The sequence below is a fragment of the Mizuhopecten yessoensis genome, unplaced genomic scaffold (assembly GCF_002113885.1).
Source record: "Mizuhopecten yessoensis strain PY_sf001 unplaced genomic scaffold, ASM211388v2 scaffold716331, whole genome shotgun sequence".
Lineage (NCBI taxonomy): Eukaryota > Metazoa > Mollusca > Bivalvia > Pectinida > Pectinidae > Mizuhopecten > Mizuhopecten yessoensis.
The window spans coordinates 712,084-783,792 of record NW_018480063.1 but is presented as its reverse complement, the minus strand read 5'-3'; the positions used below and the strand labels follow the sequence as shown (position 1 = coordinate 783,792).

General features: G+C 36.0%; 4 protein-coding genes and 1 long non-coding RNA gene across 7 annotated transcripts in view; 2 read left to right on the top strand and 3 right to left on the bottom strand.

The window, feature by feature from the left end:
• The window catches only part of LOC110443202, an 11,730-nt gene extending 3,691 nt beyond the window's left edge, over positions 1–8,039 (top strand). Inside the window, exons 2-6 of the mRNA XM_021487259.1 lie at positions 6–102; positions 2,080–2,184; positions 2,364–2,483; positions 4,560–4,700; positions 5,352–8,039. Coding sequence (XP_021342934.1) covers positions 6–102; positions 2,080–2,184; positions 2,364–2,483; positions 4,560–4,700; positions 5,352–5,513 — 625 coding nt within the window. The 3' untranslated portion in view covers positions 5,514–8,039. The remainder of the gene's footprint in view (positions 1–5; positions 103–2,079; positions 2,185–2,363; positions 2,484–4,559; positions 4,701–5,351) is intronic.
• A 10,015-nt stretch (positions 8,040–18,054) lies between these two features.
• Positions 18,055–20,106, bottom strand: LOC110443187 (serine/arginine-rich splicing factor 2-like). 2 transcript variants are annotated; one of them, XM_021487237.1, is made up of 2 exons: positions 19,618–20,106; positions 18,055–19,207 (listed from the first exon to the last, which is right to left on the bottom strand). In XM_021487237.1, exons 1-2 carry the CDS (start codon positions 19,959–19,961, stop codon positions 18,967–18,969), a joined length of 585 nt encoding a protein of 194 aa, XP_021342912.1. In that variant the 5' UTR covers positions 19,962–20,106; the 3' UTR covers positions 18,055–18,966. The 2 variants fall into 2 exon arrangements, with proteins under 2 accessions (XP_021342912.1, XP_021342913.1); XM_021487238.1 differs by having other exon boundaries at positions 19,633–20,105.
• Positions 20,107–20,352: 246 nt separating this feature from the next.
• Positions 20,353–43,190, top strand: LOC110443183 (UNC93-like protein MFSD11). The gene is made up of 14 exons (XM_021487230.1): positions 20,353–20,465; positions 20,985–21,049; positions 22,790–22,897; positions 23,231–23,310; positions 25,403–25,499; positions 27,552–27,734; positions 28,980–29,014; positions 29,303–29,368; positions 34,832–34,957; positions 35,372–35,555; positions 36,103–36,166; positions 36,924–36,995; positions 38,289–38,459; positions 38,863–43,190. The coding sequence occupies exons 1-13, from the start codon at positions 20,361–20,363 to the stop codon at positions 38,448–38,450; spliced, it is 1,347 nt and encodes a 448-aa protein (XP_021342905.1). The 5' UTR covers positions 20,353–20,360; the 3' UTR covers positions 38,451–38,459; positions 38,863–43,190.
• A 1,991-nt stretch (positions 43,191–45,181) lies between these two features.
• LOC110443178 lies at positions 45,182–47,795 on the bottom strand. The gene is made up of 2 exons (XR_002462079.1): positions 47,697–47,795; positions 45,182–47,442 (listed from the first exon to the last, which is right to left on the bottom strand). It is a non-coding gene; the product is annotated as an uncharacterized LOC110443178 (long non-coding RNA).
• Positions 47,796–51,854: 4,059 nt separating this feature from the next.
• Positions 51,855–71,709, bottom strand: part of LOC110443177 (transmembrane protein 184B-like) — a 31,140-nt gene continuing 11,285 nt past the window's right edge. For both annotated transcript variants that reach the window (XM_021487222.1, XM_021487220.1), the window contains exons 3-8: positions 58,872–59,037; positions 57,928–58,018; positions 57,444–57,519; positions 54,634–54,725; positions 53,755–53,924; positions 51,855–53,258 (exon numbers count right to left, since the gene is read on the bottom strand). In XM_021487222.1, the coding sequence (XP_021342897.1) occupies positions 52,687–53,258; positions 53,755–53,924; positions 54,634–54,725; positions 57,444–57,519; positions 57,928–58,018; positions 58,872–59,037 (1,167 nt within the window). In that variant the 3' untranslated portion in view covers positions 51,855–52,686. The remainder of the gene's footprint in view (positions 53,259–53,754; positions 53,925–54,633; positions 54,726–57,443; positions 57,520–57,927; positions 58,019–58,871; positions 59,038–71,709) is intronic.

The following is a 71,709-nucleotide window of genomic DNA, read 5'->3' as shown; positions in this document are numbered from 1 at the left end:
ACCAGTTATGTGTACTACACGATCACGGAAGATGACATCACATTTTTATGTACAGTCACTGCTGACGTCACAGTGATGCAGTCCTATGCCTTCCTCATTCAGGTAATGTACGTGAGAATGTGAGAGCTTTAATTGTGGCCCATGTAAGTAAGTCGATTGTGTTTCAACCACGTGTAAATAAGATGTCTTGACTAGAAGGGCGGGGTAATAGGCCGTACAGTATCCTATTTATATTTTACATGTCAAAATTTCCGTTAATCTGTTTCCATCAGAAAAAAAATCTTACATACGGTTATGGACGCAGTCGGATCAATTTAAATGTTAAGCTTCTCCTTCCGCTTCAAATCAGATGGGACAATCGTAGGGAACACATTTTTAGATGACATGAGGCTGTTCTAGGGATATCATTTTCACTGACACAATGGGCATTTACGATACCACAAATTCTTCGGGACTCTCATTTAGTGAAGATGGAGGAAACAGCTCAGATGAAAAGTGCATGTTTTTTCATTTTTGACATATTGTATCAATTAACCAATGTTAAAGGTGCAATCACGTGTCTAACGTTCATCATCACGTGTCTTACGTTCATCCAATATCTCCCTTGATGATAACACATTGGTTTTATACTATATCGAGTCTAAACAGTACCAGATTACAGCAATACCATGGCCTAAGTTACCCAATTTTGATTGCTGCGTCCATATGTGACATTTTTCACATACTAGATGGGATTATTATGTGACGTCCTCGTGCTCACATTCACATCATATCAGAACTATATTGGTATAAAAGTATCAATATAATGTGTGTAGAGTTTCCTCTGGTCCTGACACAAGACTGTGACATTTAGACAGATAAATATCAGGTGTATCTTCAATATAATGTGTGTAGTGTTTCCTCTGGTCCTGACACAAGACTGTGACATTTAGACAGATAAATATCAGGTGTATCTTCAATATAATGTGTGTAGTGTTTCCTCTGGTCCTGACACAAGACTGAGACATTTAGACAGATAAATGTCAGATGTATCTTCAATATAATGTGTGTAGTGTTTCCTCTGGTCCTGATACAAGACTGAGACATTTAGACAGATAAATGAAAGGTGTGTCTTCAATATAATGTGTGTAGTGTTTCCTCTGGTCCTGACACAAGACTGAGACAATTAGACAGATAAATGTCAGGAGTATCTTCAATATAATGTGTGTAGTGTTTCCTCTGGTCCTGAGACAAGACTGAGACATTTAGACAGATAAATGTCAGGAGTATCTTCAATATAATGTGTGTTGTGTTTCCTCTGGTCCTGACACAAGACTGAGACATTTAGACAGATAAATGAAAGGTGTGTCTTCAATATAATGTGTGTAGTGTTTCCTCTGGTCCTGAGACAAGACTGAGACATTTAGACAGATAAATGTCAGATGTATCTTCAATATAATTTGTGTAGTGTTTCCTCTGGTCCTGACACAAGACTGAGACAATTAGACAGATAAATGTCAGGAGTATCTTCAATATAATGTGTGTAGTGTTTCCTCTGGTCCTGACACAAGACTGAGACAATTAGACAGATAAATGTCAGGTGTATCTTCAATATAATGTGTGTTGTGTTTCCTCTGGTCCTGACACAAGACTGAGACATTAAGACAGATAAATGTCAGGTGTATCTTCAATATAATGTGTGTAGTGTTTCCTCTGGTCCTGACACAAGACTGAGACATTTAGACAGATAAATGTCAGGTGTATCTTCCTGTCAAAATGTCTGAGTCGGGTGTCAGGGCCAGAGGAAACTCGGACTAAGTTTACCATTGTGTGAAGACTAAATGTTAATTTCAGACTCATACAGCAGCAAATGCACGCAATCTTTTGAGTTCTGTTGCTCGTAAAGGAAGATGAAGAACTTTCTTAATACAAGTTAATACACTTCAAAATGAAATATACTCGCCATCTCTTTCCTTCGTGATAATTTCTTTCGTCTTTATGTACAATAAATTAACTACAAAAATGCCGTTGTGTACATAAATACAATGTATTTATATATGGTTATATGTGCATTTTATCCATGACAATTGTGTCCGATAGGTTAAGACGCTGTTTTGGCAGGCTGGATTTGGCTCACGAGACCTTTTGTCTGCCGAACCGCACGAACTTGATGCGGAGTTTGTGGCAGTACTGGACACACAGATGGTATGTAGTTCTATTGATTTAAACGCGGGACTTTCAAGTCAGTTATGATAATAGGTTTCCCCGTTAAAACGCTTAAATATCATATGCATATATATTGGTCTATAGACTTCAGATAACGTCTTAACCCAATTGTAGTAAGCAATTCTATACAATTTGTTTGACATTTTGTGGTATTTCAGGAACTGTACTCGTCTGACACATTACAGGCGGAAGACGAGGTAATACCGTCAGACAACGAGTCCACAGGCTCAGTAACGATGGAATTAGCTGCTCTTGTAGACAAGTTCCAGGATATCGACGTACGTAAATACTACAATAAAATGTCGTCAGGATGTACGTACATACTACAATAAAATGTCGTCAGGATGCATGTACAGCTAAAATAAAATGTCGTCAGGATGTACGTATAGCTAAAATTAAATTTCGTCAGGATGTACGTATAGCTACAATAAAATGTCGTCAGGATGTACGTATAGCTAAAATAAAATGTCGTCAGGATGTTCATAAATAATACGTCATGATGTACGTAAATAAAGAATACAATGTCATCAGGATGAACGCAAAGATAGAATAATACGCCAAGAGGTACGTAAATATAGAATAAAATGTCAGAATGAACGTAAAGATAAAATAAAAGGTCAGGATGTACGTAAACATAGAATCATACGTCAGGGTGTACATAAATATAGAATAAAATGCCGTCACTATGTACACGCAATAAAATAAGAATATCGGCGGTAGAATTCAGTGTTTTCATGATGTACGTTAGACGTACACCTCAGTATTAGTACCAAGTTTATCGGCGGTAGGATTCAGTGTTATCATGATGTACTTTACGTAGAACTCCGTATTAGTCCCAAGTTTATCAGTGGTAGAATTCAGTGTTATCATGATGTACGTTAGACGTAGAACTCGGTTTTAATACCAAGTTTATCAGTGGTAGAATTCAGTGTTATCATGATGTACTTTACGTAGAACTCAGTATTAGTACCAAGTTTATCAGTGAAAGAATTCAGTGTTATCATGATGTACGTTAGACGTAGAACTCAGTATTAGTTCCAAGTTTATCGGCGGGAGAATTCAGTGTTTTCATGATGTACGTTAGACGTAGAACTCGGTTTTAGTACCAAGTCTATCAGTGGTAGAATTCAGTGTTATCATGATGTTCTTGACGTAGAACTCAGTATTAGTACCAAGTTTATCGGCGGGAGAATTCAGTGTTTTCATGATGTACGTTAGACGTAGAACTCAGTTTTAGTTCCAAGTTTATCGGCGGTAGAATTCAGTGTTTTCATGATGTACGTTAGACGTAGAACTCAGTATTAGTTCCAAGTTTATCGGCGGGAGAATTCAGTGTTATCATGATGTACTTTACGAAGAACTCAGTATTAGTACCAAGTTTATCAGTGAAAGAATTCAGTGTTATCATGACGTACGTTAGACGTAGAACTCAGTATTAGTTCCAAGTTTATCGGCGGTAGAATTCAGTGTTTTCATGATGTACGTTAGACGTAGAACTCGGTTTTAGTACCAAGTCTATCAGTGGTAGAATTCAGTGTTATCCTGATGTACTTTACGTAGAACTCAGTATTAGTACCTAGTTTATCAGTGGTAGAATTCAGTGTTATCATGATGAACTTTACGTAGAACTCAGTATTAGTACCAAGGTTATCAGTGAAAGAATTCAGTGTTATCATGACGTACGTTAGACGTAGAACTCAGTATTAGTTCCAAGTTTATCGGCGGGAGAATTCAGTGTTTTCATGATGTACGTTAGACGTACACCTCAGTATTAGTACCAAGTTTATCGGCGGGAGAATTTAGTGTTATCATGATGTACGTTAGACGTAGAACTCGGTTTTAGTACCAAGTCTATCAGTGGTAGAATTCAGTGTTATCATGATGTACGTTAGACGTAGAACTCGGTTTTAGTACCAAGTCTATCAGTGGTAGAATTCAGTGTTATCATGATGTACTTCACGTAGAACTCAGTATTAGTACCAAGTTTATCGGCGGGAGAATTTAGTGTTATCATGATGTACGTTAGACGTAGAACTCAGTTTTAGTTCCAAGTTTATCGGCGGTAGAATTCAGTGTTTTCATGATGTACGTTAGACGTAGAACTCAGAATTAGTACCAAGTTTATCAGTGGTAGAATTCGGTGTTATCATGATGTACTTTACGTAGAACTCAGTGTTATCGTGATGTACTTTACGTAGAACTCAGTATTAGTACCAAGGTTATCAGTGAAAGAATTCAGTGTTATCATGACGTACGTTAGACGTAGAACTCAGTATTAGTTCCAAGTTTATCGGCGGTAGAATTCAGTGTTATCATGATGTACGTTAACTGATTGTTTGGTTCGTTATAAACAGGTAGACGATGTACAGAAGGACGAAGCAAACGTGGAAGTAAAGGTCAACCTAATCAAGAACAAGGTCATAGAAGGAAGGATAAAGGAAGTTGGTGCACGTTCACAAAAAACAGAACAACTAGAGTGCTTTGTTGAAAAAAATGTAAGAATGTTAATAAAACTATCAAAATAACACAATTTTCATAACATCTGCTTCGTTTGATTTAAAACAACACATGCGTCACACGGCGATGCTAATATGTTTTGCGTGCTGCAAGTATATTCTCAACCAGGTCCGTCTGTCTGTCGCATTTCCCCAGTGGCCGTTTGTTCTGGTTTAAAATTTAAAAGAAACAACAGTTTTTTTAATCATTTTAGTTGAAAAAAATTCATGCAATTGTATTATGTTGATTTCTCAATGCCGATCCATGATTTTATCGCATAAACAATGAAGAGCAAACCCGGCCGAGGACATACTATAATACCCTTTTTTATTTTAATTGTATTGATTTCCGTCTAATTTTTCGGTGATACTAGTTATTGCTTTTTTCAAGCGATACCGATTCCCAAGTTATCCAAGCGATACTAATTCTCATCTAATTCTCGGCGACACTAATTCCAAACCTATTCTCCGAGATTTTGTATTTCCGACTTGTTCTCGGTGATGCTAATTCCCAACACATTTACTAATTGAACAATAATTCGAATATTTAAATTTGTAAGAATACATTTTCGGAAGACATTTCTATTCTCGTTCATTGACTCTCCTCGCAAAATTATACGTATGTTAGAGTTCCCATTTTTTTTGTTGTAGTCAAAAGAGATCCTTGCCTTTCGTGAGAACGCCAAACGTGCCAACTGGTTGTTCCGGAAGAAGAATAGGCGCATGAGCATTCTGCTATGTATAATCATCTCCCTGGCGGTAGTAGTGGTCACAGTAATTGCCGTACTACTAGGAATCGGTATACTGAGATAACACGACCAGAAAAATAAGCCATCTGCAAGAAAATAGCGACACCTTGCGAGTCATGTACGGTGGATGTCATCGAAATCGTTCCCCGGATCACTATAGAATAAGGCAGCACTCTCACGTAATGAAAACAAACTTCTACCAGAAATGCATTGTTTCTAGATCCAAATATCTACTGCCAATGTTCCTTTGTTTCTTACTACGGATTTCTCAACATCACAATATGTTTTCTAATTCATGAAAGTTAAAAAAGAAATGTTGAAGAGAAAATCTGTTTTTAAATAAATATATATTTTTTAGATCAATAGATGATTTTACAAGAAATGGAAACGAAGAAGTCTTTGAACAATATCCCATGGTTTCTAATGTTCAATTCACGATGGAGAGTATGTTAATAGGTCATATCCTAATGGACCTCTGGTGTGATTTGCCATTCTATTGATTGCCTTTAATAGTCCAAATGAGTAGATATGATTAGATCTAGGACCTGTATACACGGTACGCTAGATGATCGACTATTACAGATGACTTGCTTTGCTCAAACCATGCATTTGTGTAGAAGATAATCCTTATGGCGACACGACGTTGACATTGAAGTGTAACCAAATGCAAAGTATGTAGATACTCCCTTGTGTGACGACATGGACCGAAACACGAATGCTTTTACCGCATCCGATTCTAAGACCTCTTTTTCGTGTTTATGGAGTAATTATTTATTTGTGCATATATAATGTGCAACTAATCAAGCTCGTTCATTTTTTAACCACGTTTATACAACTCATGATTTATTACATGTAGCATTTACAGAATATTTTATTGGCTAGGATATAAAGTTATCATATTTTTTAAGACTTCTACATTGATAAAATATTACTTAAATATGAATAGTGTTTGTTCTCTGTGCCCTCAAAATGCTTTTGGAATAAAATATTAGCGAAAAAGTTTATTTTAAGACATTGTGATACCGCAAATATCATGGAATTTATATCATTATATCAAAAATATTATTTTTTGTTGCATCTTTTTAAAGCGTTTGACTTAAGCACTAAAAAGAACAGGTGGTCAGAAAAGTTATCTGTGGCGAAGTAACGTTTGACAAGGCTGCTCAACATTGTTAATTGGCTTCTCAACGCAAGTTACTTGTTTTCAACTACAATCTGATATTTTTTAATTATTATTTATCTATTGTGATATACGACATACTTTGCTCTTTGTGTTAAAACGTATCTAACACCGTTGCAGTTTATGGATGGTCAGTGAGTTGGTAAAATAATTTCTTTCGGTCATAAAAAGATATTAAAATAAAACTGTACAAAACTTGTTGGTTTAAATACGTTAATGCAGACCAAATAATCATTTTAGGATCAAGATGTATATATAAATCAGCTGAGTGGTCTCTTCATAATGAAACAAATTCCCTTTGTCAATATCTAGTGGTGTGGACGAATGGGCTCAACATTACAATGTTTTGATTTAAACATATTTTATTTGCATCTAAAATATACATTGAGAGGAGAGAGAGAATTTGATTAAGTATATATATATATATTTTTTTTTTCTAAATGTAAACAATCTTTTTCGAGACCGACGGCAGAAGTTTACACAATACACATTTCAAAACTTTCATCTTGAACTATTGTCCATCACATCCCGTGCCTTGGTTTGCTTCCTCCTTGTCGTTCCATTCGTTCTTGAAAATCCGTTTCTCTTCTGCCGTCAGCATCGAACAAGATTGAATACAAGAACATTTAATTTTACAAAAATACAATCTGATTTTTATCATTACGTTTATCTATTTAAATAATAAAGATAAATAAAAACACATTAGAGTCTGAAATATATTGCTGGGTGCTTTAATGTTGTCTTCTAAAGATAAATTATTACTACAATGTAATAGTAACTGCAGGTCTAGCGGGATGAATTCATTCAATTCACGGTACATTTTTATTCTTTGGTCTGCATAATTATTACAAACAAAGAAGAAGTGGTATGAGTCTTCAATGGGATGACCGCACTGACAGTGACGATGGACAATTAAATTAGATTGGAATAGATCATCATTCAAAGTACTAGATCTATTTCTCAGTCTGGCTTGCAATATATTGGATTTCCGATTTCCGATCAAGTAATAATTTGGAACTTTTGTCATGGTTCGAAGAGATTTTTTAAAGACTGCGTTCGAAACACTATTTCTAATTTCAAGATCTAGTTGGTTCCAAAGTCGAGTCGTAGATGGGAAAAATGATAAGTTGGTTAGTTGTAGTCGAAAATTTGGTATGCAGTAATTATTTGCGTCACGGAGGTGATAATGTGAGTTTTCTGAGACTAAAGGGGGCAGTAAAGAAGTTAGATAATCGGGCGTGAGTTTGTTAATAATTTTGAAGAATAGCTGTAGTTTCCTCCTAGAACGTCGATTTGATAGTGTTTTTTTTAATCTAATCTAATCTAACAAAATTGATTGTGGTTCTAGCCCACTTTCAGAATATAAAGAAATTCTACTAGCATAAGACGGTAATCCAGTGATTATTCCAATTTGTCTGCGTCACCGAGAGAACACCCGTCCCAAACCTCACAACAATATTCTAAGAAGGGAAGAATGTACGATTTATAGATTTTGAATAAAGTTTGTCTATTTAACATATATTTACCTGCTTGGATACATTTTTACATATATTTTCTATATGTCTACTCCATTTACAATTAACGTCCAAAATAACTCCTAATTTTAGTTTCGATAGCCAAAAGGGATGGTTCAGAGCATAATAAAGACGTGTCGTCAGCAAACAATTTTGAAAGACTTTCAAGGTTATCAGATATATCATTTATGTAGACAATAAAAAGTAAAGGACCTAAAAATGAACCTTGTGGAACGCCTGCATTTGTAGCTTTAACGGAAGTTTTACTATTTCCTACAAAGACCTGTTGTTTTCGGCGACTTACATAGTTATTTAACCAGACAAGTAGTTTCCCACGTATACCATGGTTTGCTAATTTCACATTCAGTCCCTTGTGCCACACACGATCGAACACTTTAGAAATATCACAAAAAAACTAGACAGGATGATTGCATTTTTTCAATATTTTCACATAATGTATGATATATTACAATAATTTGATGAACAGTAGAATGGCCAGGCTGAAAACCAGATTGGTATTTATATATCAGTGAATTTTCAAGCAAATAATTATGTAAGTATTAAACAACCAAACGTTCGAAAACTTTCCCGATAGTACTTAGTAGTGATATTGATCTATAATTTGCAGAATATTTTTTATCACCTTTTTTTAAATAATGGCATTACTAGAGCTAATTTCCACTGTTTTCGGAAAGATACCAGTTTCCAAAGAAGATCTAAATATTAGAGATAAAGGAAAGGCTATAGAGACCGCAGTATTTTTTAACATATGATGACTAATTGTGTCGCTGCCTACAGCTTTGTTGATAGGTAAAGATTTATGAATGTCGGTAATGTCGTTTAATTGAAATTGTATGTCAAATATTGTAGCGTCCGTCCTTAGCTCTACGTCTGGTACGTCAACGTCAGTATCGTCAATAGAAGAGATAGAAACAAAGTAATCATTTAGGATATTAGCTTTACCTTCATTTGTCATTTCAAGATTTCCTGAGTGGAGGTATAGTATTGGAGGTGTCAGAAGTTTTTAAAAGTCTGCGGACAATTTTCCAAAAATGTCTAGGGTTCGAACCAGAATAACGATCTGAAATGTCCGCAAAGAAAATTTCTTTAGTGCGTTTTTTGCGATTGTTAACATGATTACGTTGTTTTCTAAAATTAGATGAGTTAACTATAGAACGTTACTTTTTTTGTCTATGATTGATTGATTGATTATGATCGCATATTTCATTTAAGACAGCTGTACACAACAAACATACCTGGATAATATCCATGAATGTAAATTGAAAAAGCTCTTTTTCTATTTTGTCCCCGAAACCGTTTCGTTGAGTTCATGAAAGAAACCAATCCAGAATTCCGTCAACTAGCTGTCGTCTTAAAAAACTCCTATCCTTTGATTTGCTGTAATTCGTCCATACATGAAGCAATTCCCATCAATATCCTTTCCCCGAGAAACAATCTGATTAAAATCATATGTTACATGGCTTCGCTAACTTCGTACTACGCCTGGACATCTGAATGTGCCGCGGTCAGGGTCACGTTCAAGTGACCTTTAGATGAACCAATCAGAGGCGCGCTGGCATCCAGCGAATCGGAATATCATGGTTGATACATAAATAGCGAGGGGTATCGAACAGATTAGTTTTCCAAAACAAATATAGTCTCGTTCAACCAGACGCTTGATCACTCTCTATTCGGCGTAGCTTGCGCCGGCGATAAGAGTCTGGTTGAACGAGACTAAAACAAATATGGCAGCGGGAACTGACGTTATTACGACGCCAAGGAAAACGTAATTGCGTAGTCAACACCGCCATACAGTCTTTCTTCTCTAATAAAGCTTCGAATATCTTTTTCTGTTCGGGTTTCAGACGATCAATCTCAAATAACTTCAGAACTTTCGCATCATTCTCATCAATGTCCGCCATATTTGTTACAACTCCGAGCGCCCTTTTGAAAGAGGGTCTCTGCATGATTGGTCAAAATTTAATGAGTATTCATGAATTTAAAGGGCACCTGAACGTGACCTTGACCGCGGCACACTCAGATGTTCAGGCGGAGACATGTAACAGATGATTTTAATCAGATTGGCCGAAAAATAAACAATAATTGCCGAACGATGGAATTTTCCGTTCCTCTGTCGGCTTTCATGAACTTTAGACACTCTCCAGGGTCTTCTACTGCTTTAGTGAAATAACCACCAACTATCTTTGGGTTACTCGAAGTAAAGTTCGCGTGAAGCCATACTACATATCTTGAAAATCCATCTATACAACCATTTATTGCTATTCCATAAGGCTTTAACTTCTCATAAACGACAATATGCCAGATGTAATTCGGCATAATATCGTCGACGAACTAGTCGTCGCCTCCAGCGCAATTCTACACCTTTTGGATCTAAGATCTGAAGCAGAATTCTTAATTTATCTCTACTAACTGATAGTCCAGATAAGATACATCTAAAATGCGTTAGGCAATGACCCAATGTTACTGACATTGTAGCTGTTGCCACCTTTCTTTCTCTGGAACATGTTGTGACGATGCAGAACCCTTCGGAGCTGCCTTTCTGATAAAGTCAATCCATGACTTTGTAACAAAGTCACTATTTCTTTCTGTCGGAGTCCCATTTTATGGTACGCGCATATGATATCGTCCCTGTCCATTTCAAAATCAGCTACCTGTTGCAGCCATGAGCAAATCGGATCAAATTTGTCGAGCGCTCGAGATAGTAAGTCGAGCGCTCGACTTAAATAAAACTAGAAATATGTCGGAATGACATGAAAGTCACCACATCATTGTGTATGATAATTTTCGATAAATCATTGACCAAGCTACAACGGATATATTTCCACCTGTCAATCAAAATGGTAAACTATGACCAGGTGTTAATACATTCATGTTGTCCATGTAGCCATGCCAACACATGGAATTAATGAGAATGTAACGTTAGCGTTGACCGACACCTCGAACTCGAATACGGGGAGATCTGCGCGCTGACACGGTCACCTGGCATGGGCAGAACAGGTAATTGGAATATAACGATGTTGTTTTCACAACAATAAGTTTCAGAAAAGATTCAATCTTATATACGGATAAATCTTATACTTTTTTGTTGTTATGAAATACACTTTTCCGAGATGTTTTCTGATCGTCTGCAAATCCAACTGAATCGGTCATATATCGGCAGAATGTAATGAAAGGCAGTTCATGTCAAAAACGAGCTAAAATAACGCGTTAAAAATAGTTTTAACGCGTTAAATGCTATCACGTTAAATATATACTTTTAACGCGTTAAATAACCAAAAATATTTTAACGCGATTAAATACTTCCCAAATTTAATGCGTGAAATGTTGTACTTATTTTGTTAACGCGTTAAAGTGTCATAAATGAATGAAACAATAAAATGTGCAGTTACATACAGTACTTAATCAGGGCTGACGACGCCAGGACCTGTTTTTAAATGAAATCCTGTCAACCGTGGATTACAGATTAATAATCTTATCGTGGATAAAGGATTATTTTGGCAACGCACCATAACCATAACCATTACTTAGGCCTAACGTTTATGCAGGAAAATTCGTCACATTAGTAAGGGCTTCAGTTATTATACATCTATCAAAATGCCGATAAGCACCAGTCAGTACAGAAGAACATTTGACTGAAATGCCTATAAATAAACAGTGTTGTAAACACGCTTTCGCTTGAATGACGTCACGCAGCAACAAAAAACATTAAATATAAGTATTCTTTTTAAAAAATAATGATGTTAACAAATCGGAAATCAAATGAGAATAAACATCTACTGTAAATGTATGCTTCTTGTAGTCAGCATGACCATAAACCTATTGTTTTATGCGACTTTGCTTTAATTTAATTGAAATTCGAGAAAATATTGCTCAATACAGCTATTACGTCTTTTCGTATTGCAGAGTTATCTGCACTTGTGAGCAAGTATTGATTGTTACGTCATTTATTTGTGAGAGTACCGTCATCTGATCAATGTTTGAGAAAATGACGTAATTTTCTCACACAAACCAATGACGTACCAATCGATACCTGCTCACAAGAGAGGATAACCTTGCAATACGCAAAGACGGAATAATTTATAGGTGAATATAGCTCAATCTCGGCAGAGTGTACTGGACTTGACAATCCCATTGAAATCTGAGCGAGAAATAGGGGGGGATACTTAGCCTAAATAAAGACTTCCTAATTCCATGCATAAATCATAATTTAAAAAATATCAAAAATCAAAAAGGGTCACAATAAAACGCTCACTAACCAGTAGGCCGGCTAAGTGTGCTTGTATAATAATATCCAAAGTTTACCCAGTGCCTTTCAAAACAAGATGTCATTGAAAGAATATATTGAATGCAATGTAGCTGAAAAGGTTATGCAGTTACCTCCCTTACAACGCCATCTAGCGTCACTACGTTTTGGGCGGGAACCAATGCAAATTGTCCCGAAGAATAAAACTAACAAAGTTTCAAAAATACAAACTTGCTTGACAATTTGGATCAGACGTTTTTTGTCATTTATACTTCGTCAAATTTGCTCGACATCAAATGTTTCTAGCTTACAGTAGCGTCGCAGAGCAAAACAACCCAAAACGTAAAATCCAGAATATTACGTGACCCTACCTGCCTGCCTTTTCGTAGCTCTATAAGATACCTACTTTCATTCTTGTTTTCCCTCAAAATCTACTTTCCTTTTGGACTAACGATTACTTTATACATACCCAAGAATCAAATCGTTTCGGGGCGTTGGCGTGGATGCAGGACGCCCAAAGCACAACTGTCCTCACTGCATTTCTTACATCGTCAAAATATTTGTTAACGCAATAATTATGTATTTAAGGTCATTGGACGGAAACAGGAAGTACATCCCTAGCTGAAAATCCAATGTAGGGAGACAGTATCACAATTTCCTCAAATTTAATAAATTTTAATATTAAACTGATGAATATTGTATGTTTATTATTGAAAGTGTGTTCTCTCAATATTAAAGTATTTCAAAGCAATCCAGGTAATTCAGGTGTTTTTTTTATCAATGAGTCACGTGTCCATTTTTCTGTACTTCAGGAAACCGGCTACCTATTTCACTACTGTGAAGTTTTTCAAGAACGATAACTCTTGCCTGCAATTACTATGTGTATATGGTTTTATTATAAAATGTCAATTTTTATATCGTGAATTAATTTTACACAATTTCAGCATTTATTAAATTGATATACATTATTGCAATACCAATGTATGTCAGTATCATTTTTATTGACATTATTTTGTAAAAATATTCCGTCTTTAATGTTTTTTTCAAAATTCACTCATTTTTTCATAAATTTCCATTTAAAATCCTTAAAATTCAGACCTATATTTTTTTTTCTTTACTTTAAAGCAATATAACTACAAAATTTGAAGAAATTCTACTGAAAACTGGTGACACAATCCTATTAACTTAACGCGATAAAATTGTATATTTAATGCGATAGCATTTAACGCGTTAAAACCTTGTTTAACGCATAAGTTTATCTCGTTTTTGACATGAACTGCCTTTCATAGAATGTGTACAAACATGTCCGACTAGGACCGCTAACAGCCGAATTTGCGAGACATGAAGAACACCCAACAATTGTGGTTTCAGCAATTCTCCTTCGTAAAGAAAAAATCCGAATGTATTTGGCCGTTTTGAACCTGTTAATATTTATTTTTCAAACTTATTATCATTATCGGTTCAATTTGCATGGATGTCATCTTGTAAATTCCTGCCGGTTAATAAAATTACGCGACCTCGGCTCTTTGAGGTACATAAACTTTATAACTGAATTGACGAGTTCAGCATGATTTTACCCAAGAACGACATTTAAACCACCGAATGATAAATTCGATGCAATTCTTCGTTGTTTTCCCCCCGATACGTGGTATTTATCAATTCGTAACGTTCTGAAAAGTTGGGCCTACTTTACTAGTGTATTTATCCGATTCTATCGTACAATACGACATAAACTTGCAACTTTTCGTACATTGTTAAATTGGCAATGCAATCAGGGATTAGTCAACGAAATTTTATTGCTTCGAGCATATTTCAAAAAAAATCCATATATCCTCAAAATTTTAACAAGAAATGGTTGCTACCACAGGTTTTAGATTGTTCTCGAGTATCCTGTACATCCTTTCCTTCTTGACAATTCAGGTTTCCTTAAAACAATGCACAGTATATACAAATATTATTAGTAGTCGTTAGTCAGACAATAGATTAATCAGTCAATAGCTATTTATAATACGACAGTTTACCTCTTCGGGAATTTTAAAGGGGGCCGATTCATACTAGGAACATCTGTAGGTTATATGCGATTCCTGTGGGAAATTTGGATCGCCTTTAGGTTTTATCCTATTTCTGTTTAAAAAGGAAATCAATTTCAAAGTTATCCAAGAGCTTGTAATTAGTGCCAGGTATATTCTGACAGAAGCATACACTTAAAAGCCTTGGACAACAGGTCAAAATCTGGGACCGAAACCGAAATTAAAAATCCCCACCGGGGTGACTAAAAATATGTCTCTTTAACCAGCCACTGTAGTTCATTCTATAGATCAAGCAAGATCTTTTCAACACTCAACACACAGGGTATGCGCAAAAATTTGAAGCAGTGCATGCAGAATCATCGCAAACATCCGGTACCGCGATATCATCAGTAACAGACAACTTATGTTTACAGCCTTTTATCACGTGCAAAACGTCACTCTTGAATACAGCGATCTACTGAAGTCTTTGTTCGAGTGATTCAGTCAAATAGAGCAGTAGAAATGAATGACAAAGGACAGGTTGAGCTGTTTTGTATAGAAGGATCAGGTAATTAGTCAACACTCCATTATTTGGATAACGAAGTCGGCCGATTTGATAAGCAGGGTAAACCACAACAGGGGAGTTGATTCTAGCTAAGTTATATAAACAATTATACTCAGGCCATTTTCTAAACGCTAAAATTAACCGCCTATGTAGTAACACTATCCTTAGCTGGTAATGTAATGCGAGAATGTGTTGAATTCTGTTATCCAGAATTTAAATCTAACTACGTGTATATATGTAGTTCAACAATAATGTCTTAAAAAAGACGTGTTGTCCAAATAAATTCGTTATCGTTCACCAGCTGGAGAAAAAATGCAAAAAATAATCCTTTGGATGAACAAACTTCATATTATCTGTGGTTATAGGGCCTTTGCAAACAGCCGGAGCTGCCATTTCGGCACCAACAGCTAGCATTCAACAATTCTAGCACTGCCCAACCACATACTCATTTACAGCCGAGTAGACTGGAACAAGCGTAGTAAAGTATCTTGCTCAAAGATACAACACAGATCTATGCCTCGACTTGAACCTGCAACCCCTTGGTCACAAGCCTGGCGTCCTACCGTGTCTTCAACAACATACTCCTTTGTTCCAATGACTTTTAATAGACCCAGTACTCCAGGGATCAGTTTATTTTCTTTATTTCTGAGCCATTAGACTCATAGGCTAAATGTCAAATAATTACATCACGTTAAGCATAATCTTAATTAAAGCGCTTGAAATACTGCGCTTATTTAGTTTCTTTAGTGTTTGCCCATATATCTGTTGAAATTTGATAATGCAGTAAAGCGATCAAGTACCTTTACATTTTGTTAACAAAGAATGTCCAGCCTCATTTGTTATCTGAAAATGCAACTTGGAAGATGGTGAATTTATAGAGGTCATGTTTTCTATGACCTCTGCTTAAAAGCGTTACTAAATCTTTTTCTATGTGAAGATTCAGGCAAGATTTTCTATCCGCGGATGGAAAGGTCATACACCTTTGATTTATTTTCATAAAAAACCCCACTTCAAATGCTATTTTTTTAATGTCAACATAATGTTTCGCTCTCAAAAATCGATCGTTTAACCTCTTTACGTGAAGTATATGATCGTGAACCTCTACCAATATGTAAAAGAGAGCAGCTTCACGTGTCCGACAATATTTGTTTACGAAAATAAGTGTTGTGTTCGCAGAACTGGAAAGATATAGTTGCACAAGCACCTTGATCCTTGGTATAGCGACCTTATATAAATGAGGTGCGAGAGTAATTTCAAAACTTCACCTGTGTCCATCCCCCACCCCCAACCTCTTTCACAGATGCATATATATATGTATACAACTTATTATTTAATAGTTTCTTCAGAGTCCCTGTTTTGTAAATATCAATCGTCTCGTCTTGGGGATACTTCCTTTCAAATTTGATAACGGAATAAGTTGGCAATAGCTCACTTTATATTTTGGACCAGATGGGCTTGGACAACAAACACCTGTACTATTTAGAAACATTATGATCCACATTGACAGAGGGATGTTACAATTACTATTTGTTTGAAACTGGTCTTGAAGTTTAGGATGAAGAGGACATAAAACAAATTTAACCAATTTGAGTCTCGAGGACCCAGTTTGTGACCACCACATAAGCTTAGCATGGCACTCCAAACCAGTAAAGTTAAAATTTGCTTCCACGTAGTGGGAACCCTGCATACAAATGTCTCGGCCTTGTAATGTTGAACTGCTTACAGTGTTGTTTAAAGATTAATTTAATAAAACACCATTTAATATCTTAATCCAAAAACAGCAATTGAAATTCAAATCATATATTTTACCAATACCTATCAACCCTATTTACACTCTACAAAAATTCATATACAAACTATTATATTATTTAGTATTATACAAATTCTGCTCATTTTTCAGTCCGACATTAATCTAAACCTAGGGAGGAAAACAATTGGTGTAAATCTGCCAAAAAGGCATGTTTTACCACAAAATTTTAAATTAATTGGAAAATGAATTGTTGGAAAAAAAGTTGCATTCATTATCAATTGGATTCTTTGTTCAATTTGAAATAGTGAAAATGAAATGAAACATTTTGGACGGCATCATTCAAAGATTTTGAATTATTTGGCTAGCTGCATAAGGCACATGTAGTCAAGCTTACCGTGTAAGTTTAGAAACAATGTAGGATACTGAAGTGCCTTCCTTCACAAAATTATTGAAAAAACGTAGAGCAATATCGCAAGTTCATAATGAGCAAAAAGTAGTATTACCTTATTTTCCATTTTATTTCAAGATATTGTATTCCAAATACAGTTTAGGACTCTCAACTGCCTTAATCCATGTCCCTTTAGCTGTAAATCTTTGGAGAGAACTTCAAAGTAGACCAGTTGTGATTGTAATGAAAGCCATTACATTAGTAACAATAAATATTAATGCTCAGCTGAAAGGGTTAGTTTGTGACCCTAGCAAGCCCCACCTACACAGGATATATTGGTGTAGTACTTCAGAGTTCAGATTAGAAGTAGTATTTGCGATAAATCTTAAATGCTAAGCATAAAAAATGTTTTAAGTCACTGAAGTAGAAAATATCTACAATGCCACAGTGACCTACATTATTAGTATAACAGTTTAAGTGCTTAAGATCAGTTCCTTTTTCCTGAAGAATGGAAGATAATGATCATACCTGGTGCCACTGAAAACCTTTGCAAACCTCGAGATTATATTCGCATATTAAAAGTTTGACGACTGACCTAAAATATCTGGCCAAATCAATGAAGCAAGAAGTATGTCCAAGTGACCCAAATTTGATATACTGGTTTACGACCACTCAAAATTTCTTCAATTGGGTAATGAAACCTAACAAAATGTCCAGCAAAGATGTTGTATGAACCAGGAGAAAAAGGGAGCATTTATATCCCCTCCACTAGGTTATGCGAGAAAAAATCCTGAGTCCAGGTATTCCAGACTAAAGTAAAAAGCTTTCACCGGGCCCCTCGAAATTCATACTCTACTTGCACCTAGCTATCTATAATTCTGAACCCTGCAAATATTATTGAAGACGTGTCCTGAAAACATCTAACAAATTAAAGGGTTTATTCTTGATGGAATATGCTGCAGTTAATAAACACATTGTTCTTGTTTTATTCCCCTTAAGTTTTTGGTATTCAACAAGCTCTCGCAGATTCTTCAAAATTCATTACAAAATTTTTAAACGCATAGGAATTATTTAATCACAACACTGATTTTGTTGTTGTCTATGTATGAATGTGATATTCTTTTCCACATTAACAGAAGTTGTTATTGTTTTATCTCGTCTTAATTTTTTTGATTTGAAAAAAAAAATCTGGAGGCAAGAAGAAACAGCTAACAGGATCTGCCACCCGAGCATGACCAGCAACACTCCGGACTGCAGAGCAAATACAGCAACTGCTTCGGCAGGATTTCGAACCCCTGGCAGTACACTCTGCAAGCCCCTCTTTCTCAGCTGTATTCAGCACACAGCATAACTAACACCTTACTGCTCCTACAGCACATGTGAAATAGAAGAAATCATGTGTTAATGGAAACGACTGAATGATTTATTTACAATAAAATGTGTCTATCATGAGTTGCACAATACTAAAATAGTTCAAAGGAGTTTCCTTCTCAAAAGTGTTTTCACATTGCTTAAAATACAGGTACATGCATGTTTTAATCAGTCATTTGATTTCTCAACTTGAAAATAAAACTCCAAGCATGATTTTCTGAAATCACAAAATGATATTGGAACACTTTTTTCTCCACAATATAAATTCCACTGTTTAGTTTGACTGAGCAACGATCTTTTAATAAAATGAGCGATTTTACTACATATGGGGATGAATGTATCTATAAAATAGTAACCTTTCATTGTCACATGATCGGCTTGAATGACAGTATGTGCTCAGCCAGTCAACATGGAAAGGATAAGCTATGCCGGTCATCATTCTTTCATTCAATATTGATGATATCAAGACTTTTAGCTCAGTCGTCACCGGCGTTGTCATCATGATTTCTGTGACTTGGCGACCTTGATGGAGATTTAGAGGCATCCCTTGATCTGCTTCTGCTGCGACTTATGCTCTTGCTTTTGCTCCTGCTACGACTGCGACTGTAGCTCCTTGACCTGGAGTGACTGCGGGATCGTGACCTACTACGCCTCCTCCTTGATCGTGACCTTGATCTTCTTCCTCTTGATCTAGAACGAGATCGGGACCTTGACCGCCTGAAAGATTAAAACAAAAGCAAAATTAAAACTTTTGATAGTAACGTTTACGCCAGAGATAAACATTTTAATTCGGATAATCATAATATAACATTCATCTTTACATTAATCGACATAAATAGTTCATTATACAAAACAAAATAACAAACTTGGGTGAACAATATTTTAAAAGATGACACGAGTTATTGTAGAAAGTTCTCATTTAACATTTAGGTAGATCTTTGCATAGGATAGAAAAAAACGCCTAGTACCACGTGGAATTTGTAGTTGCCTCGGGAGAATAAAACAACTTTATTTTGAGTTTTGACGACATCAGAAATGGCATTATCGTTATTTTTACAGTGATGTTTTATATTTCAAGCTCAATAATAATATAAAGAAGAAAATCGGTACAGCCATTGAGCCCTTACCGAGACCGTCCATACCCATAGCTTCGGCGAGGTGGTGCCCTACTTCGGTGGGACTCGTTGGGACGTCCGTATCTCGCCATCTGGACTCTCAGTTCCCTCCCATCCATGATAGCGCCGTCCATACTCTCAAGCGCATCTTCCGCATCACGTTTGTCGTAGTATCGTACAAAGGCAAATCCCCTACTTTCACGAGTAAATCTGTCGCGGGGAATGTACACATCTCCAACGTCGCCATATTTTTCAAAGGCACGCCGCAAATCTTCCGGCGTCGTTCTGTAGGTTAAATTGTCCACTTTGAGGGATGCCATCCCCTCAATATCGGGTGGTCCTCGACCATAACTCATTTTTAAGTGTTCACAGTGCAATCAAATTTAAAACAATCGAGTAAATACCAGCACCGTTCCAAATAGTTGTCCTGCCTTTGTCACGCAACGTGGGTAAAACGCTTCCTCTTCGCGCTCATGCGGCAATGACGTCATTTGTCGGAAAGTCTTGCTCGGTTGTATGTTTGTTTCGTTGATGCTTCAAAATGGAGCGTATTTTCTACCTAGCTTCCCCGTCAAGAAAAAAACATATTAATGTTACATACAAAAATATATTTAAGGTAAGAATATAATTTGGTTTTGAATAAAATCAATATTGAAATGATAATATTGATTTTTGATGGTCATTTTAAAAAAGATCAATCTTCGTTCTTTTCCGCCAATCGTAGAAATCATGTGACTTTAATAATTTTGAACAAGATGGCGGAAGAAGGTGTATTCGATGTTCGGCTGGTAAACATAATCCTTGTAGGATTTGCATTTATGTTTTTGTTTACAGCGTTTCAAACAGCAGGGATGTCAGAGGTAAATATGTTTTGGGTGCATCAGTAAACATGGTTTTAACAGACGAATAAATGCAAAGTAAAAATCATTTAATGTTATTGTTTTCTTGAGATTGTCATTATGTCAACTCGTCCCGTCTGCAACAACAACGTGTACATATACAGATATAGTCAACTTCGGTAGGGGCGAGTCGCTTCATTTTTAATATGCTTCCAACTTATCTTAAGTTAACATACATGTTAACCGTTTGAAATTTAATATAATCCCATGGAGGAGAATCCTTACAAACATTAATTAAAAACGTAAAGTTTAAAAAAAAAATGTGTTAATGTTAAAGTTTCCATCTTTTAAGATACAGGCACTTAATATAATTATATAGGCTGAGCTGCCTGGCTTATTTTCCTTGTAGATGCATGTATGAAGCAAATCAACAATGGATGATAATTGATCGATGCATGGCAAAGTAATAAAGCATGCCTGAAGAACAATACAGAACAATTTAATGGCATTGTGTATATATCTTGATGCATATTTTTGCAGACTGCTGTTTTGAAGAGTGCCCGAGAAGATTCAAATGGAAGTTTCACTGGAGATGGTTCTATAAGGTATAAATTTCGAAATCATATGGCACATTCTACCTATATTTTCTGATTACAAATTTTGAAAAAGAATACTTTTTCCATATCAACTGACAAAATATGCTACATCCTGCCACTTAATTTGCTGGTGGTGTGATATATATAAATCAAGTTTTTTTTACCATTTATCAATCACTTCTAGTTAAAATTTGCTTATGGTAGATCCATTGTCAACAGTGAAGTACACTAACAATTTTTTCAAAAGTTCAAATTGAAACGTCATTATGTGTCACTTGAGAACTTTTTTATTTATCCATGGAAAAGAACAAAATATTTTTCAAATTTTTTTCATATCAAAAAGTTCAAAAAGTTAAGTTGCCTTAACCTGAAAACAGTTAAAGACTGGCATTGTACAACAAAGAAAAATAATGGTCAATTTTTGTGCTGACATTTATAAGTTTTTCAAAAGACAGGTTTTTATATGAATTTTAAGGTCACCTGAGACAAAGTCTCAAGTGAACTTTTGCAATTGCCTTTTTGTCCAGCGTCGCCCGTCGTGCGTCCGTAAACAATTTACATTTTCGACTTCTTCTCCAAAACCCCTGAACCAATTTCAATTTTGTAGAAACCTTCCATGGCCAAAGTCAATCAAAATTGTTAGACCAGATATGGTAGAATCAAATACTCTTCATAGATGGAAGGGTCTTAAGGTGCTTTACCAAAATTGTGAATTTCATGACCCTGGGGTTTCACGTTTCCCCCTGGGGAAGGGGTAAACTTTACTATAGTTTATATAAGGAAATCACATTTTGGACCAACATTTGTTTAATTTCCATCGGAATTAATTTAAACTTGGTTAGCAATATCAGTATTGAATAGTAGTTTGATGTTATGCACATATCAGCCCTGACTGACCCCCAGGGGCTGATCAGGGTGGGGCCTGAAAGGGTTGAATTGACTGAAATTTCAAAAATCTTCTTCTCAAGACCCAGATATGGTAGAATCAAATACTCTTCATAGATGGAAGGGTCTTAAGGTGCCTTACCAAAATTGTGAATTTCATGACCCTGGGTTCTGACGTTTCCCCTGGGCAGGGTGTGAACTTCACTATAGTTTATATAAGGAAATCCCATTTTGGACCAGTATTTGTTAAATTTTCATTGGAATTAATTCAAACTTGGCTAGCAGTATCAGTATTAGATAGCAGTTTGATGGTATGCACATATCAGCCCTGACTGACCCCCAGGGGCTGATGGGTGGGGCCAGAAAGGGTTGAATTGACTGAAATTTCTAAAATCTTCTTCTCAAGATCCAGATATGGTAGAATCAAATACTCTTCACAGATGGAACGGTCTTAAGGTGCTTAACCATAATTAAGCTGACTCTTCTCAAGACTATTTGTACATAGTACATATACTACCCAGATATACTACCCAGATCTTTCACACTACTTTTGCATTACATGTATTTCAAGTTACCTTTGTTACAAAATGATTTCTTTTTCATTTGGCAACATCGATAATATCAGTTTTTACATAACTAAGGTGGCCGTTAAGCCCCATGGGCCTCTTGTTTTAGCTATTTTTGCTTTGATATAGTCTTAAGAATACATTATGAAGTTGTTATATGTACCAAGTATGATGTTTGAAGTTATTTGGCTAATGGTGTAATTAAAGACAAGAAATAAATATTTAATGTGTTCATAATTTTGAATGTTATTTCAGGATTTGATGTACGGATTTAAACATGTTGTGTTGTATTTTACAGTCTGGGTATCATCTATGCAGTGTTTGCGGCTGCTAACTGGATAGCTCCCCCTATTGTTAGTGCTATAGGACCAAAGTACACCATGTTTATTGGTGCCATTCTTTATTTGTAAGTACAGTACAATTGTAACAGACTGTAGTAGACTTAAGCTGTGAGACATCAATTTTTACAACTGATAATTATAAGGCATTATGTGAACTCAGAATTCAGTCTTATTCATAAGATAAGCAGAAAAGACATTTAGTCTTAATTCATGTGGTAAAACAGTAAATAATGTTTTCTAGTGTACCTTTTTTTAAATGATGAAATTTCTATCTGTAATGATGTATCAGAGTACACAAGCTAGAAAGTAAGAAGTCTCTTTCATTGTCGTGTTTAATTACAATTGAATATAGCTCTGGTGTTTTGAAATGCATGTGCCCTATTTTGTCTATGAGACAGATTGTTCATCCTGTCCTTCCTGAAGCCAATGACTTGGGCGTTGTATGCAGGATCGGTATTGGTGGGACTTGGAGCAGCAAGTGAGTATTTCAGTGTGCGTTAATTAGGCTATTGGTACAGGTAGACTTTAAGGATGAACGTGTCCTTACTATGGTTTGAGTCTCCTTTTCCAAAGAGTTCTACAGCTGTAAAATCTTTGCTATGGAATGCTGTTGTTAATAGGTGACACTGATCTTATTTAGAGTGATTATGGTTCAGGTAACAGTTTTCTTTTATGGGAGATAACTAGCACAAAATCACAGGTGTAATTTGTAAGGTTACTGGTAACATGATTGTATCGTTAACTCCTGCACAAATCACAGGTATAATGTGATGTGTTAAGTAAATTACATCGTTAACTCCTGCACAAATCACAGGTATAATGTGATGTGTTATGAAAGTTACATCCTTAACTCCTGCACAAATCACAGGTTTCATATGAAAGTGAGCATATGCAAATGTAATCGTATATGTAACTCCTACACAAATCACAGGTATAATGTGATGTGTTAGGTAAATTACATCCTTAACTCCCAGCACAAATCATAGGTATAATGTGATGTGTTAAGTAAATTACATCGTTAACTCCTGCACAAATCACAGGTATAATGTGATGTGTTAAGTAAATTACATCGTTAACTCCTGCACAAATCACAGGTATAATGTGATGTGTTATGAAAGTTACATCCTTAACTCCTGCACAAATCACAGGAATAATGTGATGTGTTAAGTAAATTACATCCTTAACTCTGCACAAATCACAGGTATAATGTGATGTGTTAAGTAAATTACGTCCTTAACTCCTGCACAAATCACAGGTTTCATAAGAAAGTGAGCATATGCAAATGTAATCGTATATGTAACTCCTATACAAATCACAGGTATAATGTGATGTGTTAGGTAAATTACATCCTTAACTCCCAGCACAAATCATAGGTATCATATGCAAGTTAGCATAGCTAGGAAAACCCATGTTACAAATCACAGGTTTATGTGTAATGTGTCATATTACCTTAACTCTAACACAAAACAAAAGTCACAGGTATTGATGTGTAAGGTACCGTAGCAAATATCCTTAACTCTAACAAAAATCACAAGTATAATGTGTAAGCTAATATATAATCATAACTTTAACACCAGTCACATATAAATAATAGACTAGCATATACCCTTAAGGTAAATACCGGTAGTATTGTTATTTTAAAATTTATTAGTGTCACTTTTGTAAAATGATTAAGCCATTTTCTATATAAAGCACATTTTGCAATGCATTTTACGGAATTATAGTTATTCGAAATTTGAGTGTTTGGAACAAAAATAGAAAGATGAAAAGTGAAGTATTTCCAAGCAAGAAAAAACCCATTTGATAATACTCAATAAGGCAATTAATATTCAATAATGCTGTATATATAAGAATATACTTCCGAATCCAAAAAATAAATAGCTCTAAAGAGGAAACATTTTTCATCATTACCAGTATTACTTGTGAATTGATACCTTTCATCATGATCAGTAACAAACTCAATAAATGAAACTTTAATTCAAAATATATATAATTAAGTATATGTATTTTGTATCATTATTGAAAGTAAATTTTTTCTTAATTATTTAACCATGAATGCAAATACTTATGTTAATATGTTATAATATGAACAAAATATGGCATTCACATACTATTCTCATTACACAATTGGCAATTATTTTAAAGCAGACTCTCTAAATAGCTACAAACCAGCCAAATACTATGGTGTCAGTGGTGGTCAGTTCAGGAAGAGTCCACTGTAATTCAGACATAATGAGAATATTTACCTAAATTCATATTTAAACAGGTGTTTTTTGTATGTTTGCTGTTTTCCTTATGCAAATTAAAATCTGTACAAATATTTTGAAACATCGCGGTGAAAACAATAACAGTATGTGCTCACCAAAATTAAGCAATTCATAGGCATAACTTAAGTTCCAGTTGACCATGATGCATGTTTTCCTGCTATATAAATATGATCCTCATTATAAAAATATTAGAATGTAATGTATCTAAATTCATCATGGAGTTTTATCTTAAACTAAAAATCTTTTACTTAATGGCTTATTTTGGGTTTTCAGAAATTATTTCTTCTTTATTTTGTGTTTCAGTTTTATGGACGGCCCAAGGAAATTTCCTCACAATTAATTCAGATTCAGATACAGTTTCCAGAAATAGTGGAATCTTCTGGGCCCTACTTCAATGCAGGTTAGTAAGAGTAAACAACGGGAAAATTCAGTTCATTGAGTGAAAGAAACCACTAATTGTTTATGGTAATATTATCAAGATGTGGCATTTGATGGTGGATATTTACTAGAATACCATATGATATTTTTTCTACAGAATTTTAGAAATATAATCTACCTAAATAGTTTATCATTATATTATTATATTGAAGATAATGAATGACAGCAACTGTTAAAATTGTGGTCATATAACTGCTAGCTGTAGTGTTGATTCTGCCTGAGGTTATGCAGATAGATACACTTACATGGTTAGTATGTACAGCTAAAGGTGATACATCTATACTGCTAGCTGTAATGTTGATTCTGCCTGAGGTTATAGATACACTTACATGGTTAGTCTGTACAGCTAAAGGTGATACATCTATACTGCTAGCTTTAGTGTTGATTCTGCCTGAGGTTATGCAGATATATACACTTACATGGTTAGTCTGTACAGCTAAAGGTGATACATCTATACTGCTAGCTTTAGTGTCGATTCTGCCTGAGGTTATAGATACACTTACATGGTTAGTATGTACAGCTAAAGGTGATACATCTATACTGCTAGCTTTAGTGTTGATTCTGCCTGAGGTTATGCAGATATATACACTTACATGGTTAGTCTGTACAGCTAAAGGTGACACATCTATACTGCTAGCTTTAGTGTTGATTCTGCCTGAGGTTATGCAGATATATACACGTACATGGTTAGTCTGTACAGCTAAAGGTGATACATCTATACTGCTAGCTGTAATGTTGATTCTGCCTTAGGTTATAGATACACTTACATGGTTAGTCTGGACAGCTAAAGGTGATACATCTATACTGCTAGCTGTAATGTTGATTCTGCCTGAGGTTATAGATACACTTACATGGTTAGTCTGGACAGCTAAAGGTGATACATCTATACTGCTAGCTGTAATGTTGATTCTGCCTGAGGTTATAGATGCACTTACATGGTTAGTCTGTACAGCTAAAGGTGACACATCTATACTGCTAGCTTTAGTGTTGATTCTGCCTGAGGTTATAGATACACTTACATGGTAAGTATGTACAGCTAAAGGTGATACATCTATACTGCTAGCTTTAGTGTCGATTCTGCCTGAGGTTATAGATACACTTACATGGTTAGTGTGTACAGCTAAAGGTGATACATCTATACTGCTAGCTGTAATGTTGATTCTGCCTGAGGTTATAGATGCACTTACATGGTTAGTCTGTACAGCTAAAGGTGATACATCTATACTGCTAGCTTTAGTGTTGATTCTGCCTGAGGTTATGCAGATATATACACGTACATGGTTAGTCTGTACAGCTAAAGGTGATACATCTATACTGCTAGCTTTAGTGTTGATTCTGCCTGAGGTTATGCAGATATATACACTTACATGGTTAGTCTGTACAGCTAAAGGGGATACATCTATACTGCTAGCTGTAATGTTGATTCTGCCTGAGGTTATAGATGCACTTACATGGTTAGTCTGTACAGCTAAAGGGGATACATCTATACTGCTAGCTGTAATGTTGATTGTGCCTGAGGTTATAGATACACTTACATGGTAAGCATGTACAGCTAAAGGTGATACATCTATACTGCTAGCTTTAGTGTTGATTCTGCCTGAGGTTATGCAGATATATACACGTACATGGTTAGTCTGTACAGCTAAAGGTGATACATCTAAACTGCATGTTCTATATATATATATATATGTGTGTGATTAGCGATAAATAGTTTTAAATGTCCATGTGACGGTAAAAATATAAATAAAACAAAACACGAAGACTTGTATAATCGGCTAACGCTTTCGCCCATCTTGGGCTCTTCAGGCGATTTAAATTTGAAGAATAAAGATGCTCATAATTCAGAAGATTTCAGTCCTGAGTTAAGATTGAATTTTAATTAACTGTTAATAGCTTTGGCTCCATCCCTCGACCAAAAGTATAGCTTACTGGTTCCAACAACCCCCTGTCTGTAAATGTGATCGACGAAAATCATGTGGTAGAGATATATTGTGATTGTATACTTTATTTACAGCTTGCTCATAGGAAACATTTACAGCTACTTTGTGCTGAAAGGAAGGGAAAACATTGATGATCACGAGAGATTTCAACTATTTGCTGGCCTAAGTGGTGCTGCCGTAGTTGGTGTACTGTTGTTTCTTACTCTACGCAACAGGCGTAACACGGACACAGAAAACCTCATCAATCTGAACTCCAGGTATGTAATATAACACCAACAGTGTACTGTGGCAGGTTTTCATTGTTCATAGTATTAAGGTCGCCTTCTAGCATCGAGCTAGAGGGAGTTTCCCTTTAGCTCAGTGGTAGAGTGTCCAACTAGGAACCTGGAGATCGAGCGTTCAATCCCCGGGGGAAGCACACTATTCTCTATCCTGTTACAAATGGTGTCCGTGGCCCTTCCTGTGGTGACAGGGAGTTAGAATCTGGGTTGTGGTGTTCAAGGGCGAACACATTTAAAAAAGGGGGGGGGGTAGTAGTGTGGCAGGTTTTAATTACACTAATATGGCCTGTAAAGGCTATATCTGTCTAATAATGATATGTAAAGGTATGTAATAAGAAAATTATTAATAACTGGCTAATATATTATTATTTGTGATGAGACAGATTATAATTAGATACATAGTGCATAATTTTGGCTCAAGCATCTCATAATTCCACACTAAAAATGTCATTAAATTCCACTGATTGTCTATTAAGGAAAAGCAATAAATGATATGATATCAGTATTTTAAAATAAATCTATTGCTAATATTGTTAAAGGTTACACTTATCATATCTAGAATTATTATGGTCCATGTAACAAAGGTTTCTAGGGGAGATTACAAGCACTTATACAGTATAACACATCACTAGATACAGTGTTGGAATGAAAAGTGTCAAACCCTAGGATTTAGATTTTCGTCAGGACAAGGTTACACTGACTTGAGACTACAACAACCTCACTTTGATTGGTTGGGACTTCTCCATTTCATGCTGTAACTATAGCCCAATATTTCTTAGGTCCTGACACTAGACTTAGACATTTTGATACATGGTGCTGGAAAGTTTTGAGGTGCTGACAACAAAAATCTACTCTGAAACAATGGGGTATTTATTGATGCAAAACCATCCTTATTATCACTGACAGCTGCTGTATTCCGTCAGTAGAGTCCTCGGTTTTCGATCGTTCAAAATTTCCCACTTGTGTGTTGCCATATCATAGGTTTCCAAGTTATTTTATGACATCACAACATCTACTTATCCCAACCTAGGTTAAGAAATAAATGAAATTTGGGATCAGTCTGTCACACCTGAGATATTTGGGATCAGTCTGTCACACCTGAGAAATTTGGGATCAGTCTGTCACACTGAGATATGATGCCACTGTTGTAGTATAAATGTATCAGCACAAAGTAAAAATTTGTGAGAAACATTTTTAATATAAATTTGATATTTGTTTCAGTGGTACACAATCGGAGGGTCCACTGTCTGCAGTCAGTAAGTGTTGTTCATTCAGGAAATTAATAGCAGATTTGCAATGAGGAGAAAATTAATCTTGCTCATACACATTATAATGACAAACAATAGTGTACATTTTTGATGTAAAAGTACACAACCACATTTTTTGTAAATGTATTACAACATTTTTTAAGAACTCAAGCTTAAGTCCTTCCTTATGCAGTTGCAGTTTGTAAATTCATGGGAGATATGTAATGTAATTGTGAAAAAGTGATAATTGAAGTATGTCTGCAGTAATAATGGGATTTCTTATTCATTTATTTTCAGAGAGGTCTTTTCACCTTATGAAATCACGGGAGATGCGTTTATTGAGTGTTGTCATAGCCTACACAGGTAATGTGCATAATACTGTAAGACTTGTCAAATAAATGCACAATTTCATCAATACAATTATCTGTCAAATAGTGTTAGGTAATACTACCAGTATATGTCTTGCATCATTAACATATAAATGACCTTAGCTTTTGAGAACAAGTGCACACCCTCAGCACACAATCTATATTATAGTTTAGCGGTAGTATAGGCAGTGCTCAGTTATACTATCACACAGGTGTAGAACTGACTTACTTCAGTGGTGTATATACTATCACACAGGTGTAGAACTGACTTACCTCAGTAGTGTATATACTATCACACAGATGTAGAACTGACTTACTTCAGTGATGTATATACTATCACACAGGTGTAGAACTGACTTACCTCAGTGGTGTATATACTATCACACAGGTGTAGAACTGACTTACCTCAGTGGTGTATATACTATCACACAGGTGTAGAACTGACTTACCTCAGTGGTGTATATACTATCACACAGGTGTAGAACTGACTTACCTCAGTGGTGTATATACTATCACACAGGTGTAGAACTGACTTACCTCAGTGGTGTATATACTATCACACAGGTGTAGAACTGACTTACCTCAGTGGTGTATATACTATCACACAGGTGTAGAACTGACTTACCTCAGTGGTGTATATACTATCACACAGGTGTAGAACTGACTTACCTCAGTGGTGTATATACTATCACACAGGTGTAGAACTGACTTACCTCAGTGGTGTATATACTATCACACAGGTGTAGAACTGACTTACCTCAGTGGTGTATATACTATCACACAGGTGTAGAACTGACTTACCTCAGTGGTGTATATACTATCACACAGGTGTAGAACTGACTTACCTCAGTGGTGTATATACTATCACACAGGTGTAGAACTGACTTACCTCAGTGGTGTATATACTATCACACAGGTGTAGAACTGACTTACCTCAGTGGTGTATATACTATCACACAGGTGTAGAACTGACTTACCTCAGTGGTGTATATACTATCACACAGGTGTAGAACTGACTTACCTCAGTGGTGTATATACTATCACACAGGTGTAGAACTGACTTACCTCAGTGGTGTATATACTATCACACAGGTGTAGAACTGACTTACCTCAGTGGTGTATATACTATCACACAGGTGTAGAACTGACTTACCTCAGTGGTGTATATACTATCACACAGGTGTAGAACTGACTTACCTCAGTGGTGTATATACTATCACACAGGTGTAGAACTGACTTACCTCAGTGGTGTATATACTATCACACAGGTGTAGAACTGACTTACCTCAGTGGTGTATATACTATCACACAGGTGTAGAACTGACTTACCTCAGTGGTGTATATACTATCACACAGGTGTAGAACTGACTTACCTCAGTGGTGTATATACTATCACACAGGTGTAGAACTGACTTACCTCAGTGGTGTATATACTATCACACAGGTGTAGAACTGACTTACCTCAGTGGTGTATATACTATCACACAGGTGTAGAACTGACTTACCTCAGTGGTGTATATACTATCACACAGGTGTAGAACTGACTTACCTCAGTGGTGTATATACTATCACACAGGTGTAGAACTGACTTACCTCAGTGGTGTATATACTATCACACAGGTGTAGAACTGACTTACCTCAGTGGTGTATATACTATCACACAGGTGTAGAACTGACTTACCTCAGTGGTGTATATACTATCACACAGGTGTAGAACTGACTTACCTCAGTGGTGTATATACTATCACACAGGTGTAGAACTGACTTACCTCAGTGGTGTATATACTATCACACAGGTGTAGAACTGACTTACCTCAGTGGTGTATATACTATCACACAGGTGTAGAACTGACTTACCTCAGTGGTGTATATACTATCACACAGGTGTAGAACTGACTTACCTCAGTGGTGTATATACTATCACACAGGTGTAGAACTGACTTACCTCAGTGGTGTATATACTATCACACAGGTGTAGAACTGACTTACCTCAGTGGTGTATATACTATCACACAGGTGTAGAACTGACTTACCTCAGTGGTGTATATACTATCACACAGGTGTAGAACTGACTTACCTCAGTGGTGTATATACTATCACACAGGTGTAGAACTGACTTACCTCAGTGGTGTATATACTATCACACAGGTGTAGAACTGACTTACCTCAGTGGTGTATATACTATCACACAGGTGTAGAACTGACTTACCTCAGTGGTGTATATACTATCACACAGGTGTAGAACTGACTTACCTCAGTGGTGTATATACTATCACACAGGTGTAGAACTGACTTACCTCAGTGGTGTATATACTATCACACAGGTGTAGAACTGACTTACCTCAGTGGTGTATATACTATCACACAGGTGTAGAACTGACTTACCTCAGTGGTGTATATACTATCACACAGGTGTAGAACTGACTTACCTCAGTGGTGTATATACTATCACACAGGTGTAGAACTGACTTACCTCAGTGGTGTATATACTATCACACAGGTGTAGAACTGACTTACCTCAGTGGTGTATATACTATCACACAGGTGTAGAACTGACTTACCTCAGTGGTGTATATACTATCACACAGGTGTAGAACTGACTTACCTCAGTGGTGTATATACTATCACACAGGTGTAGAACTGACTTACCTCAGTGGTGTATATACTATCACACAGGTGTAGAACTGACTTACCTCAGTGGTGTATATACTATCACACAGGTGTAGAACTGACTTACCTCAGTGGTGTATATACTATCACACAGGTGTAGAACTGACTTACCTCAGTGGTGTATATACTATCACACAGGTGTAGAACTGACTTACCTCAGTGGTGTATATACTATCACACAGGTGTAGAACTGACTTACCTCAGTGGTGTATATACTATCACACAGGTGTAGAACTGACTTACCTCAGTGGTGTATATACTATCACACAGGTGTAGAACTGACTTACCTCAGTGGTGTATATACTATCACACAGGTGTAGAACTGACTTACCTCAGTGGTGTATATACTATCACACAGGTGTAGAACTGACTTACCTCAGTGGTGTATATACTATCACACAGGTGTAGAACTGACTTACCTCAGTGGTGTATATACTATCACACAGGTGTAGAACTGACTTACCTCAGTGGTGTATATACTATCACACAGGTGTAGAACTGACTTACCTCAGTGGTGTATATACTATCACACAGGTGTAGAACTGACTTACCTCAGTGGTGTATATACTATCACACAGGTGTAGAACTGACTTACCTCAGTGGTGTATATACTATCACACAGGTGTAGAACTGACTTACCTCAGTGGTGTATATACTATCACACAGGTGTAGAACTGACTTACCTCAGTGGTGTATATACTATCACACAGGTGTAGAACTGACTTACCTCAGTGGTGTATATACTATCACACAGGTGTAGAACTGACTTACCTCAGTGGTGTATATACTATCACACAGGTGTAGAACTGACTTACCTCAGTGGTGTATATACTATCACACAGGTGTAGAACTGACTTACCTCAGTGGTGTATATACTATCACACAGGTGTAGAACTGACTTACCTCAGTGGTGTATATACTATCACACAGGTGTAGAACTGACTTACCTCAGTGGTGTATATACTATCACACAGGTGTAGAACTGACTTACCTCAGTGGTGTATATACTATCACACAGGTGTAGAACTGACTTACCTCAGTGGTGTATATACTATCACACAGGTGTAGAACTGACTTACCTCAGTGGTGTATATACTATCACACAGGTGTAGAACTGACTTACCTCAGTGGTGTATATACTATCACACAGGTGTAGAACTGACTTACCTCAGTGGTGTATATACTATCACACAGGTGTAGAACTGACTTACCTCAGTGGTGTATATACTATCACACAGGTGTAGAACTGACTTACCTCAGTGGTGTATATACTATCACACAGGTGTAGAACTGACTTACCTCAGTGGTGTATATACTATCACACAGGTGTAGAACTGACTTACCTCAGTGGTGTATATACTATCACACAGGTGTAGAACTGACTTACCTCAGTGGTGTATATACTATCACACAGGTGTAGAACTGACTTACCTCAGTGGTGTATATACTATCACACAGGTGTAGAACTGACTTACCTCAGTGGTGTATATACTATCACACAGGTGTAGAACTGACTTACCTCAGTGGTGTATATACTATCACACAGGTGTAGAACTGACTTACCTCAGTGGTGTATATACTATCACACAGGTGTAGAACTGACTTACCTCAGTGGTGTATATACTATCACACAGGTGTAGAACTGACTTACCTCAGTGGTGTATATACTATCACACAGGTGTAGAACTGACTTACCTCAGTGGTGTATATACTATCACACAGGTGTAGAACTGACTTACCTCAGTGGTGTATATACTATCACACAGGTGTAGAACTGACTTACCTCAGTGGTGTATATACTATCACACAGGTGTAGAACTGACTTACCTCAGTGGTGTATATACTATCACACAGGTGTAGAACTGACTTACCTCAGTGGTGTATATACTATCACACAGGTGTAGAACTGACTTACCTCAGTGGTGTATATACTATCACACAGGTGTAGAACTGACTTACCTCAGTGGTGTATATACTATCACACAGGTGTAGAACTGACTTACCTCAGTGGTGTATATACTATCACACAGGTGTAGAACTGACTTACCTCAGTGGTGTATATACTATCACACAGGTGTAGAACTGACTTACCTCAGTGGTGTATATACTATCACACAGGTGTAGAACTGACTTACCTCAGTGGTGTATATACTATCACACAGGTGTAGAACTGACTTACCTCAGTGGTGTATATACTATCACACAGGTGTAGAACTGACTTACCTCAGTGGTGTATATACTATCACACAGGTGTAGAACTGACTTACCTCAGTGGTGTATATACTATCACACAGGTGTAGAACTGACTTACCTCAGTGGTGTATATACTATCACACAGGTGTAGAACTGACTTACCTCAGTGGTGTATATACTATCACACAGGTGTAGAACTGACTTACCTCAGTGGTGTATATACTATCACACAGGTGTAGAACTGACTTACCTCAGTGGTGTATATACTATCACACAGGTGTAGAACTGACTTACCTCAGTGGTGTATATACTATCACACAGGTGTAGAACTGACTTACCTCAGTGGTGTATATACTATCACACAGGTGTAGAACTGACTTACCTCAGTGGTGTATATACTATCACACAGGTGTAGAACTGACTTACTTCAGTGGTGTATATACTATCACACAGGTGTAGAACTGACTTACGTCAGTGGTGTATATGTTATCACACAGATGAAGAACTGACTTACCTCAGTGGTGTATATGTGATATTATCACACAGATTTAGAACTGACCCTCTGCAGTGGTGTATATGTTATATTATCACACAGGTGTAGAACTGACCTTCTTCAGTGGTGTATACGGTTTCTGCATTTCCAACAATAAACATTTCGGTGAGGAATCCAAGGGACTCATTGGTATATCTGGCATCTTTATTGGTGTGGGAGAAATACTGGGTAAGTTTTGAAAATAGGTGATGATGCTGAAAAAAATTGTTGTTTCCATTAATACAGTTTATCATAAAAAAATGAACAGGCAAACATTATTTCATTGAAAAAAATGTATGAAAACTGATATGGTAATTTATTTCAGGAATTGTTGAAATTGTGAAGATATCATCACTAATAGGAAACTTGAATAATTTTGATATAAATTGTATTATTGTAGTGATGAAATAAATTTCTAAAATACCAGGCAAAAATATTTCTTTGAAGGATATGTATCAAAACTATTACGGTAATTGATCCCAGGTTTTGATGAAATCATGAATATATGATCATAAATTGAAAAATTGAGTAATTTTAATGTAACTAGTATTATTGTAGCTTTGAAATAAAGTTCTCGGCTTGTGTGTTACCATGACTTGATAGGTGGTGCCATGTTCGGACTGTTTGGGAAGAGGACCAATAAGTATGGGCGGGACCCCATAGTTATATTAGGATACATCGTACACATGATAGGGTTTTACCTCATCTTCCTCAACTTACCAAGTGATTCAACGTTAAATAACGCCACCTCATCGGAATCTGCGGCCACTTATCTGAATCCATCAAAGTAAGTAGACCCTTTCTTAGTATGGTCCTGTAGCGACATATTTCCTGTTTTTTATGACTCCACCACATGGACGATGTCACAGTCACTGGTCCTATATTAAGTTAACTAACTTTTGCTGATCTATGTCGGAACCATTCCTTTTGAATGAATCAAAACACGAGATTTACATTGTATTTTGGAGAAAACCTTTGTTCTCATAAATCCCTTAACAGTGTGCTCTGCTTTCTTGAAATCCTTGTCTTCATCAGAATCACAATGTGTGTTGTGATGTACTTTGGTACTGTACAGTGTAGTTAAGCAGAGGAAGTAAAAGGACACATAAATTAATTTTCACATGACTAATATCCTATTTGCATGTAAATATCTGTACTGTGTACAGTTACTCCCATCTCTACTACATACAAATACAGAGAATAGGGATTGTGCTGAAGGGTTTTATACGTTATTTTACATCCCAGTTTAAAATTGATAAGCTAGATATTCGGCTTAAAAAATCTGAATATTCACGTAAATGAACATTAATTGATACTTTTCAATTGTTTTTCAGTAAATATGTTGCCATTCTGTGTTCATTCCTACTTGGATTTGGTGACAGCAGTTTTAATACCCAGGTAAGGCTTTCAGATTTAATATGTTAAAAGGAGTTGTATAAAAGGAAAGCGTTGACACTTTGCCTTTAGACACAAGGTTTTGAACATTATAGAAATGTCTCGATTTGATCTTTCATTCGTTTTGGGCTTGTAGTAAATGTGATGAATAATGCAATTCCAAAATCACAGATACATTGCATGTAAAGAAGTAGTTAAATTATTATTACATGTAGGAAATTTCTTTTTAATTATCCCCTTGTTCATGCATGCAGTTGCAATCAAACTACAGGTGCTATGATGACGCTGTTATGTTACAAATACTGTAGTGGGTAATAAGTCCCTTGCTTACATCCATGTCTCATACAGATAAGAAAGATATCCCAGTTAATGTAGGAGGCACGGTAGTCTAGTGGTAGGACGCCAGGCTCGTGACTGAAGGGTTGCATGTTCGAGTCACGGCACGGCAATGTGTTGCATCGTTGAGCAAGATACTTTACTCTCCTTGTTCCAGTCTACTCAGCTATAAATGAGTATGTGGTTGGGCAGTGTTAGAATTGTTGAATACTAGCTGTTAGCGCCGAAATGGCAGCTCCAGCTGTATGCTCCCCAGGGAGTTGAGAAAGGTATTGGCTGGTTGCAAAGGCCCTATAACCACAGATAATAATTTGTGAATCGCTTTGAGACGACCTAAGAACTAGGTTGTAATAAAGCGGTGTATAAGAACCTCGAATTATTATTATTATTATTATTACTAGAGCTTTTGATGTCTTGTTTTCAGATTTATTCCATCCTGGGGTTCATGTTTCCAGAGGACAGTTCTCCAGCATTTGCTCTCTTCAAGTTTGTCCAGGTATGTTAATCAGCCTAGAATACTACATTACTAAGGCTACTGTATACAGTGGTATTATTGGCAATTGTTTGTCCAGGTATGTTAAGCAGCCTAAAATACTACATTACTAAGGCTGACATGTATACAGTGGTATTAATGGCAATTGTTTGTTCAGGTATGTTAATCAGCCTAGAATGCTACATTACTAAGGCTACTGTATACAGTGGTATTATTGGCAATTGTTTGTCCAGGTATGTTAAGCAGCCTAAAATACTACATTACTAAGGCTGATATGTATACAGTGGTATTAATGGCAATTGTTTGTCCAGGTATGTTAATCAGTCTAGAATACTACATTACTAAGGCTACTGTATACAGTGGTATTAATGGCAATTGTTTGTTCAGGTATGTTAATCAGCCTAGAATGCTACATTACTAAGGCTACTGTATACAGTGATATTAATGGCAATTGTTTGTCGAGGTATGTTAATCAGCCTAGAATACTATATTACTAAGGCTACTGTATACAGTGGTATTATTGGCAATTGTTTGTCCAGGTATGTTAATCAGCCTAGAATACTACATTTCTAAGGCTACTGTATACAGTGATATTAATGGCAATTGTTTGTCCAGGTATGTTAATCAGCCTAGAATACTACATTACTAAGGCTACTGTATACAGTGGAATTAATGGCAATTGTTTGTCCAGGTATGTTAATCAGCCTACAATACTACATTACTAAGGCTACTGTATACAGTGGAATTAATGGCAATTGTTTGTCCAGGTATGTTACCCATAATCAGCCTAGATTACTACATTACTAAGGCTACTGTATACAGTGGAATTAATGGCAATTGTTTGTCCAGGTATGTTATCCATAATCAGCCTAGATTACTACATTACTAAGGCTACTGTATACAGTGGTATTACTGGCAATTGTTTGTCCAGGTATGTTACCCATAATCAGCCTAGATTACTACATTACTAAGGCTACTGTATACAGTGGTATTAATGGCAATTGTTTGTCAATTAACAACACCAACAAGAGCAAAAAAAGCAATCAACTTACAAAAGAAACTGCGATATTTGAAGACCATCTTTTATCTCCTGTCCAAAGCTCTCCTAGTTCGGACTTAATATATATCAGGTATATAGCTAAAAGGTTAATATTTTCGATAATTTTGCTGGTGTTAAGAATTCGCGGATATTAGTCAAAGCCTGAATAAAGCGAAATTAAAACCTGCGCGAAATATAACAGTTGTATTATATATAACAGTGTAGTAGTCACACCTGTTTTAATATTTTTGTTACAGGCGTTAGCAGCAGCAGTGTCGTTCTACTACAGTACTTACCTGTTGTTACACTGGCAGCTGCTCATCCTAGTTGTCCTAGGGACACTGGGCACATGGTGTTTCTGTCTCATAGAGTGGAGTGCCAGTAAGGCATTCCGGGCCGGCTACCAGTCCATCGGATGACAACGAAAGGTTTGTTATAGTACTCATTAGATTGACTGGGATCAACAGTGGGTAAAATCTGCTGTAGTCAGTCTTATCCTTCTGATTTACTGGGTTTGTTAGATAGCTAGGCAACATGGCAAGTGGATTTCTTCAGAAACAAAGCTGAGTATAAAACTAGAGCAAATTTTAACTCTCAGGAATAATATGGTAAATGCATTTTAAATATGAAGTATATCGAAAATGAAGATTTTCACATCTCCATCCCTCTAGTTAGGTACTAAAGTTTGGGAATACAGTGTACATAATGCATACTATACTTGTAAAATTAGTATGAATTTTTATGAATTATTCAGCTATGATGCCAGCTTCTAATCAAGGAAGGATATATATTATAATTCAGCATTAAATTATTTTGATCTATGTTTTTCAGGTCAACAGCCAGGATGCTACCTGTGCTGCTGACACAGAATTTACAGATGAAGAGGATGATGTTACAATGCGGACATGACAAAAGAGCCAGAGCTAAACCCGGGTAGACCTTGATGACAAACGAAGCCGAGTCAGGTCAAAAGAGGAGGAGAATAAAGAAAGACTGTGATCGTAGTGTAGAAAAAAATCAGATGTTACATGTATTACTGTATATATTATGTAAGCCTTATACCTACCATAGTTGAGCTGATTCTATACTGAAGAATATCAATTCAGCAAGATTCTTAGATGTATCTGTATGGTGAACAAAACAGTCCAAACATTGTAGCCCATTGATTACAAGGGAATTGCTTTTTCATCTGTGTTAAAATTTTGGTTGCCTGGTTTCACAAGGGCAGCTGGACCAATGAAGTCTTGATCGAGTTCAACACTTGTTCCCTTAATGCATATAGTTATTTTTATCATGAGGCCTTCTATATAATGTTACAATTATTTTAATTATTTCGGGCCCCCTCCCTCCAAAACTCTAGGAGGAGGGGGGCACTTTTTGTGTCCTCATAACTCATAGTTCTATATACGGTGCACACTTTACCACATCAACAATTACTCTCATAATTTAGATCGCCCGCCCCCTGTATACTATCAATTAAAGGTACCTCTTTTCCTTATCTCACACATATTCATATCTGTGATAACCTTTGGAGATTTATAAGTAAAGTGTAATATACTTGATATCGGGTGATAAAGGCACATCTGTCCCGATGGGATGTAGTACACATGACCATGACTATAGCAGAACCTTGCTAATTTTGTCTTGTGCACAGCTTATGTGTGATTCGAGTGGGAGAAAATGGAATATATATTATTTTTTTTTGTATGCCCTGCATGTATGTACATTAAGGATTAAGGATAGGTAAAGGAAATCAGAAAATGTTGTGTGTTAACAGAAGTTTGAACTGTTAGAATTTTTAAGTCATCTGTTGTAACAACAGGAAGGTTACACTATACCTTGAGTAAGAGGATGGGACATATGTTAAGTGTTAGGGGTTATTTATGTAAAAGCTTGCCAATGATATGTGCTAATATGCTGATATTTTACATGTGGGTTCATTTGGGGTTTCACATTGATGCTGTGAAACCATTTTTTCAGGTTTTTTTGTTGAGATTTCACAAAACTTCCAGGTCAATATTTTTAAAAGAGAAGTTTTGGGAAGGTTTTCTTTTCATTGTGTATAAGTGGTAACACACATATATTTCAGGTTTATTACACAGGTACAAAGATTTCATTTTGACCATAGGACTTTGTGTAAAATCCTCTGCTGTCAGCTCAGTACTATTAAAGACAAATATTTACATAACAATGCTAAAATGACCATGTTACTTATGTAACAAAGTTGAATGACATATAATTGGGTTGTGTGGTGAAAGTATTTTATCTACGTTCAATTTTATTTTATTTTCCAAGCATCCCCAGGTATATGTTCAGGCAAATGTGTAATATTGCCCCTAATGGTAGTTACATGTCTTTATATCCTTGATTTGATCATGTATTTACAAAGAATATAAAAGTATTTAAAAAGGAATATATATTCAAGACATTAGTTGGTTTCTCCAGTGACGGCCAAGGGAACAAGTATGTTTCTTTGGGCTCTGATAATGTATAAACAGGCAATCATTGGGTGGTTTTGTCAGCTTCTGTAGTTTCTTGATAATCTGTCACGGAAAGGGGGATAACTTGTATCATCTTGCCTTAGACGAGAATGTATATACAGGTACTACTGGATAAATCATTGCTTTACATTCAATGTACTTGACGTATGAAAGTGGTATTTTTTCCATGACTGGTCCTTGTTTATTATTTTCAAGTAATTAGTGTTTACGCTAAAAGCATAGCATTGATATCTGACAGAACCTACACTCTATGCTGTACGGGGCCAAAATGATGTATTTATTATGTAGTTACCCTACCTTTACCTGACAGTGTGTAAAATTGGTTTTTGTTCATGTACATAGATGTTATGATATAAGGAATTCAGCTATAGCTGTTACTGTTTGGGTATAAATGTATTAAAATGTTAATAGCATAAATGAAACATGTTACAACTTCTGAGACTTTTTAAAATGAATATTATTATAAACATTGCTGTATACTATTTGATTTTATCAGGCAAATATGTCTCTGCTAAGTATTTTTTGGGATGGATTCGGACCAAAGTAACTTTTGTTGTATAAATACTTTAACATGTCATTTGTTTAATTCAGATAAACACAGTTTGTGTTTCATTGCAGCATTGTTTTAGCAGTATCATTGTTTTTAATCATGAGGAAGGAATGGAGAATATTTTGTTGTCATTATTTTATTTATTCACTTTTTTCATTTTTTTTTAAAATTCACATATACTCCACAGTTTCTTTGTTTTTGTAAGATATTGGAATGTTTTATAATTTGATAATACTTGTTACGTTAATGTGCCGGAATGTTTGAATTATTTTCGAGAGGCTTAGAGGGTTTATATTAAAGGGTTGTGCATTAACTTTGACCAAATTTAAAACCATCCGTGATTGTGTAGACTTGGCTGTAACAAATATTATTATACTGCAACAAAACAGCCAGTATCCTGTTCAAAGGGATGGATCAGATGTGTTATTCTGTGCTATGGTAACATGATGTCATTATTCCTTTACTGTTGATTGCTTCAAGTTTAAGGGCAGCCTATGGAACATTGATATGTGATACATGTTGGTGTCTTACTGGAAATATAGAACATGTATGTATATAAAGAACAATAATTTTTATAAGTATGGAATTAAAGCAAAACAAGTGGTGTCTTTATCGGATGTCACCCATTTATTCCATGAAAGTGCCATGGCCAATCAACCATGATTTTGTGTATTGTATATATGTATTAATCTGCCAAACGATTCTGATCACTTTGACATGAGATAAAAATGTGGTATTTTGTATGAATATGTCATAGAGGGATATGTTTTGGGTTAGAATTTTTCCTTTGTGCTGGGTAATTATGGTGAAATAAGTACTGTTTTCAGTCTGTGAAGTGTCGCCTGCAGCAGCCTCTGTCTAACACTGCTCCCTGCTGTTGTGTCCTTAAGTACACAGAGACAAGCCTTTGTTTAAAGTCCATTTTCTGTTTGAGCTTGTGATCTAACCAGATATGGAATCATGGTCATTTAGTTAAGTTTAAATGCTTCATAAATCTGTATTGGTAAGTGATCTGTAATTTAGAACTGATTTTGTAATAATGCTGTCAAAAAGTAACGCAGGTGTCCTTAGGTGAGATCAGCTAGAGCGGAAACCACGGGTAGAGTAAAAGGGCAAAAGCTCACTTGATTTTGATTTTGACAGACTGTGTCATGAAAACGTGACTTTGGTATCAATGATTTTATGGCCAGTAATATTTCAATAGATAAAGAACAGATGTTCCCTTCACTCAGAGTGGTAGCTTCATTGACCCCCTCCTGTGTTTTATCACCAGATCGGGTCTTACAGGCCTTTCACTGCCTATCCATTACCAGTACATACTGTTTACATCCGTGTTCCATTGTTTCTGCCCTTAATAAGGGGTTATACTGCAGAAGCTTTAGCCCTTTCACCACTGTAGACCTAAATGGACTTATACATATCAACGCATGGTAATGTCTACTAAAGTTACATAGGGGTGAAAGGGTTAGTGATGCGTCATAAAGCTAAACCCAGCTTTTACCAGGTGTTGGACACCTAGATGTGTAGGTTTGTGTGATCATGTTTACGATTCGACACATTTTGTGACACACGTGCTGTGATGGAGATGATTTTGTGGTGCTACTTTGTTACATTAATTTTCACGCCCTTACATTAATTATATTTAGTTAATTTCTTCTTACGAGATTATTAACTGTACTACGCAGTGATGGCAAATTTAAATAGTATGCAAACAACTAATTACACAAGACTATAAACATACATCTTAAAGCGAAACAGAAATGTATGTCCTAAAACTTTCTCAATGAAGTTGTTTATTATCTGTGATAGTACCGTATTATATAACCAACATGAACGATTTCAATGTAAAGCTAGATTTATGTGTTTTCAGTTTATTTTCACCCATTCCATTTTCCACAGAAACTACATGACTTGTTAATGTTTTCAGCTATCAGTTGTCTATTAAATATACTAATTGTACACTAATCATGTTTATATATAGTGACAACATATGTGATGTCAGCTGTGCAATAGCTTTACCAAAAGAACACTATTTTTCAATACATTTCACCACGAGATTACTTGGTACTATATTCTGCCATGACCACATTAAATTGGTAAACGAACAATACCTGTATTTTGTTGTTATTTTTCATTAGTATGGTACAAATAATACCTGTGTTCATTTTTAGCTCACCTGCCCGAAGGGCAAGTGAGTTTATGCCATGGTGCGGCGTCCGTCGTCCGTCTGTCTGGCGTCAACTTTTTACTTTAAACAACTTCTTCTCAATAACCGAAAGGCCCAGGGTACTGATATTAGGTCTGTAGCATGCTGGGATGAAGGGCTACAACGTTTGTTAAAATAAATGACCTTGACCCACATTCAAGGTCACAGGGGTCAGATGTCTTAAAATCTTCAAACAACTTAAGATTACAAGTGTGAGATTAATACCAGGTGAGCGATGCAGGCCCATTGGGCCTCTTGTTTGTGTTTCAGCAATTCTTCAATTTTGGAAACTTATCATGGTACTTGTCCAGGTTCCCTGCCACAAGGCCCAATGTATGAAGGTTCAATCTTTTATGGGGATAGATGGTTTTTACATGCTTAGATTATTATAGATGTAGCCAATACATGGTCTACACAGAAAATAAAGTTTGTTTTGCAACCAGCCTAGCTAACAATGACTGATACATGTATATTACCAGATGGACCCATGTATGGTCACGAGACCACATGAGACACCAAGGTCATTTCTAGACTCCGGTGAATTAAATATCATTTCTAAGACTCTAGCCTTTAACTAAGACCTAATTTCCCATGATGATTACCCATGAAATGGGGAGGAATCTTGTTATTTGAGGTCATAGGTCAAGGTTAGTGACCATTTGTGCAAAACAATCACTAGATCCAGGTTTTCAGGACAGCATTCTTCTAGGACCTTCTAACATCACACGAAGACCACGGTTTATGAGGAATACTGAAGACGTACCAATCAATAACTTGTATATCAAATTTAGAATGGTAGACCCATAAATAACATCAGCCCTTCAAACAGGTCAAATTTTTGAGCTTCACCTTAAATCAAAGCAGTCATAACTACCTAGTAATACATAACCTGGGTAATTTTTGTGTTTGAGTGAATGCGTGGATTTAACATGGTAACTGTTCTAGTCAACTGCAACAATGCATGATTTTGTATTTTCCTACACATCACCATACAAATAACTGAAATCCAAACTGTATACAGGGTAGGGCATGGATTAACTAGATCTGGTGTATGTTTGTATGGAACACGATTGACACCATGAGAAATTCCTTGAGCATGAATTTTAACTGGGTGTGATATGTACATAAGTATTTTACAAAACAAAAGATACATGTAATACCAGAGTGTGAACAAAATTGCAATTCGAGCTCAAATCTAGGGCAGAACATAAGTATAGGTAATCTTCTAAGTATGGATTTGGATGTTGGCTTTTATGGTGTCAATGCCCAGACAAGGTTTTAAAGATGACTAGGTCTGTGTACCAGCAGGCATTTACTGGGAGTACAGTGATTGGCAGAGTAGACATATTCCAAACATTAACTTGAGAAATCAATATTAATGGATGTATTTGAACTTCCTATGTCCTTGTATGATGGCAATGCTGAGTTCGAGTTTGAAGATAAGCAGAATTTGTGTTTATTCAATTTGGGTTATGGTTAACTCCTTAAATTTCTGACATCTGTTGCATGTATGAATTTCCAATAACTTATTTGTATGGTTGTAAAATTCCAATGTTCACACCAAGTTTGGAGAAGGATGGAGTCTTAGTGTGTACATTTAATGAGGTTGTAGGCACTTACTCAATTATGTCCGTATTTTTGATGGGTTAATACTTTCTTGACATAGTTACATGTTCCTACAAACACACCATAGCTGGTACAGTCTTTGAATGAATTGGTTCGTTTTATAATGACTTCGCTGTGTAAGAAAATCAATCAATTTGATTTCTGCAGATTTTACCACAAATAGTGCAACTGATTATAAAGCAGAAATCTAGCTAAGGATACCAGGTATCAAAGACCAACATAAATTCAGTCCAGATCATTGATGTTCAAAAAATAATTAACAAATTATTAACTGTACAATAGTCATTTAATATTTAATGATTACATATACTAGTGCATTCAATACAACATTGGCACAAAGATAATGACAATCACACGATCAAGTGTCGAGTACATCCGAGACAATGCCATTGTACTGTTTTCTGACCTCACAAACATTATACCTGTGCAACAATGCATGTATGTTTACATCATTTTGTGACTGTAAAACAATGTGTAAATTTATGTACTTTTTAAGCCATGACTTGATAACATCACTAACATTTTTTTTTTTCAAGGGAGCCAATGAAATAACTAGTAAATCATAACAATACAGTCGGGGAAACCAGTCTGTTGAAAAATTCTCAAACATGAACTAAATAAAATTATCAATGGTATTAAAAAATCTGTCAACTATCCCCAAATATCAGCAAAATAATGTGTTCTTACAGCTATTGGAAATGACGATGAAATACGGGTGTGTTATGATTATAACTGAACAGAATTATCACAACATGAAGCACAATGAAGGTTAAAAATGAAATTAGATGACGGGGGGGAAAATAGGACTAGAATTATTAATGAACAGCAGTGTTATAGAAGTATAAACCGTCGCCAATACATATCCATAAATGACAACTTTCCGTTAAAATACATGTACAACAATTCTCACAATGCTGATGGTGAAAAGGCAGACTTTGAAAAAAGAAGCTGTTTCATCTTATAAACTATTAATACAATTTTCACACAAATATGTAACATGAAATACTGATTCCAAAGTGACTGCCCCTAACCTTTACGATGTTACCATCATGCTGTAAATATGTCAATGTAAGAAACATGGTAGAAGTTTGGTAAATGTAAGATACCTTTCATTCCTACATCTGGAATGTGAAATCACACATTTTGAACAAAGAAATAACCATATTTGAATAAACCTGAATTTGATCATAGATGGCCCCACATAATAGCAGTAATGTACTTACTGTCCTATTACATAAACAAGGTGTAAATGGACCTGTATAACTGGATACATCATGGCAGTGTTAACAGGAACACAGGTACCTGTATATCAGGAAGTTTCCTACTGGAGAGAAAATAAGTCAGGAAAACCAAAATGACAAATTAAGTTGATACTATTTTGTATTGAATTCAAATGTACCAGGTAATCCATTTTTCTTCTTTCTGACAGATAATTAACAAAAACAATTTCATCTGATAAACTATTTTCATATGAATGTATAACTTAAAGAAACATTTTCTAAAATTCCCACTGAATTACCCAGGAGACATTTTCTTCAGATCATCTGATTCCAAAGAGGAATCAACAGAGAAAGAGTTTCCAATATTTACAGTTTTCTTCATTGTCAAGTTTTACCCCACATGTGTGAAATCAGGACTGATTAGAGCAAATATGTACAAAATATAATCCATCTTATACATATTTAATACTACAAACAAATTTCCACACAAAGACAGTTGCGTATATGCACATACTAGTAGAATTACATTATCACACATCTACAACAGACAATATAACAATATCAAAAATATTTCTATAGCTACAATAAAATGTTCTATTTAGCAAACCATCTCAATTAGCTCTACAGAGAACCTGCTTATACTCCGCGACAATTCAACTCGTGCGTGCGTTTTCTCAAACAAACTAACAGAGCATGTGATATCGACTGGGAAAGGGCTTCCATAATGTAATGTAGCTTGTGCCCAATTCCTTTGCTGTATGTATCCTTATGGCAATAAAATATGTTTAAAACTACAAATGGTTAAATGACAATACTTTTAACATAAACTTGTTAGCTTAACCCATGATATGAGACTAATTTTGTTTATAACCCATATACCTAATTAAATACATGATATGTGACTGGTAACAAAATTAAGTAGAACATTGAAACTTTTCTGTTGGTAGGAACACTTTAAAACCACTTTTGATTATGATTTCTTATGAACCAAATTTTAAAAGAACAGCTGATTTCTATTAAATTTGCATGTACTTGTAAAAACAAGTAATCTCCAAAATTTGTCTTATTGTGTGATGACAGTTTAAAAACTCGCATGACCCATTACTAACTTGTGAGATGCTAGTACAGATAGAGCTATATAACGTAAACATATACCATATGCCCTTCTGTATTAACATATTGCACACTGAAATCATGAACAAATGTTTTGGCAGTTAGACTTAATATATTCCCAAAAACCTTTCCAACAGAAGATAAGCAAAGCAGTAACTAGTAACCGATTACACTGGGTTTACATGCTGGTATTACCTTGACAAGTGTGTTTCTTTTTTAAATAAATGATATGTACAACAAATGATTTATATTTACATTATCAACATAAATGTGATTGTTTAGATGACTTTTGTGAGTGATATAAGTCTTAGATACACACATACACATTATATATACATTGTCTATACCCCTATGGGTACAGTGTATCACACATCCATCCAAACATTATACATTGTCTATTCCCCACTGGGTACAGTGAATCGCACATCCATTTTACATGCTGGTATTACCTTGACAAGTGTGTTTCTTTTTTAAATAAATGATATGTACAACAAATGATTTATATTTACATTATCAACATAAATGTGATTGTTTAGATGACTTTTGTGAGTGATAGAAGTCTTAGATACACACATACACATTATATATACAATGTCTATACCCCTATGGGTACAGTGTATCACACATCCATCCAATCATTATACATTGTCTATACCTCACTGGGTACAGGGAATCGCACATCCATCCAGACATTATACATTGGCTATACCCCACTGGGTACAGTGAATCGCACATCAATCCAAACATTATACATTGTCTATACCCCACTGGGTACAGTGAATCGCCCATCCATCCAAACATTATACATTGTCTATCCCTCACTGGGTACAGTGAATTGCACATCCATCCAAACATTATACATTGTCTATCCCCCGCTGGGTACAGTGTATCACACATCCATCCAGACATTATACATTGTCTATACCTCACTGGATACAGTGAATCGCTCATCCATCCAAACATTATACATTGTCTATTCCCCACTGGGTACAGTGAATCGCACATCCATCCAGACCTTATACATTGTCTATACCTCACTGGGTACAATGAATCGCACATCCATCCAGACATTATACATTGGCTATACCCCACTGGGTACAGTGAATCGCACATCCATTTTACATGCTGGTATTACCTTGACAAGTGTGTTTCTTTTTTAAATAAATGATATGTACAACAAATGATTTATATTTACATTATCAACATAAATGTGATTGTTTAGATGACTTTTGGGAGTGATATAAGTCTTAGATACACACATACACATTATATATACATTGTCTATACCCCTATGGGTACAGTGAATCGCACATCCATCCAAAAATTATACATTGTCTATACCCCACTGGGTACAGGGAATCGCACATCCATCCAGACATTATACATTGGCTATACCCCACTGGGTACAGTGAATCGCACGTCCATCCAAACATTATAAATTGAATATAACTCACTGGGTACAGTGAATCGCACATCCATCCAAAAATTATACATTGTCTATACCCCACTGGGTACAGTGAATAGCACATCCATCCAAACATTATACATTGTCTATTCCCCACTGGGTACAGTGAATCGCACATCCATTTTACATGCTGGTATTACCTTGACAAGTGTGTTTCTTTTTTAAATAAATGATATGTACAACAAATGATTTATATTTACATTATCAACATAAATGTGATTGTTTAGATGACTTTTGTGAGTGATAGAAGTCTTAGATACACACATACACATTATATATACATTGTCTATACCCCTATGGGTACAGTGTATCACACATCCATCCAACCATTATACATTGTCTATACCCCACTGGGTACAGTGTATCACACATCCATGCAAACATAATACATTGTCTATACCTCACTGGGTACAGGGAATCGCACATCCATCCAAACATTATACATTGTCTATACCTCACACATTCACACACTTTAAACAGACCCAATCCTCTTGCCATCTAAAAGTGTACTTTCATCTTTAACATTTCAATTTCAATACATTGATAAATTTACAGAACTGGTAATAATTCTGAATAACAAAATTATTACTTCTTTTACAAGAACAAATAATATACTGATCTTTTTCAAAATATAACCATTATTCTCAATTATTGAATTGATTATGTAGCATAAGTTGAGTACATGCATTAAATTAATGTAAAGTGAATCTTGAGATAATGTTTTAGTGAAATCAAAGATGGGTAATTAAAAAAGCACATTTATGTAATTATAAAATCTTCACAATTTTCATGTTTCATTTAACATTACATCTGATCTTAGCAGCACTGTATGATATCAATAAAAGTCACACCCTTAATGATCAAATCATTGAAATTGATCCGATACTTAGAAAAATCAATCATAAACAAGTCTTTTTTGTGAAACATTTTTCGTGGTAATTGGTCCTCAATTCACAAAAGCTCATATAAAACCAAAATAAATCATCATAAAAATTGTGATTTGCATGATAAATACCTGTGTACATGAAAAAGAGTTTTATTTAAAATGTACATACAATGTAGTCGGACATGGGGGTTGTTCAGTGGATGACAGAGGCCAAATATATCACAAAACAATCACTTGACATACATTTTAAAGCAAGGAGAACTAAACTCTCGTGTCATTAAAGCTCAAATTTGTTCCACTCTCAATTATAACAAAGCCAACATACCCTCTTGAAGATCACAACCAGCATTCACTCATCTTGAAATAAAATATATTGTACACATGTAGTCGGGGCGCAGAACAAGAGACCACAATGACCGCCATATTGACGGTCATAGTGAGAAATGCAGCCTATATATCAACAACAAAATGTCTCACAACACAAAAAATGTCTGAATAATTAGCACAAACTTTTGTTCTTTATTAATTATATACCACAAACTGTATACAGCTTTGAATTCGTGCAGAGTTATCTTTGTACTTTCATTAGGAAATTAATATTCGTGGAGAACAGGTTGGTCAGTGTCTGTTACTTTTACATTACTTGTGCTACCACATGACCCTCATATGACATGTCTACACCGACAGCCAATTGGTCAGGAATATAGGCACGTCTCGGACCAGATCTTACAATATTGTCTAGAGCTGCAAATATTTCGCTACATTCTTGAATTTGCAGTTGAATCTTTCTGTGAAAAACACAAAAATAACACTGCATCGAAAATTCCCCAGTTTACAGTTTGCTCTCCGTGACAAACGATCACCTGTCTTATACTGTTAGTACATGTATATCATATTTGCCTAATTAATCAAATTATCAAAGGTGTCAATATTAGAGGTGTATGAAGCTCACAATACAGTTTGTATACTGTAAATATATCTTTGTTTAGAGCAGTTAAAAAAGGTTGGCAAATCAACCTTGATATATTTAGGACTATATTTAAAAATGGAACTTCTAAAAATTTCAAGACAGTATTCTTTCTCACAAATTAATGTAGAAAATATTGACTGTCAGTGTCAATGTGGGAAATGCAGCCAACATATCCACAACAAAATGTCTCACAACACACACATTTTCATTGATTAATTAATTAGCATCAACAAACAACAGTAAGTTTTGTTTTTGTTGTTTTTAAAATTTTATCCCACATATTTTGCTCTCCACAATCAAAATCAATTGTCTTGTTCTCACGTTAGTACATGTTTATCTATTCATTAAGTTTGACCTGATTCAAGAATTATCTAAGGTGTATATAAATTTCAAAATTGTATAAAACTCACAATACAGTTTGTTTACCGAAATATATATTCTCAGAGCAGTTAAACAGGTTCTGAAACAAACCAAGACTACTTGGGGCAACATTTTGAAATAGTATTTCAAATTATTGGACAACAGTGTTCTTTCTCACAAACTGAATAGAAAAAACACATTTTAAAGCTAAGTTACTGATGAATGAAAGGAAAGTAGAGATTCTGATATATAACCTACTTAATAATAGCACTGCTTCAACATCAAACGAGATACAGATTTAGGGCATTTACACCAATATTATACACAATTAGAGGGTAGTCAATGAGATTTCTCAAGCATGTATTACTTGAACTAAGTGCATTCTCTATTTCTTTTCTTTCTAAACGACAGATATTTATTGAACCTAATAATCTATACACTACAGTACTGTATATGAACGGAGAGGACCCCTTTGAACCTAGACAAGAGTCCCACACTACACTCTTGGGTAGAATTTCAATATCAGATCTACCTACATGCAATAGAATTGTATTCCAGTATTGTATGGACAACACTGCCAGGTTTCCAAATAATACTCTTACTTTTTATGTAATGCAACTGTGTAGTGACTCATCATATTTCAAACAAACATACATGATAGTTTATTTGCAATGTATGTATTTAATGAACATCGTCAATCCCATCACATCACCCAAACATCATAGTTGTCATGAGAGAATTTAGCCTCCTAGGTCCAGCTAGCATGATGATAAGTACCCGTCAATAAATTAAACTGGATAGTCATGGCAGATTGTATAAACAATCTAACTCCAACCCTATTTCATAAAGATGCCCGCGAATCCTAAAATAAAAATAACAAATGAAACATCTAAATGTGTTTTAAGTTTTGTGTAACCCTTTTTTTATATAAAAACCCAGTGCACATCTAAATATTAGCTTTTAGATTCAAGGACAGAATACAAAGGAATGAAAATACAGTAAAGAATCTCTTACTCCCAGCCGTAACCAATCTACTCATGTCAAAACAACAAAGACATGTCTACATCTCCCCTCCTGTACACTGGTTCTCGTCTCAGACTTATGTTCAAATCCTCAGTAAGATAGTCTACTTCAGTATCATCTTCAATCTCTTTGTTAAAATGTAGAGTTGTCTCTGATTCAAAACTAAGGTTATCAGTTAGTCTAGGAGGAGGTATAGTCAGTTAAACTTTTATCTACATACATAATATGTATATATGGTACCTTAAGTTATAGATCTTCATTTTTATACTGAATCTCAAACACTAAATCAAATCCATTGTAATGAGAAAAAGAATCATATGCCTTGTTAAGTGGCAAAATGGGCAAATTTTAACCCTCTGGGTAAGATCCTTACATTATATTACACCTCTGGCAATTAATAGGTTTGAAAATTTAAGAATGTTAAGCATCAGGTGGATATTTGACTATCTTGCCCCAAAGGAAGTGGAAGATTCTATAACTACACCCCAAGGTAGTCGAGACAATGGTATCCTTGCTTCCTTAATTAATCAAATTAGAACAGTCCAACTTATTACCTTGTCCAATTAAATAATGACCTGTGATGTGCCAGGGTAACTCTACAGCATCAGCTACAAGGCGTGGAGTTATACCCAATCTTACTCAACAACTGTTCCAGCACTACACACAGTGGAATACACTCTACTAATGGTGTCAAGTGTTCTCATCATCTGAATAGCAGTTGTCTATAAGGTCTCATCACTGGAATTCATCATCAGAACTTAAAAGAGTTGTCTTCTCATTGAACCTTCTGTGAGGCGTAATAGTGGACCCATTATTTGCTGGCTGGCTTGCGATTGGTGGCCGAGGTTGACTGCGGGTTGATGGGTTTGTGTTGAGTGTATTCGCCGCCACAGAGGAGGGGCCGTTGCCATTTTGTACAGGCCGGTTTTGGTACTGGTCGTATGGCCAGCCGTCTGCAGCCTCCTCCTCTTGGGGGATCTTCATTCCTTGCTGTGTATACTGCTGGTACTGGGGGTGGAAATTGTGAATGGCATCCTGCATGATGTCACGTGGGTTCATGGTTTCCTTCAGGCTGCTGGAGATGCTTTGTAGCGACACTGTGCGACCAGCAGTAGAGCTGGGGCTGGAACTATAAATAGAGTGTGGGAATGCAAACCTTAGGGCTAAAGCCGCAAACACCATCTCGATACAGATGAAGAAATTTTGATATCCAGCAGACACTGTACCCATTCCTTGTCTCATTATACCATCTTCAGAATATATGGGACTTATTGCACCTCCTTTCTCAAGAATAGCCAGTACAACCCCTGTAATGAAGAATGTATTAATCAACGTTTCAATAAAGGCGAACACAATACCTAAAGATACCTATTTTCACAAATTTTAGAGCATTGTAAAATGTTAACAGATTGTGTATTGACAAATTGCTACACCAACAATATATGCAATAAAATTATAGCAACATCAAATAACATTACCATAATTTAGTTAAGCAGGAAAAACACTTAAATAAGACTAACACTAAAACATGTATGTTTACTGTATCAATACATTCCTTAGAAACAACAAAGAAGAAATTTGACATTTAGACAAAACTGCATCCAAAGACTACCAAGTTAACTGAGTTAATCTTAAAAATAATCAAGATTACTTAACCAAACCGATTCTTGATAATTATTGTTTAATCTTGCATCTTCTAAGAAGCAATGTTCTCTAGATGATGCCTTTACTTACAAGATTATGTAATTCCTTTCAAATAAAGGTGAAATAACTTCTAATATTAGACTCCAATGATATACTCACCCTGCCAAAATGACAAGAAGATAACAGACTTGACGGTAAAGAATTTCCACAGGGGGTCGTATGGGCTCAGCAATTCTCTGGTGGCGAAGTAGAATAGGAAAAGGGCGTACAAAGCAAAACTGATGGACAGGTTGTAGATAAGCATGATGTACAGATATCCAGAGCTGGGTCTGAAATGGTGCAAAACATGATACATTTAAACATGATAGACTATAGCATAGTTTACATTTGATTTTCCATAACACAACACAATGTTTAGTCATGTAGCAGCTATCTACGATGTTCATAAAAACAGGAGAAACTGTCATTTACTGTTGTTTGCTCAACCCAGAAATATGTTTCATTACAATACTGAAACATGGTTGTTCACTTAACATAGAAATGCTGTTTACTGAATCTAGAGAAATGATACTGTTGTTCATTTTACCTAGAAAACTACTGTGACTGTTGTACGATTATTATCATAAAGATATTCTTATATATGAGTTATGTATAAAGCTTGATCAAATCTGCAAAAAACAATAAATTGCTAGAGTGACATCACTGAATTGGTTGAAATAGAGTGACATCACTGAATTGGTTGAAAATGTTCTATCAATAGTAAGTGATCTTGACCTTTGAAAACCTGAAATATGAATTATTTAAAGGTATTTACCTTTATATACAATTTGATAAAAATCTGTTTGGAAATGAGGTCCCTAGAGAAATGACACTGAATCAGGTCATCAGGAAGTGATGGAACAGGACAGGACGGGACAAACATGTGAAGCACTACATACCCCTCAATAAAATGGCCGGGCATACAAACGTAACTATACATGATTATAGGACCTAGAGAAAATACAGGTCTGTTGTTCATTAGGGACCTAAAAGACTTACGAGAAATTGCCGTCTTTGTACAAGCTGAAGGCCTGAAGTACCAGGGTGATCACTGCCATCACAGGTTTCACGATACAGAACTGAAGAGTGGCCTGGAAAACAGAAAACACAAGTTTTTAAACTCAATTTTTAATTAAATAAAACTCTACAGGTTAATGACTATAAAGTTTTGGTTAAACCAACGATTACAAGATACTATAAAAAACTGATGATGGCTGGGGTACTTCAGTTTTAAATGAAAGCAGTCTATGTGATTATACACATTATCCCAGACAGATGAGATACTGAATTGTCTCCAGTATAACATCCCTGACAGATGAGACACTGTAGTGTCTTAAGTATAACTCTATCAATGAGAGCAGTCTGATTATCCCTGACAGATGAGACACTGTAGTGTCTTCAGTATAACATCCCTGACATATAAGACACTGTAGTGTCTTCAGTATAACTCTATCAATGAGAGCAGTCTGATTATCCCTGACAGATGAGACACCATAGTGTCTTCAGTATACCTCTATCAATGAGAGCAGTCTGATTATCCCTGACAGATGAGACACTGCAGTGTCTTCAGTATAACTCTATCAATGAGAGCAGTCTGGTTATCCCTGACAGATGAGACACCATAGTGTCTTCAGTATACCTCTATCAATGAGAGCAGTCTGATTATCCCTGACAGTTGAGACACTGTAGTGTCTTCAGTATAACATCCCTGACATATAAGACACTGTAGTGTCTTCAGTATAACTCTATCAATGAGAGCAGTCTGATTATCTCTGACAGATGAGACACTGTAGTGTCTTCAGTATAACTCTATCAATGAGAGCAGTCTGATTATCCCTGACAGATGAGACACTGTAGTGTCTTCAGTATACCTCTATCAATGAGAGCAGTCTGATTATCCCTGACAGATGAGACACTGTAGTGTCTTCAGTATAACTATCAGTGAGAGCAGTTTGATTATCCCTGACAGATGAGACACCATAGTGTCTTCAGTATAACTCTATCAATGAGAGCAGTCTGATTATCCCTGACAGATGAGACACTGTAGGGTCTTCAGTATAACTTTCAGTGAGAGCAGTTTGATTATCCCTGACAGAGGGGGGACAATAGTGTCGTCAGTATAACTCTATCAATGAGAGCAGTATGATTATCCCTGACAGGTGAGACACTGTAGTGTCTTCAGTATAACTATCAATGAGAGCAGTCTGATTATCCATGACAGAGGAGACACTACAGAGTCTTCAGTATAACTCTATCAGTGAGGGCAGTCTGATTATCCCTGACAGATGAGACACTGTAGTGTATTCAGTATAACTATCAGTGAGAGCAGTCTGATTATCCCTGACAGATGAGACAATGTAGGNGTGAGAGCAGTCTGATTATCCCTAACAGATGAGACACCGTAGTGTCTTCAGTATAACTATCAGTGAGAGCAGTCTGTGTGATCATACACATTATCCCTGCCAGATGAGACACTACAGAGTCTTCAGTATAACTCTATCAGTGAGGGCAGTCTGATTATCCCTGACAGATGAGACACTGTAGTGTCTTTAGTATAACTATCAGTGAGAGCAGTCTGATTATCCCTGACAGATGAGACACCGTAGTGTCTTCAGTATAACTATCAGTGAGAGCAGTCTGTGTGATCATACACATTATCCCTGCCAGATGAGACACTACAGAGTCTTCAGTATAACTCTATCAGTGAGGGCAGTCTGATTATCCATGACAGATGAGACACTACAGAGTCTCCAGTATACCTTTATCAGTGAGAGCAGTCTGTGTGCTCACACACATTATCCCTGACAGATGAGACACTGAAGTGTAGCAGTATAACTTTTTCATTGAGAGCAGTCTGTGTGATCACATTCGACAGTGTCTCCAGTACAGCTACATTAAATGAAATCATTTCAGCTGGGAAGTAAGGAATCTACAATTTTGTTTTATTAATATGGATGACCTGCTCTACACTTTGTTACCAACAATGATGCTTGCTAACTGTCATTGGATTTCATTATAGTCCCACACAATCTATTAACTGCTCTTCCATACATAGATTTTGTCCTTGTTTGTAAAACAAATGTAGGTTAATGATGATTATGATATTTTCCGATGTCAACCTGGCAGAGTTATCAAAAATCTAATCTTTTTAGATAATATTTTTTGAAATTGGGACAGAAATTGGGTAATGGTTACATGAAGGATTGGTTTGGGGTTTTGTGTGTGTTGTTTACCTAAACGTACGTCAATTAGGGGAACAACAAATAAATAAAATGTAAAACATTTTATTTATGAACTATTGCTCCCACAATATAGGCCTAATAGAATAGGCCTATGCCCTCTACTTGAGCTGCACATACATATCAATACATAATAACAACCAATTGGATGCATATTTACAAATAACCTAAAATGGATTTATAAAACCGTCAAGCAAAGAACTGACGCTAGGTGGCGTATATGCCACCTAGCAAGTAGTAAGTTAGAGTTGTTCCCCTTGACTACGCTTTTTAGGACAAAAAAACATTACCATATCATTGGAAATTTTTCAAAAAAAAAAGAGATATGAAAACAGATATTTCAATTAAATTTGCTTTTTCCATTTTAGTTTTCAGATACACTGAATGCCTGTTATCATAGTACATAAATGTATTTGCCAAAAAAAAAAAAATACATTCGTGGGCACCATTTTGCTTAACCACTTCACTGATTTCCTGGTCCATTTTGATTATGTACAAATTACAAAAGAGTATTTTTCAGTGTTTCATATAAATAACAACCAACAGAACCTTAGTCGTTAAATAACATACCTGTTTACAGAACCTGAGGAAGCCGATTGTATACTGCCTCCCAGACAGGCAACATGTACACCATATCCAGCTGGATCTGTAGGGCAAAGTTCATCTATAGGTACAGGTGCACTAATGGTTCTGGCAAATCTCATACACACTCATTAACAGTATATGTACAGTATACATAGAGTACCCAATTATACAGATAGGCATACAGTAAAGGTATTTTTACATTGTTTATACAGACAGGCACACAGTAACGGTTACAAGAAAATACTGTCAATGTTAAGATAACCAGTAGACTATATCTTAGAGAGTCTTTATTTGTAGGTCGTATTTATAACATGACCTTTTTTTACCAATATAACATTTGCCCTTAATTTCAACAAATAACAAAAACTCTCCAACTCAATCAAAACATCGTCAGGATTGTGTTACAACTATTGATCCTGACATGCAAATAGAGCCGTGTTATCTCTGTAACGGCTGGCATCCAACTCACTTGATTGGTTTTCCCCTGATTTCCGACATAATTGAGCTCTCACCACCGAGGTATTCATAACACAGACTCAGGAAACTGTAGATCACAAATGCTGCAAATGAGATGGAATCTGTTATCAGAAAAGCATTTAAAACGGCAATCACAGCACCAAATTTCTGTATGACATGCAAATTTTCAAAAACCGATCATTTATATCACATTATACTCCTAGGAAAATTCAACCTGTAGAAGTTTTTGATTTCGTAGAAGTTTTTGATTTTGCATAATTTTAAACTTCAATTACCGTACATATTGAAAAGAAATAGAATAATGGAAATTTGTGGAAGTTTGATATTGTTTCTTAATTCTCGCCCTGGTTTTATATTAGAACAAAAGCTAACACAACTGAATTATTTGTGCAGTACTTCTACACATCAACCAGAGTATCATTAACAACAGTCATGAATTTAAGTTCATTCCTCACCAAAATTGCAAGTTATGACAATCATACAGACTTTCTTTCTTTTGAAGTTACTTGGCTAGAAAAACTTGTTAGTACATGTAATCTATAATCCCAGGTGTGATTCCTAGCAGAGGCATGTGGTAAAAGTTAACTCTGTTAAATTGATACATGTACATCTATATAGAGATCCAATTTATTGCATACAGTATACTTTTTCTAGAAGTTGTGGACCTTACGTGCATATCAAATGTTTAACTGTTGCAACAAACGTAAATTCCAAACACCAGACTGACTAATTCCTTCAATTTCTGCCCTGGAAGTAATGGAGCATTTATATGTATGAGGAAAGACGCCGCACAAATCACTAAAGAGGACGATGATCAAACAAGTCTGCTTCTAAAATCAATACATTCGATTATCTTAAAACACACCATACTCAAGGGCTTTCTTTCAATTTTGTTCTGTGGAATGTTGGAGCTTTTCCACTTTTTTGTCAACGCACCTTCGTAACAATCACGAATACTGTCAAAGTACACATAGTAATTGTCATTGTTGAAAAACATGAGACTCAGGAAGGAATCGAAGGAGTAGATTGGGACAATAAACAGGATCCTCACAATCCATCGCTGCTCGTTAGGACAGGTGTAGTATCGCAGGTGCAGATAGATCTGAAAAGATATATATATATTTTTTTTTTATTTAATCGTTAGCAGATGAGTTAGTACAACAGCACTGATAGAGCAGTAGGATTATTTACAACTGTTTTGGCACTATACAGAATGGGAAAAAAACAACTTTATTTCATAGATAATTTACATGGAAGAGATACGTGCTGTAGTAATTTCATAAAGAATGCATTTATGAATAACGTATGTCACCCCTGTATGTACATACTGTAGGATACACAAGGTTTATACCACCAGATATATACATGTACATTGTATATCTCAATGAGGGTTTTATCAAATGTGTCACCCAACAATAGTCGTTTATAGACAAACAACATGTGTTACCTACTAAAGATATATATCAAGGTATACATACATTTAACAGGTGCATTCAAGCCTTTTTATTTCTAGCGTCTCGTATCAACAAAAGAATAAGATTTAAATATAACAGGACAACAATTATGTGAGTGTGCTTGAAAATCTATGTTAGTTAATTATATATGGGGCAAAGAAGTAATTCCAACAGTGTGGACAAGTTTAGGTTGTCAAATTTTCGGAGCGATCCGCTCCTTTTTCAAGACACAGTGAAACAGAACAGTTACATGTACATATACATCATATTACAAGAAGATAGAATTGATATACTATAATTAGTTTATTATATAGATATAACATCGATGTAAATCCCCCATATGGAGAATATCAGTAAGCAACCCTATGGTCACAAAATCTAACCTGTACTATATCATCCAAGTGAATGGTTTCAAATCCACTTATTATTCAACTCAACTGCACTGAAGATATAAAGTAGGAGCTTTAAAAAGACACACTGTTTAATATATAGTAGGTTTCCCCAACAATAGTCAAAAGTTTGGTTTTTAAGAATATTTTGATATTCCTTATTGATGTTCAGGCAACCGCTGTTTATCCACTTGTACATTTTTAAGACCAATATCAATAAATATACTTTTATTATGTCTTTTCAGTAAAGAAGAACCATCAATTCATCAAGACAAAAAATAATTTAAAACAAATCTGTTCAGGACTTTGAAGGATAATGTATGGTAGGTTATTTTCACAGGGATCTGATATTTTGTTCAATTCATGGGGCTTATACATCTTAAATGATCTGGTAATTTAGCATGTGTGACTGTTTGAAATAGGTTGTATGTTTTATGGCCGGTAGACTCTTTCATTCTCCAGTTTGCAAAATTTTAATCTCTTCACTTTTAGAAAAAAAAAACAACACTTTGAGCCACAACAAAAATATATTTATATATGTGTTATCTTATAAAAGAATTCAAAATTAAGACTAAGTAGACTAAACTTGAAGTGTGGACTTCACGGATACCCCTGCTTCCCACATACCTGTTCCTATATAAACAGTGTTGGGTACTTGAGGTCTAGGTCAAATAGTTGGAAGTTGACCTCATGAACCTTTTTTTCCACTATGATTTTTCATTTACCACACTGTGACCATCATTTCAGGTCTGCGTGCGTTTACATAAAATGGTAGCCAATAAGCTTTACAGATACCTACGCCTGCGCTGTATTTTAAACTTGACGTTGAATAGAACTGATTTTACTAACCAACATATTCCTTGATTATATATATAGTACACTAATGTAAAATCTTAAGTTTATACATGAAATGGAAGTCAAGTTATGCTTCGGAAACCTGTATTACACTGTGTTTAAATAATTGAGGTCAAGGTCAAATGTCAAATAGAGGACATAATGACCACAGGTTAAGATGTGACACACTGCCTTCCTATGATGTATCTTACATATATACAAAGTTTGAAGCGCTAGCTCATTCATGAAAAAGTAGTCAAGATATGTTCCGTAACCATTATTTTAGTATTTCAGGTCATAATGTCAAAGTTCAAAAAAAGGTCACTCTGATCTAACTAAACTATGTGACATACCATTTTCCCAGGAGTACCTGGTACCTTATATTCAAAGTTTGATGTCCATTCATGAAAGATGGCAGAGATACGCTCCAGAAATCTACATTATATTGCATTTTAGTACTTGAAGCCAAGGTCAAAGGTCACATAGAGGACACAGTGTCTTCATATTAGGGTTTGACACACTACCTACAAAGTATGATGCCTATTATAATAAATGTAACAGTGGCTAATATATGCTCCGGAAACCATTATTTTAGCACTTGCGGTCAAGGTAGAAGGTCATATAGAGGCCACTGTGATCTCATATAAGGATGTGACATGTCTGCCTGCCCATGATGTACCTATGGACAAAGTTTGAAGCCCATTCATGAAACAGTTGATGTATGCTCCAGAAACCTCTATTTCAGTACCTGAGGTCCAGGTCAAAGGTCAAATTGAGGTCATAGTTACCTAACTGTGGGATATACATGTAACATGGCATCATCTTCCCATGTTGTATCTCTGTACAAATTTGATGCTGACTCCTGAAATAGTTGCTGAGAAATGCTCTAGAAACCAGTCAGCAAAGACGGACGCACAGACAAAGTGCATACAATAATATAACCCTTAACCTCGATCGAAGCGGGGATATGAAAATTGATGCATTTGACTTTGATCGCAAGGTTTTTACTAGCTGATAAACGTAGTGAAAAATGAAACACTAGGTCAATTTCTGGTGAAATAACTGAGAAATGGTACATTTTCATATTTCATTGGTAATGTAAAACTAATTGGACTCTTGTCATCACATCTCATAGAATAATCCAATCATGTTTAATCCTGATATGTCATTACAAGTAACAATCGAATACAGATGTGCCTCTGTTACCATAGCAACATGGTAAAATCCAGGCATTTTTAGCAACAGACACCAAGAACAAGTACATATCTGTCTGTATCTGACTGACAATTCACTGGGATTGTTCTGTTGATATCTACGAATTAAATACCACTCCATGTGTAAACTGGCTGTGTGTCTGCCTGTGTAGCTATTAATTGGGTTTTACATATGAAGCTGCTGATCATTGATTTCATGAATACAGGTCCTGATTCCTTTAACAAGATCCATCAAACTTTGTATGATGCATCAGTAGTATGTAAGAAGAATCATTAAAGAGACTTTTGTCTACCTTAGACTCGGTGATCTTAAAGCACCAGAGTGATAGCCTTGCTTTTTCAAATTTGGGATCAAAAGCATTTGATTAATTTGGAAAAGAGAAAAAAAAAGAAAAAAAAAAGAGTAGCCCTTTGTATTTTTGTTGTTGCTGATTTTGATAAATAAGCACTAGGTTAAATGGAACTACTGAGACAGATTTCATGAAATTTTGCATTTACATCTGATCAAGAATGAAGTAGAGTCCATCCTCATCACCACGGCCAGACTAGATACCAAAAATAGTAAAATATTTATGTAGATTTACACAATTTATTTATTTCTGGAGATAATTCCTTCAAGCCTGCAGCCCCAGAGGATGGATAAATACAGCATGACCTTCACCTTTCCCAAGGACAAGCTCCAGCAGACTAAGGTGATGACTTTAGCAGAAACAATAAAGGTACCCACATATAGGATGAGGCACTCTCTGTTACAGCACATCAATTAATGTCAACCAGTAGGAACACATCACATCAAATAATGGTATGGTACAATCAAACACAGTCTAGGAAACAAATTATCTGTTTGTCCAGAGTTAGAAAAAGTAACAAAATCTAGCTCTAAAATTTATGTAGGGAAGCACAACTTTAATCTGTTCCTACTTTTGTTTCACAGACTAACATGTACAATCAAACCTTGTTATCCGACCACCATGTGTCCTATACTTGTGATAGACGAGGGTTTGGGGATGTATCAAGAGAGACATACAAAGGAATTGCTATTAACTAAAGGAAAAGGGGACACCCTGCATTGGCAGTAAGCAAGGTGGTAAATGAAATGAAAGGCATTTTACCAAGGTTTTACTGTACAACTTGGAATTCTAAATTACAAATGCAGTTCTACCTTTACTGAGTTTCCTCAGTCAAATCCATACATGTACTAAATCAATATCTGGACAAATCTCACATACATTTGATGTCCAAACAGAACTTCCAAGAACAAAGACAAATTTATAAAATGTGTTTAAGATGACACATAAATGCTTTTGGAATATTTACAACGTGAACATTGGGAGTGACTGTAATTTCTCAAGTAAATGATACAATGGTCTTATATAAATTGGTCTTTTAAAATCCAGTCATACTTAGTAAATGAAACCTGTGTTATCTAATATATACATGTTGAGTCCCAAGGTATAACTATTTTCCCTAAATTGAAATTATCTCCTGAACCAATATCCTAACAAGAAAATTGCTTTATTTATCAGGATATTGGCCTCAAACCCTGGCAAACAATAGAGTTGGCTTGCTGGTAAATCTCTACATTATAGATGTGAAGGCTAGGTAATGACTAGAGCTTGTACTGCTGGAAATCTGTCTCACTTACATGTGAACATGACATGCCTGTACAGAAATTAGGTTTTACCATAAAAAATAATGCATCATGGCCAATCAATAAGCAGACCTTAATCTTTAAGACGGTGAAAGGATACATAATTTTTATTGATTGTAGGCTTAAAAAGCATATTTTCTACACTGGAACCGTGATAAAAACTACTGAAACACTTTTTATATAAAATAAAGTTTAGCCATGTAGATGAACCTTGGGTTGTGATCTTCACTTTTATATATCTGGTCCTTTAGGTATGACCGTCACTGTGCTATATCACTCCTTGGGTTGTGATCTTCACTTCTATATATCTGGTCCTTTAGGTATGACCGTCACTGTGCTATATCACACCTTGGGCTGTGATCTTCACCTCTTTATATCTGGTCCTGGAGGTATGACCGTCACTGTGATATATCACCCCTTGGGTTGTTATCTTCACTTCTATATATCTGGTCCTGGAGGTATGACCATCACTGTGATATATCACCCCTTGGGTTGTGATCTTCAGTTCTATATATCTGGTCCTGGAGGTATGACCGTCACTGTGATATATCACCCCTTGGGCTGTGATCTTCACTTCTATGTATCTGGTCCTTGAGGTACGACAGTCACTGTGATATATCTCCCCTTGGGTTGTTATCTTCACTTCTATATATCTGGTACTTGAGGTATGACCGTCAATGTGATATATCACCCCTTTGGTTGTGATCTTTGCTCCTATATATCTGGTCCTTTAGGTTTGCCCGTCACTGTGCTATATCCCCCCTTGGGTTGTGATCTTCTCTTCTATATATCTGGTCCTTGAGGTATGACCGTCACTGTGATATATCACCGTCACTGATATATCACCTACTTCACTCCTATGATAACTTAAGTCATGTCCTTTGGTTGTGATCTTTGCTTCTATATATCTGGTCCTTGAGGTATGACAGTCACTGTGATATATCACCCCTTGGGTTGTGATCTTCACTTCTATATATCTGGTCCTTGAGGTATGACCGTCACTGTGATATATCACCTACTTCACTCCTATGATAACTTAAGTCAAGTCCTTGGGTTGTGATCTAACCCTTACAAATCACGTCCTGGGTTAAAGTCTTCAACTTTGCTTTTCCATTCTCCTTACATACTACTGATGCATCATAAAAAGTTTGTTGGATCTTGTTAAAGGAATCAGGGCCTGTATTCATGAAATCAATCTCATGGTCAAACAATTGGACTCTTGTGTTCAGACCAACTTTCTTGTAATTCATTGAAATGATGAGACACGGTCAAAAGTAAAATTACTCCGCGTGATGTCACTCGAAAGTTCTTCCAAATTAAATGTCAAAATGGTTTTTTTTTATTGATTTACCACCAGAACAGGGCTTGAGCACAGAATCTTAGTTTCAACTTGACAAAAAACGTTTCATAAATATGGCCCCAAGACTCATTAGCCTAGTTGACAGTATAATGGTTCATCAAAAGGTTAACATGTGTCAAAACCAAGAAATCACTTAAGTACAAGCACTACTTTTCAAAATTATAGAAGAGATAATATAGATCTGGATCTGGTACAACACACATTAGGTGATTGGACATGTGCAAATACGCTGACAAAAAACATTGTGAGAATGGATTTGTATTGTATTAAACAATCACGCATAAATCAATTCAAATTCACTTACAGCAATTGCAAGCCTGCCCATTGGACCTAACACAATATAGGAAGTCTTCCCCTATCTAATTACACAGAAATACACAGTACACATTTTCCAACATATATGTTACTCACTGCACACACTAAGCTACAGCAGAACTTCCAGTTTTATATATAATTGAGGAATTCAAGCTTCAAACTTGTACATGTAAAATAAATGAGCACAGGCAGTTAACTGAAAGCCAGAGATGGAACCAGAGATAATATAGGCCTTAAGCTTACTGCAGACACATTAGCGCCAAACAGTAACCATTACTGTACCTAAACCAACTAGCAATTCACAAGCAGTCCCTGTCACAAGCCAGCAAACAAATGAGGCCATTTATTCTCAACACATATATTCTTATTGATGAAGAAATTACGTGAGCAATAGGTGTAGTGTGCTAAGCTAATTCACACTTATCCATAGTACCGAGGCCATTTATTCTCAATACATATATTCTTATTGATGAAGAAATTACGTGAGCAATATAAGTGTAGTGTGCTAAGCTTATTAACACTTATCCATAGTATCGTATTTGTTCTATTAAGGTAAACACAACTTTGCAATTGAAAATAAAAATTGACACTTTTCTGTTCTACTTGCTTGAAATGAAACATACTGCCTTTAACAGCAGAAAACAACTTCAAAGTTACAGCCATGGTAAGCACTGCAATGGTTTGACATTTGACCTAATGCTGTGACCTTGATCTTGCCTGTTATAGTGTCCAATAATATAAAAGTTATTAGTATGACAAATATGCACAGATTTGAGCTTCAGACCCTTGTTATAATCTTTACTTTCAGCAGTAGAGGTATATGTATAACATTTTGTTATCACAGTACTCATATTAGGTGTTAATGAAGGACCATCAAATACCCATAATAATCACTGGATTAGGTTATGGTCTGGGCAAGCAATTGATAATAATGTGACCATATGGGTGTGGACCTGAAGTGTTATGAATCACACATTTTCTGTTTGTATTAAAATAGATAAGCAGTTATAATCAAATCATATGCTAACCTTCAAAAGTTAAAATCGGCACAAGCAACTTTTTAACCCAATTTTTGTCACCATTGGACCTTGGGCATATATACCTGAATTTCTATTAATTTGACAAGATTTTTGTCATAATACGATTTCAGATTTCATCGCATAATGTTTAGCAGTTCAAGATATCCAATGTAGACACAGAATGAATGGAAAGAAGAAGGACAAAGTAACTACTAAATACTGCCCAAAATTTCATTAGATGTACAATAAATGAAACAGGAAATATAACAAAACATGTTCATTTATAATACGCTGATACGACGCATTTTACTAGTTCTGGTTGTACCATACATATTTTTTTCAAACAGATGCAGTAAAAAAATCCAATATTGAGAAATAAATGTATTCTGTATAAGTGAACCAGCAGACTACTGTTTTATGACAGGCAGATCTGATCAAGTAGGATACACTGATACACAGCCTGTTGTTGTGAAGATCGCCAGGCCCAACTGTAACATATGTGACATAATCACAATGTCTGAGACGAAGACAAATGACTTACAGTACGGTCACATTATGATCACTTCCAGTGATGCGACAGCATTTTACTTCAAGTGCTACAGGCATGTATCAAGTCTCTAAGGACTCAGTAACCAGTTACAATAAATCCATATCTGGATAGCCTGTATGTTCTAGTTTACATCATAAGGCATATTTTGTATTTAGAACATTTTCAACTAAGTATCATCTTAGTGAACACCCGTATTCCATGCTTAAAGGGAAACATGACGTTTGTATTAGTAAAAGAGTATAATTTATAAAGTTAAACGTGTGTATGGTAGCATGTTTTTGTAAGTACGGCAGTGAAGGATCCATGAACCCCTGTAAACAAAACACTAGTAGAGAACTCCACTGTGTAATGCAACCTCCCATTAGTTTGGTTTTGGACATAACTGTCGCAGGACTGGGCCAGGGTAATATTGAACAACTTGTAGCTTGGATGGTTAGAATGACAGTATAAAAATCGCTGGGCCAGGGTTTAAATCGTCCATCCTGGACTGGTCCTGTTGCATTTTTAACAAACTTAAGAAACAGGGGAAAATACTTAAAGGTAAAAAGTTTAAGTAATCAAATTGAAAAGTACAAATGAGTATTTGAATTTAAACTGCATAAACAAAATGTCCAACTCACAGCAGTGCTAGCATGGGGTGGATATAATGTTCAGCTTATTTCTTCATGGTACCCCTGTAGTACATGTATCATCACTTCATGGTACCCCTGTAGTACATGTATCATCACTTCATGGTACCCCTGTAGTACATGTATCATCACTTCATGGTACCCCTGTAGTACATGTATCATCACTTCATGGTCCTTGTAGTAACATCACTTCAAGGTCACCCTGTAGTATCATAATATACTGGAGTAATTATAGGGTACAGGTGACTTCTTCAAGGTCACCCTATAGCTATAGTATAATCTAACTGGCATGTTAAGGTCACCCTGTAGTTTCATCATTTACTGGAGTGTCAAAGTCACTCTGTAGTATAATCATTTACTGGAGTGTCAAGGTCACCATGTAGTATCATTTACTGGAGTGTCAAGGTCACCATATAGTATCATCATTTACTGGAGTGTCAAGTCCACCCTATAGTACCATGATTTACTGGAGTGTCAATGTCACCCTGTAATATCATCATTTACTGGAGTGTCAATGTCACCCTGTAGTACCAGCATTTACTGGAGTGTCTATGTCACCCTGTAGTACCAGCATTTACTGGAGTGTCAAGGTCACCCTGTAATATCATCAGTTACTGGAGTGTCAATGTCACCCTGTAGTATCAGCATTTACTGGAGTGTCAATGTCCCCCTGTAGTACCAGCATTTACTGGAGTGTCAAGGTCACCATGTAGGATCATCATTTACTGGAGTGTCAAGGTCACAATGTAGTATCATTTACTGGAGTGTCAAGGTCACAATGTAGTATCATTTACTGGAGTGTCAAGGTAACCATGTAGTATCATTTACTGGAGTGTCAAGGTCCCCATGTAGTATCATCATTTACTGGAGGGTCAAGGCCACCATGTAGTATCATCATTTACTGGAGTGTCAAGGTCACCCTGTAATATCATCATTTACTGGAGTGTCAATGTCACCCTGTAATATCAACATTTACTGGAGTGTCAATGTCACCCTGTAATATCATCATTTACTGGAGTGTTAAGGTCACCATGTAGTATCATCATTTACTGGAGTGTCAATGTCACCATGTAGTATCATCATTTACTAGAGTGTCAAGGTCACCCTATAATATCATCATTTACTGGAGTGTCAATGTCACCCTGTAATATCATCATTTACTGGAGTGTCAAGGCCACCATGTAGTATCAACATTTACTGGAGTGTCAAGGTCACCATGTAGTATCATCATTTACTAGAGTGTCAAGGTCACCATGTAGTATCATCATTTACTGGAGTGTCAATGTCACCCTGTAATATCATCATTTACTGGAGTGTCAAGGTCACCCTATAGTACCAGCATTTACTGGAGTGTCAAGGTCACCCTATAGTACCAGCATTTACTGTAGTAGATTTTAGGCTGTTTACTTCTTCAAGGCAATTTTGCAGCATATATATATACATTATCATAAAACCTAAGCCTGAGATACTATAACAATATATACAGATGCATACTAAATCACCAGAAAGATGTATACTACATCACCAGAAAGATATATTACATGTATTTCTTGATCATGTAAATGTTACCTATACATTTCTCCAATTATAATGAACAAGGAGACAAAATTGTTTGAGCATGTGTGCAAGTCCGAAACAGAATAGTGTCCTCCTAATGTATATATTCGATACAAAAACAGCTTCACTGGGCTCAAGTGCTAGGAATTCTCCTAGTGCTATGTCAAGGCCTTCCTGGATAAGACTGTAAGTTGGTGTTGAGTAGCCACGACAGTAAATCAATCTGTCAATCTCTACTGGTAATAGGAGTGTCTTAATTAACTCAAATCCTCCAGTCATGTACCACTTGCCATCCACACTCATTGGGTATTGTAAATCTCAGTAAGATGCTATTACATTGACAACCAGCGGATCAATGCACAAATGTTATGATCATCAGGGCGGAAAACCTTGCTTGCTATCACGTATTACAAGAGAACCCAGCCATTCTCATTAGCAATACTCACATTATACCTACACACTACCATATAGGCATAGGAGGTTAGAATCAACAACAATCTAAAACCTCAAGTATATACATGAAATGAATTTAGCGTCTAAAAGTTTGAGTCCTTGTGTTGGTTTATTTTTATATAAAAACTACAGAAATGTGCGAAATATCAGTAAAGATATTTCTCAAGATCAATACAAACAAGAGGCCTAGAGGGCCTGTATCGCTCACCTGGATATCAAAGCAATCATGGCAAAATATTCTCCAAATAAGATCCAAAGGAATGGGGCCAGACCCTAAGGAAAATCCTTGTATCCTATCTGTATTAGATTTTTCATGCCCAGAAATTTTATGTATTGTTATGGGGTGGGGATCTCAACTGTTTCCAAGCTGTGACGCAGAAACTAGGTCCCTAGGGTTGTGGCCAGACCCTAGGATCAATTATAATATCATGACTGCATTCGTCTCTTTATGCCCAGCGCTTGTATATACAGTTTTGGGGTGGGGATCTCAACCGTTTCAAAGTCATGACCCAAGGACTATGTCTCCAAGGACTATGTCTCCAAGGGTGGGGCCAGACCCCTAGGCAATCCTGGAAGCATATGTGCATTCTTCTCTTCATTTTCAGCAATTGTATATATGGTTATAGGTTAGGGATCTTAACCATTTCCAAGCAATAAACTATTTTTGGCCCTCCCCTTTAGCCAAGGGGGTCAGCCTCACTACTTGTACAATTTGAATCCCTGCCTCCCATGAATGCTTCCAACCAAATATGATTGATATCTAGTGCATAGTTCTACAGAAGAAGTAATTTATAGCAATATAGCCAAATTACCCTTTTTGACCCGCCCCTCAGCCCCTTTGGGGTCAGCCCCACCATTTGTACAATTTTGAATCCCCGCCTCTCATGAATGCTTCTGACCAAATATGATTGATATCCATTGCATAGTTCTACAGAAGAAGTTTTTTGTAACAATATAGACAAATTGCCCCCTTTTGGCCACGCCCCTCAGCCCCCATCACTTAGTTCCAGAGAAGAAGACGCTTACAGCAATATAGCCTAATTGCCCCTTTTGGCCCCGCCCCTAAGCCCCCTGGGGGGTCAGCCCATCTATTTGTACAATTTTGAATTCCCACCACCTGTGGATGCTTCCAGTCCAATATGGTTGATATCCATCACTTAGTTCCAGAGAAGAAGTCGCTTAAAGCAATATAGCCTAATTGCCCCCGCCCCTCAGCCCCGTGGGGGGTCAGCCAAACTATTTGTACAATTTTGAATCCCCACCACCTAGGGATGCTTCCAGTTAAATTTAGTTAAATTCCAATCAGTGGTTAAGAAGAAGAAGTCGTTTAAAGCAATTGTTGAAGTACAGACGACGGACGGACGACGGACGCCACGGTATGGCATAAGCTCACCTTGGTCCGAAGGACCAAGGAAGCTAATTAAACAAAATTATCATTAGTTGTGATGGCAATGTATCATCATAGAAATTTACCCACAATGACATTTTTGTAACAATTTTTAGTTGCATCTTTTAAAATAACAACAATATACTATAGTGCCTTAGTTGGTTTTGGGAACTTCAAGAGTACTATAGATACTCTCATACTTAATAATGTATCTGTTAGTTCTGAGGAATTGAATCAATGGCATAATCCATGTTTTCAGAAGCAGTTTGCCAAGTTTCAGATTTATTCATTCTGTATTACATAAAACATGTTGACTTGGGTCTTTGTTGATGTTTGGATATCTTTACCAATGAAAGAGTCATTTATTTGTTCGTGTTTATCAGTCCTACATTCAAAAAGATATTACATGAATTATGTCATTTTAGTCCACAATAATTACCGTCCCTAGTCGTCGGTCTGATTCTGGCCTTTTTTATAAAATTTTATTGAACAACATTTACCTTATAATCAATAACCTCTACACACAGTGGTTCATTTTAAGTGACCTTTACATACAGTGGTTCATTTTAGATGTTACCTTTACACACAGTGGTTCAATTTAGATGTGACCTCTACACACAGTGGTTCATTTTAGATGTGACCTTTACACACTGTGGTTTATTTTAGATGTTACCTTTACACACAGTGGTTCATTTTAGAAGTTACCTTTACACACAGTGGTTCATTTGAGAAGTTAACTCGATACACAGTGGTTCATTTGAGAAGTTAACTCTACACACAGTGGTTCATTTGAGAATTTAACTTTACACAGTGGTTCATTTTAGAAGTTAACTCTACATACAGTGATTCAATTAAGAAGTAAGCTCTATAAACATTTGTACAGCTGTTCAGTTTTAGTTAAAGTTATAGACATTAAAATAAGTATGTCAACATTAACACCGAACATTTTTATCTTTCCATAC

Bases quoted from the DNA above. Each gene is read 5' to 3' on its own strand.
- LOC110443183 (XM_021487230.1), top strand. From the start codon at position 20,361: ATGGCGGAAGAAGGTGTATTCGATGTTCGGCTGGTAAACATAATCCTT. The intron at 20,466-20,984 runs GTAAATATGTTT...ATATTTTTGCAG, and splicing joins AAACAGCAGGGATGTCAGAG to ACTGCTGTTTTGAAGAGTGC. The intron at 36,167-36,923 runs GTAAGGCTTTCA...TCTTGTTTTCAG, and splicing joins ACAGCAGTTTTAATACCCAG to ATTTATTCCATCCTGGGGTT.
- LOC110443187 (XM_021487237.1), bottom strand. From the start codon at position 19,961: ATGAGTTATGGTCGAGGACCACCCGATATTGAGGGGATGGCATCCCTC. The intron at 19,208-19,617 runs GTAAGGGCTCAA...TTAATCTTTCAG, and splicing joins TATGGGTATGGACGGTCTCG to GCGGTCAAGGTCCCGATCTC.